The following is a 66,386-nucleotide window of genomic DNA, read 5'->3' on the forward strand; positions in this document are numbered from 1 at the left end:
ACTCTGCTAGATAAAAGGATCTCATGTTCTTGGAAACATTTACTACAATGCTGTAAACCTGTATGAAAGCATCAGCTCAAACAAGTCATTGTCACCTTGTGGTTTTGAACAACAGTACATAAGTAGAGCCTGAAGCCAGCACTATTAAAACCAACAGGTGCTTTATGCACCTGAGGAAGTTCACAGGCAAACCCTATTTTGTTCTGGTCACTGCCAGGCAAAAATTTGAAATGAACACCAGAAAAAGCGTTTGGGGATATTAGCTAGATCCTGGGATGTGAAAAACATTCTGGAGCACTTGGCAAGTATGCCTGGTCAACTAGAGATTGCAGAAACACGCACACACACTACAGTCACTGCATGGTCTTGAAATTGCTAACGATTCGTGTAGATAACTACCAGACTGGTAAAAATAGCAGAATTTGGGGGTACCACCTTATCATTGGTGTTATCAAGGTGGTGTTACCACCATTTATCTCCATTTATGCTTATGGGGCTGCCCAAAACCATGGCGCATTGGTGAAGCCCTGATATCTTTACTCCAGGGGACTCAAAGTTCAGGGACCTTGTCGCCCTTCCCCGGGTTTCCACTGCTAGCTGTTGAGGCACCTGGTAACCAAATGAAAATGGCACAGACATGGGTGAATGAATGAGAAAATTTCCAAGCACGTGTAGCTAAAAGAAGGTAAACGCAAAGCCTGACAAAAATTATTTTATGATTATCATGGAAAACCCCTGAGCAAACCACAGTGAAGACATTGTCACTCTCTGCTATTGCAATGATATCAATCATCAATGTTTTTAAGATAGCGAAACCAGTAAAAAATGCCAAATATTCACTCAGTATGGACATTTTGACTCTAAGTAGACTTTCTTAGCAGTGACAAACTTCCAAAAAGTAAGGTGCATACCTTCAGTTCAGACAAGAACCAAAGCACACAATGCTTACAAGAACTAACAATTTATTTTCCTCTGTATTTTTTTGTTACAGACTGAAAAAAAATAGTTTGTATTAACTAAAACTTTTGGGACAGGATGATTCCCTTTTTAGAGAAAGAATCCAAATACTAATCTATATTTTCAAATACACTTCATATCATGCCAAAGATGAATGCCATAACCTTTTCTGTATGGCACTGTGAGGTAAGCTTTGACAAATGAAACTTGCAAAACGTGGCTCCTGTCATTTCTCAGAATGTCTATCAGATATGGACATGGCATCATAACCAGTAATTTATGCCAGTTACTTTGTCAGTCTACACCGTAAAACTTATCCTTTAACTTGAGAGCAAATGTCACTCCAAAGGAGCTGAACAAAAGAAATCCAAGTCTTTAGCCCAGATTGTTATATTTTTCTTCTCCTGTTTAAACTAGGTAATGAACTACTCTGATAAAAATATTGCTTCATAACTTACAAAATGCTAAAAAATAAAGATTATGATATACTCCAAGTTCTAATAAAATTACCCAGTTATACTACAAAACATTTCAAAAATGCTTCATGCTTATAGCACCAGAAGCCTGGCAAACTGCTCAGAAGATGAAAGAATAAAAAAAAGAGATCCTCACGCAAAGCCTGCGCTAGCAGATACTCTTCTGTCCATCACGTACTTGTTCCTAGTCCCAGCCCATGTATCCAGCAAATCTCAGTCTCCTCTTGGTTTCTTACCCAATCACAGCCTTTTCTTTCACCACTACCAACCAAATTCAATCCTCTTTTTTTTTTTTCCTGCAGTTTCTCAAATTTCTCACTCAGCCAATGCCAGTCCCCTTGCACCAGCAGTCCTGACAGGTCTCTCGCAGGGGATTAAAAATAGTAGGTTTTGATAATCCAGACATAGCTTTTATGAAAATTCAAATCCAACCATTTCTCCCCCTTACTGTCTGAGTATGTCATTACTGCATGGGAACAATGACAATGCATTTAGAAGCCTGATGAACCTTGGTGCTCAACCCTCAAGCCTTGTACAGCTTGGAGAAGCTGTCACGCAGGAATAGCATCAGCAAGACAGGCTGATTCACGTACTGTCAGCAGGTTTTTGCAGGCACGTCTTTTAAGTCTGCTCTGATGCTCCCATCTGTGCTGATAGTAAGTACTTCCATGTCCTTTCTTTGCCTTTAAACCCCATCATAGCTATAATCTAGATTTATTCTTTTCTTGGGAGAGGCTGGATGCAGGAGATGGGTGGGGAGGCTACAATGGCAACGAGTGCTGGCATATCCAGACAGACAGAAAATGGAGCTGCTGAACAGCTGACGGAGATAGCTGAATTTCCAGCTGCACATGAATCCAAGCAAGAGATGAGAATGGAGCTAAAGAAGGGGGATGGTCAGATACAAATGGCTTTGGGGTCTCTAGGAAGGGAAAATAATACACTGGGAGGAAAGAGTGGGGTCTGGAGGAGGTGCAGTTTGAGGAATAGAGCTTTGGAGAATTTAGGTGAGGATTTTGGAGAATCGTGGGTTGGTAACAATTGCTGTAGAAGAACTGGATGGAGTTACCATATGGTTCCCATTTATCTGTCAACTACGGCCACACGCTGAGGACTGCTCCTTGCCAAAGGACTGCTGAAAAGTACCAGTCTCTCCCCTCAACCTCCCCAGTCCCATGCCGTTCCCCAGCTCCCCTTTTGGCTGTTGGTATCTGCATAACGCCCCTACCCGTAACAACTGCCCTCTGTCAAGGGTCAAGTCCGACACAAAAGCTGGTCTGTAAACTGCAGCGCATGCAGATCGCCCAGGCAACTGCAAGACACTCAGAGAAGAAGGAATCAAAGATTTTAGCGATGAATATCTGACAGTATCAACATCACGGTCAAAGTCTGACAAAGTTAAAAGCAGGTGAAACGGGATCTTGCAGGGAAAAAGCACCACTCTAACAACAGATTATAAGCCTTACTATCTTCAGGGCACACAGATCATCCTGAAGCATCACTGAGTGTGTAAATCTTGAATATGTACCTGCGTTTAAATACCAGAGAACAGTATCCACATTTAAAGGTATGTCAGACAACACTTTTAAAAGTTTCCATTACTTGTTGGTGTCCCTTTAATCTGAATGTGTGAAGAACAATCTCAGCTGCTTATGTTATGAATAAACAATACAGACTAACACAGAACAGACTTTTTGATGAAAAAGAGGTCATGGTGCTCCTGCAAAAGGGACATTTTCAGATTCCGTCAGGAACATTTCTTTGCATGCTAACACTTGCATTATTCATTCAAATGGCTTTCAAAGTTCATAAAAGCCTATTCAGAGACAACATGAAAATCTTGCTGGGGAGCTGCACCTTAAAAATACAAATGGTTTGACACTGTCAGTTCAATTTTCAAGAACTCGCAAGGAAGAGTGCGAAGCATGGGGCAAAATTACTCACAAGGCTGGCTTCTCTGCAGAATGCCATGCAGCTGTCTTTGTGCAAACCCTGTATTTGATCCACTTTCTGCTAAAAGTAACTAATATTAGAGATATTACCTGGAGATGGACAGTTTTGTAAAAGGTACGTTTCAGATTAAAGAAAAAAAAAGTGTTTCACATGTGTGAATGGGAAAACATACAAAGAATATCTGGGAAGGACCCTGTGGGTCTAGGCAAGGAGCTGAGGGTGAGGCAGCAAGCCACTGACTGGCTGTGTCCAAGGTGATGTCAGGAGTGAGCACAGACTGCTATGGGCAGCTTTCAGAAATACTAAAAGGAGGAAAAAGCTGTAAGAAACAGCAGGAAACAAGGCATTACCCGACATGATTAAGATATTAGAAATAACAAAGATCATCCTAATGCTGTGATGCATTAAAAATCTTCTTTAAGAGTAGTAAAAAGTGGGTGTAGTCAGGGCAGTAGAGCTTCATCCAGTATGTGGAGACCACCTTGAAATGAACCAGGAACAACAGCCATGACATCATATAAGGAGAACTCTCTTCCCAATCTACTTGCTTGGCTTAGGCATTCTCTAATAACCACTCACGAGTCTTCTGTCACTTACTGGTCAACAGAGAAACACCAATAAATTCTCATTAAATGCAATATACAAACATGATTTCAAACTGAGAAAACAAGTAAAAAATCAGGCCTTTTTTTTTTCTTTTTTTTAATAGCTGTGGAATGATGAAAGCTCCACAGCAAATTAAATCATTTCATCTTTCTCTAAAATGAGGAAACTAGAGAAAGTTTAAAATACCCGGGCAAAAAGGAATAAATAGAGATTCTGTCATTAGAGGAACACACTGAGAAGCAAAATTATTAATGGTTATCATACAGAGTCAGATAACCTGATCCTTCATTGTCATGCCTCCAAACTCTCCCTAGAAGCAGCTTCCTCAAGGAATTTTTCATCTATAATCCCACTTCTTGAGCCATTTTGAAATGGTGCCATACATCATTTTCTCCATCTACCTCATTCATGTGATCTTTCAGCTGGATCTGCGTGAGCAGGCCTTTCAAACCAAAATGTACTTATTGGGTAGGTTTAGTGCTGTCAACCAGAACGGTTAAAGTCACGACCAAATCTGGGTGTATTCCAGGAATGGAGATAAAAAATGACGTGATGTGGACAGAAGGAACTTAATCTATACCCGATCTGACAGGTCTATGCTTCTCTTGCTCAGTATCACCAACAACAGAAGAGCTTTAGGTTGGCAATGGCATCAACTGCTCCCAACAGAACATGGGGTTCTCTGACGGGCTGTAGTACAAGCAACAATTTGAAAAGGCTATTTCCTTTTCAGTATGAAAGCTCAAGCAAACACTTAATGCTATTAGTTTCATATTTTAAGCCATTTTCTTAGAAGCATTACATAGAAGATCCAGAGTAGAAGTCCTAAAAATGACATAAAGAGAAGGCATGTATAATTTTAGCTCTTCATACAATTGAAATTAAGAGCCGAAAGTACTACAGCTCTACCTGTAGAGTCAGACCACTTTTGTTGGATCATCAAATTAGGCTCCTAAGGCTACCAGTTAATGCACCAGAATTGCTGTACATGCCTGGGACAAACCTTGTGACCATCCAAACCATGCCAACCATACCTTGTGAGACTGCTTGCCAAGGAGAGAGTGTTATTAGCCAGGCTTGGCTCAAACAATTCACTGCCCACAAAGCTACTTTAATGTACTGTCTCTACTGGAAAAAAAAAAAAAAAAAAACACACACACAGAGTAATCCAACAATACATTACGATACTTTCCCATCACTGCAGCAGTTCCCACCACAGGCAACACTTTGTCTCCAACAAAGAAGCCTCACATTCTGTGTCTGCAAAAAAACCTATCCATACTGTAGGGATGCCAAGAGGAACATCTGTGTGCTCAGAACTACACAAAACTGGCTTTTTGTGTGCGTGTGTGTGTGTGCGTATGTGTGTGTGCCCGTGTGAAAGAGCTGGGGGTGGGGAGCCCGCAGACAATAGCTTGTGTGACTGCCTGGTAAGGAAATGCTCTTTCATTCCCTTCCTCTTTCCTTTAATTTATTTTTTAATCTGAACAAGGGAGTCAAACAACCACAGCAGCTATCAACTACTTCTCCAAGCCCAGGGAAAAGGGTTAAGTTTTTCCCACATTGCTGGTCTTAGCCTAGACTTATTTTCCCCATAAAGGATTTCGTTAACTCCTAAGCATATATATCTAATTTTCACCAAATAATCTGAGGATTCTGGGTCCGCTTTTCCACTTAGCACAAATTATTATGGCTGTAATACAGATCTCATTCATTACATGCTGAAGTACAGATACTAAAATGCCTCCTACTATACGGATGCATTCACATAATCGTGAAATTTAGAAAGATGAAAAAATCAAAGACAGAAGAAAGTACATATAGCACTGCCTTTCCGAATTGGGGGACGATCATTTGGAGAGCAGCACGAGAGAATGTGAGCCAGGAACCTGCACTGCAATGAAATTGGAGTTATAAAGCCATGGAAAGCCCAGCATAAGCAAGTGATTATAGAATGACCCTCCATGCAGGGCAAAGACCATTGCTTACAGGTGAGCATATTTTGTTTCAATAAATAGATGTTTCACCACCTATTTAAATAATCCAACAAATCTTGGCTGATGGACTGAAATACACTGTTTCCTTCTTCACTTTAGAAGTTGTCCCCCTACTGGTGCTGAGGACTTCTGAAACAGTGACATTTAGACATATTCAAGCTCCAGGTTACAAGCTAAAATCAGAAGAAACCAGAAGTTTTTCTGGAGCTACGGTTACTAATGCTATAACTCCTCCTCTTCCTCCTGCCTGTTCAACCTGTGTGGTGCAATCTCCGAGTCTGACATGTATCAGTAACTCTGCCTCTTTCATGCCTCAACTTTAATGCCCACATTGCCTCCTAAACTGGGAGCAAGTGGCACAGGGAATCAATTAGCAGTGACTTACCTGTTTCCCTAAATATCTGTAACTCTTTAACCAAGGCTCTGAAATTACACCACCCTCCATATGGTGAAAATGGACACAGGAGATGTAAATCTGATGGTGCTCAGCCTTCCAATCTGCCTCCGAAATGCTCACCTGGCTGGGAATGTGTTCAAGCAGAACAGGCACATTTTGACATCCCTGTGCATGTCAGAGAAAAAAATATTTTTGCTGCTTATGGTGTGCAGGGCTCCCTCTGTGCACTCTCTCCAGAGATGAAACTGAGTTACAGGAGCTCCTACAACTCCTGTCTGTGGGCAAGCAGAGAGCCCAGTTCCATGAGCTGGGAGAGGCATCCACGGCATTTTGCTCTGGGTTTGGACATCAGCTCAGCACCTCCGCTTTAGGAGAATCAATACAGGGAGTGCTGAACTGAGGTCAGAACTGAGGACAGACTGAGGTCTAGCAGGGCTCCCAGGCTGTGGAAGCCATCCCAGCACCTTTATTGTGCAGATCCTGACTAATAAACCATGAAGATCTAAACCACTTCTTTGAGGTGCCAAGTAGTTGACTCTCAATATTAGGAGCTCTGAGGGGCACGGCAAGTGTCAGCTAAGGACAAGAAAGGTTTTTTAGCTCTCATTTAGCCTGGACCCTGCCAAACCTAGATTAATCACGGATGCCCCATCCCTGGAGGTGCTCAAGGTCAGGCTGGATGGAGCTTTGAGCAACCTGATCTAGTGGGAGGTGTCCCTGCCCATGGCAGGGGGTTGGAACTGGATGGTCTTTAAGGTCTCTTCCAACCCAAACCATCCTGTGATTCCATGATTCAATGATTTGATGATTACACATTTCCACACTGGACTCCAATTTCCAGAAGGTCTTATTAGCCCAGGTCTACAGCTATATGAATGGGAAGAGTCAGCTCTAGTTCAGCGTCACACTTAGTTGTAGGTCCTGCTGTAACTCAGGACATGAAAGGCTACAACAGCACCTCATGAAACCAGCCCAGGGGTGATGGGGCCCAGGTGAGCAAGAGCCACCATGTCCTGATGACAGTGTGGAACCACTCGGGTGTCCCTTCCAGTGCATCCACCAACAGCTGTGAGATCCTATAAATTGGAATAAATTGTGTATCTCCACCCCAATCACCTTGGCAAATAGATGACTGCAAAGAATGAAGTCAAAACTAGGACTCATTTAGATAAAACACAAGTAAATACGTGAATAAAGTTAGAGCACTTACTTCAGCTTAGTACTGAAAAAAAAAAAAACGTTTCACCTCTTCTATGCATGAATACATATTACCAGGGAAAAATAAAAATAATTTAGTATAATCTCTATGCATATACAAACAATGGATTTTAAATCCCATTTTACACTTCTGAGTGAAACTAATTCATTTAAATGGTTATGAAAACAAGGTAAAGGTAGTTCAAGTCAGTCTGATGTAAGAAAGACATACATAACATGTTTTAGAGGATTTTCCCATTTTTCTCATTGGTATTACAAAACACTCAACCCATTTTGACAGTGTGACAGTGCTGGGTTTTGAGCAAACCTGCAGAAACACCAAATCCTGAAATATTTGCAAACCAGTGCCCAGAGTCCCCAGAAGTTTTGGTCCACATCACTGACATGCATAAGCTTACTGATTACTGACGTGCAAAGCCTTACTGAAGTCTAGGAAGTTGTGGATGTGGTCTACCTAAGATTCAGTAAGGCTTTTGACACCACCTCTCACAACATTCTCCTGAAGAAGCTGGCTGCTCAAGGCTTGGACGAGCATATGCTGTGTTGGGTTAAAAACTGGCTGGGTAGCTGGGCCCAAAGAATGGAGTGAATGGAGTGAATGGAGTTAAATCCAGTTGGAGGCCGGTCACTAGTGGTGTCCCCCAGGGCTCAGTATTGGGGCCAGTTCTCTTTAATCTCTTTATCAACGATCTGGACAAGGGGATCGAGCGCACCCTCAGTAAGTTTGCAGATGACACCAAGTTAGGCACAAGTGTTGATCTGCTCAAGGGCAAGAGGGCTCTGCAGAGGGATCTGGATAGGCCGGACTGATGGGCCGAAGCCAACTGTATGAAGTTTAACACGGCCAAGTGCTGGATCCTGCCCTTGGGGGACAACAACCCCAGGCAATGCTACAGGCTGGGGAAGAGTGGCTGGAAAGCTGCCTGGCAGAAAGGGATCTGGGGGTATTGATAGCTGGTTGAATATTAGCCAGCAGTGTGTTCAGGTGGCCAAGAAGGCCAACAACATCCTGGCTTGGATCAGAAATAGAGTGATCAGCAGGACTAGGGAAGTGATTGTCCCTCTGTCTGCAGCTCTGGTGAGGCCGCACCTCGAGTACTGTGTTCAGTTTTGGGCCCCTCGCCACAAGAAGGACATGGAGGTGCTCGAGCGAGTCCAGAGAAGGGCAATGAAGCTGGTGAGGGGTCTGGAGAACAAGTCTTACGAGGAGCGGCTGAGGGAGCTGGGGTTGTTTAGCTTGGAGAAAAGAAGGCTCAGGGGAGGCCTTATTGTACTTTACAATTACCTTAAAGGAGGTTGTAGCGAGGTGGGGATCGGGCTATTCTCCCAAGCACAAAGTGGTAAGACGAGGGAAAATGGCTTCAAGTTGCACCAGGGGAGGTTTAGGTTGGACATTAGGAGAAATTCCTTTACTGAAAGGGTTGTGCAGGATTGGAACAGGCTGCCCAAGGAAGTGGTTGAGTCACCATCCCTGGAGGTCTTCAAGAGACATGTAGAAGAAGAACTTAGTAGCATGGTTTAGTGGTGGATTTGTCAGTACTGTGTTAAAGGTTGGTCTAGATTACCTTAGGAGATCTTTTCCAACCCGAACAATTCTACAATTCTATGATTTCTGTGGGACTACACATGCAGTTGTGCTATATGCGTGCACGAGTGATTGCTGAATTGGTGCTAAAACCTTTTTCTTTTTAAATTAAGAGCAGATAGAACAAAATAAGGAGGTGGTATCTCTCATTTGCTGTATTTTTTTCAGCTTAATAACTCTTTTATGAATGTACCATTTTTCCACTGCTTTTCATATTTTCCCCTAAACTTTAGGCAGTTAAACTGACACCATCTAACTTCCTTCACTGTCCCCTTCTTTTCCTTATCAGTATTTGTTTTTAGAAAAACAGTCACCAAAAGTTTCTACGGTTGGTGTCATGGGACACAAGCATGCAGTGTGAACATTTGCTCCCAGCTACTGCTCCTAGCAGCTCCTAGAAGACCGCTCACCCCAGCTTATTTCCTGCCCTAATGGAGTGAAGAAGGAACGCTGTTAGATGCCGCCTCTTTTCTCTCTGTCACCTATCACTGGTGTACATTTTACAACCAGTCCTTGATAATGCAAAAAATATCACAAACTCCTTAATTCATCACTGCAGTGCCTTTGTAGTCCCTCTAGGTCCTGACCTTTAAGCCCTACTGCCAAACTGCTTCCTACTTCAGAAAGTCCACACATCCTTTGTGTGCAGTGGTTCTGCAAGGATCTGCACTCGATCCATCAGAAATTTATTTTCACTGCAGCTCTGAAAGATTATCTGTGAAATCATGGGAACAGACTTAAAGCCCCCTCCACTGTTTTTCTTCTCTCTGTAAGATTTTCTACCAAACATTTACTCTGATGTCCTTAAAAACATCAAAAAGATATTTCAAGACTCCAAAGATTTAACCTACAAATACACTATATATTTTTTCTACAAAACCAGGAAAACGTTCTGCAGCAAACTGAAATGGAATGTGTAGTTTAGTATGCTCACCTTTAGTTTATGACTAATAAGAATGAGTTTTGTATTTCAATAGGTTTTGAAGTTTTTCGGGAATAGTAAGCCAGATACATCCTGCCAGTGAAATACTGCAGACTCAGAGCGGTGGCACACAGCAAAACAGAACATTTTTGAAAATATTTGCAGTCTTAAGCATTTGAGTCTTAAGCACATTCACCCATCACGCTTCCACACACTTCTCTTGGTCACGCACCCCCTTGTTTTCCACTTCTAATCTTTCATTCTTTCTTTTCCCAAGCTACCCTGAAAACCTGCTTAACTTATCACCCTCACACTCCTAGGAGCTGCTCTTCAGAGAGCTGCCGTGGAGGCTGTGCACGCCGTGGCTCTGTAGCGGTGCATCACTGGAACCGCACTGAAGGAGAAAGCTGCATTCATTTGCAATCCTTACTTTTGTCCTGCCCTGTAAATAGCAGGGATCTTGAAGTCTGGGCGCACTAACCCAGCATAAATCCAAGCTGCTAAATCCGACCCTTCTCCCTTCACCCCACCTGCTCCTGATGCCATCCTTGTGACAGCACACGCTCTCTGGCTGCCAACCAGGTCAGGGAACTGGATCTGTTTGAAAACTTATCAAAGCAAAAAAAGAAAAAAAAAGTCACTTTTCTTCTGTATCAGCTCCCTGACAGAGCTCTAAAGGCAGCGTGCACAAGGGAGGTGGCAGTGCAAGCAGCTGAGGATAATGCCAACATGGATCCTATCTGCTTCTGCGCAGAGCAGAACACAATGCAATAAAGATGTTTTAGACCCATCTCTCTGTCCACTATGGAATGAGATCAAGAGGAATCAGCTGGAAAATAAGGCAAAGGACAATGGGCTTTGCAGCTCTATCGTATCAGAGGATTTTCTTTAAAGTAAATCAAAACCAATGGAGAATTCACAATTTATAAGCCCAGAATAAAAAGGATTCCTGAAATGTTAGAAACTAGTCTTGCAGTAAGGTAGCCTTTGCTTTAAATGCCAACTTTTTACTCAAGATTCAGTCATATTAACAAAACAAAGAATTGTTTTGTCTCAATCAATGTTCAAATAAGCTCAGTCATTGAAAAGGGAGCTACTTATCACTTCCATCTATCTCTGAATTCAGAGCTTGTGCTTATATTCATTAGCAAAAGCGGGAGAGGTCTCAAGATTGCTTCTGCACCTTTTACTTCTTAATCTTTCCTTTCTCCCTCTCGTTCAAGAATTTCAGCTCCTACTATTGCTTACATTCTCCCGGAGTACGGTAAAACACAATTAATCACGATAACAAAATGCTACTCTCATTTGTGAGTAAAGCTAATTGTAGTACAGTATTTCTTTTCCATCATCTTAGAAGGTACCTTGCAGCTTTCCCACAGTATCGAGTTCCCGACACAAGCAAACACACACAGAGTGCCTAGGTGACAATTCATTCCAACCTAAACCACTTTTTCAAACAACCTTCTCCAAACAATGCATTATCTACATTTTAAATGGGGGGTGAAATTCTACCACTCTCTCCATAAAAAAAGACAGGGAGGCTTATTGTGCTCAACAAAAGATTTAAGGGAAGTATTGACAGTACCAGCAATCTGTAATACTCTTGGGGTGGAAAGAATCGTTCTAGAAATTTTCTCACACTGAGAAAAAGAAAAAACCACCCCTAAGCGATTTTTTCTATTAACATGTTAATCCCATTACAATATTTTATTAACTCCGAAAAAAAGAATTTATGTATGCATGTTAAAAGATCATGCCCATAGTAAAATGCTTAACAAGCTGATGGTGTTATAACAACAAGGAATGATGAAAAAAAGAGAAAAATAGGCATTCAGTCAGGCAGCTGCAATCAAAGAGGTCAAATTAAGTTTCGCTTTTACCTGGGAATAAACTCCGATTACCTGGGTGATAAAACACCCACACAGACCAGAGCACGATTCAGCACCACGAAGCAGGAACAGGCTGATGTTGTTAGAGGACTGATCTTCAGTACCTGCTCAGCAGTTTGTCACCTGCAGATGCTGAAGCTGAGACCAGGACCCACAAACAACCTGCTTCCTTCCACTGAGACCTGTGTTCAGCTCTGCTCCACTGCCACCGTACACCCACATCACCAACATACACCGGCATCAACACCTTCAGCTGAACTCCATGTGCTTATGAAGTTACGTGAACGATTACAAGAAACACAGAAGAAAGCGTGCTGCTGGAGGGGAAGTTATTTAACCGCAGTACTGATGGATGTGTACGACTAACATGCAAAGAAAGTTAGTTCGGATGAAAACCCAGTACTTTTTCCATACTGTAATTAAAAAGTCGTCTTCAATGGAAATGTTTAAATACTTGATTTAACGTTCCTTTTACAATATGTCATCAATTTGTTTAGCCTTTCATCAACAGGCAGAATAGTTATCACGTTCTTTAAATAAATTACCAAGACCAATCATCCCAGTAATACAATGTGACAAAATAGTCAGTAATACTTAACTAAACCTTAAAATATCACTTTTATCAGGAATCATTTTGATACATGAGAAGTCAAGCTATTTATTTAACTTACAGGATTTTAGCAACATACCACACTTACCACTCACTAACACAGCAAATAAACGCAAAGAACGATGGCCTTGCTTCATCAACTGCAGTAAAAATCAGAAAGAAACCTCTGAAGCTTTACAGTTCAGCTAGCACTGCAATTACTGTCAGATAGGATTTGGAAGTCCCTGGCAGGGGACCTAGGTTTGTGTGTGCACTGGGCTCGCGGTGCCCCGAGAGCAGTTTCTGCGGAGAAGAGAAGCAGCGGTGGGATTTGTGACCGTGTGCTGGTGAGCAGCCAGGCTCACCTCTGCACAGCTGGGGCGGCAGCAACTGTGACCTCATGCTGCAAGTGGGACGGCCAAGGGGCTCTGAAAAGCTCACGGGCTGCCCTTTGCTATGTGAACACTTGGTTCCCCATGCTCTTGTCATGTAATAACGATATAGAGAACGGATTATGCTCCAAATAATTATTTCGGTGTTTTTCTTCCAGATTTTTAAGGCATAACACTGGTGTTTTGTCCTTACTTCGGAAACCTGATTTGCTTTGCAGGAGAAGAGACCAGGGCAGCACTCACTGGATATATCGTCACAGCTGGCAAGTCAAAGGCCCGCTCCTCCAAACCTTCTGAGAACCAACCAGCTTCTTGATGCAAAAAGAACAATTCGTAACATTTGCATCATTTCATACTGTGGTATAAACACTCTGACTACAACCTACATTTCCTTTTATATTCAAATAAAACCGCTGCTAAAGTAACACTCAACTAAAAATGGTGTATAACACTAATATTTTACTGGAAAAGTGTAAAAATTAATTTACATTCATTAAATAATTTAATAGTCAAATTCTTATTTTCTTTTCATCAGCTTGTGCCTGGGATGTTGCAAAAGAAATGTTTTACACCAAGCTGTTCTGTGCAGTAATTGTGCAGGTTGTGCAGTAACGTGCAGGTGAGTAGTAGTAATTCAAACACAAGTAACTAAACCGCATCCCCAACAGCATTAAAATAATCAGATTTCTCCGTGTAGCAGTGCAATAGTCTTAAAAATGCCATCCTCCAACACAGGGAGGTGAAGCTGCTCCAACTCAAGCGGCTGGAGTCTGTCACAATAAGCAACAGAAAAAAGTTGCCTCTAAGTCAACAACTCTTCTGCAATTTCAATGCATTATCTGACTTTAATATCTAAATATTTTTAATGAAATGACTAATTGATACATTCAGCGATAATAAAATACTTTCCTACAGAGGTTCCCTTTCAGGAGTGATCTGTTTTGTGCATGTGTGCACATGCAAGCCAACAACCAGGAGAGCAACAACAGAATAAAATTAAATGGTAATGTGCGGGTAGGCTTGCACCAGATACTGCTGTACCGTGGTAATACCGGATGTTCACACGTTCGTGTTTTTACTTTTTTTCTAACATTTTCTAGCTTAAACAGAAAAGGAGAAAAAAACCACAAAGCTGTAAGTAGCATATTCACTCTTCAGTGAACGAACACTTTTCCTCAGAGTATGTATGAGAGAAGCAGGAAATTAGGGGAGAGAAGCTGAGAAGACATATCACGGGGTTATTTGTTGTTAAATAGTGCAAGAGAATGGTGAGCCAGAAAATGTGTATTTACTCAAGTTACAGTTTAGCAAAGCCCGCTACTAAATTGTTTTGGAGATAAGGTGATTGACTGCCTCAGCTTCTTCCAACAATTATCTGGCAAATGCAAAGGAATGAGAGCTAAGAAAACGCACAAAATGAAACTGAGGGAGTAGAACAGGTTTCTGGGTGCTTGCTTTATCAGTATTTCACCCAAATGCTTTCCATCTTGCTCCTAATTATTTCACGGTCATGTACAAAAGAAGTTGAGCAGATTATTTTGAGATTGACTTACTGAATATTTCTGACCCATCTCGGGTCAGTTACAAGGGAACATAAATTCCTGGAAAAAAAGCATTTTATTTGCTGTATGCAGAACTATCTATTTCAGGAATTTTGAAGTGATTACTGGCACCTATTGCATTGGAAAGCTGGATTTCCTACTTTCCTTAAAGTGTCTCAGAATCAAGCCTTCTTTATTCACCAGCCACTTTTTAAATGTTTGACCCAAATCAGAAGAACCAAAGCTTGGAGGAGACCTCCAGTCCTACCTTTTGCACTAAAGGAGGTCACCCCTGACAAATATTTACCTAACCTGTTTTTAAGAAACTTCTGTGAAGGAAAGGGTGTTTTAAACAGCCCCTAGGTAAGCCCTCTCAGAGTTTCACCACCCTAACAGTTGAATTTGTTTACCTAATATCTAAGATAGGCATCTAAGCTAATTGTCTAAAGCAAGCCAACTTTTTTTCTTCTTCCTCCAGCAAAGATCAACAGATATGACAATCATTTCATATACTGGAAATGTTTCAAATACATGCATGAAATATTTTCATACTGAAATATTAAAAAAAAAAAAATACAAATACCTTAGATATTTAGATATTAACAGTTCCTTTAATATTTTGATAATTCTGGTATTTTTTACAGGAAGGAAAGCTGTAAGAAGGTTAAAGTGGGAAAGACAAACTTTCAAAAGCTGAAGATGAAATCTACGGTTCTCCGATATTGCCACTTCCATCCCTTCAATATACATTAAAGTTTGATTCAACATCAGTGGTTCCACTGCTATAGGAAGCATAGCAATAGAGCAGAAAATAGAGGCTAACTTTTCTAAATCCCAGCCCAGTTTTCTAATTCCCTTCTTCCCCTGAGAAAATCAGCAATATCTCTAGCTGTTACTCCTGGCTGCAGCAGAAATCACCCTGTGCAAACTCTGTTATCCAACACAAAAATGGTATTTGATTCCCTCAGCACAGAACCGATGACTGGCACGTTAATAAAAGGACTGTAAAATGCAAATCATTCTTATTCATTCTTACCAAGAAGAAATAGAAGTCTAGAAATCCCCATTTCTTCCTGACTTACTATCCACCCTTCTTCCCTCGGCTGAAGGAAATGAGTTTCTGCTGTCACAGCTCAGGTCTGGGAGAACAGTCAGCGGGGGCTAAAGGGTACTGAAAATACCGAGCGTTCTCTGAGGATGACCATGGCTCAGAAAACCTGATGCATTCAAAGATCCTCACCAGAAGCACCTCTCAAATCTCTGTGCATGTCCAAACACCATCTTAGCCCAGTCTATGCAGCTTATCAAGCAAGTAGCACCGGACACCTCGCTGATAAAGGCAACCCTTGTCAAATTGCAAGGTTTTGTCCTGAAGCAGGACAGGATAACAACTTCATAAAAAACACACAAAGCAACGTATTTCTGTAAAAGTTTGAAACATTTCTATAATACAGAATGTAAAATAAATAGCAGACTCAAGGAAAAATGACAATGGATAATCCAATTCCAAGCATTCAACATCTGACAATTTTGAACAACCAGAAACAGGAGATACAAAATAAAGTGTATGAGGCAGGCTCACTTAGGTTGCATCACCATCGGTTTTGCCTATGTAGTATAAACAGATGTATTCATTTAGCAATTGCTTGCTAATATTGAACTGCACTGAAGAACTGCTTTGCTATGGGAACAACTGCCCCACATCAAAAGAGCCTCATTTGTACATCAAAGTAAAAATTATGCTCAATCATAATGCCAAATAATGTCTCTTTGTATTGCCACCTAGAAAACAACACAGGACAAACTTAATTTTTGGCCTGAAGACTTTTGAAAGGAGAAATCTTCACTGTAGTCAAAGAAATGAAAGAACACTTTCACTCTGCATATTACAAATATCATTGGAAAGAAGGGGAACTATTTTCAACTATACCGTGCGAGGGCGTGAAAAAGAGGAAGACTACTTCTTACACGTACTCCAAAACCTCTCAGCAACATCAAAGGAAAGCATGCCACGTTTCTCCAAGAGGTGTTTGTTTATGCTCCTAGAGCAGCTTATGGTGCGTAGGCCTCCTGGGCACAAGGAGGAATACACTTCCATCAACACCAAGATCCTCTCAGGCTTTCCTATTTACCCTTTGAACACCTTTATTCCACTAGTCCTATGTTGAAGTTTGCAACAGACTCAAGAAGTGCACGCTGCTGTGCCACTGAAGTCCGATTTGCCCACTCACAACAGAACATTAAATATCTTCTTGCTCGCTTTCTCTCTGCTGCTGTCCTCTTTCAAGAACAACGTTGGTGTTTCTCTGCTGAGTTTTGCTACTTCAATCGGCGCTGGCCACAAAGTCTGAGGTAGCTTAGTGGTGGGCTTTGTCATTTACCAGCGATGGCACGGCTTTGGTCACACACAGCACTTCCAGGCTTTTCACTAATCCCTCTTCTTCTTTTCTTCTAAGCCTTACGTTACTTGAGAATTTGACAGGAGGAAGTTTCATACGGACAAGGCCTTCCAAAAACAGTCTGCTGTTGATGACCAGATCAAACACAGAATGGCCAGAACGGAGCTTTCACCTGTCACAGGCTGCACATACTGCAGTGCAAGCTTTCATTCTTTTTCTGTAAGTAAGGGCAGAAGTGAAAGCTCCAGGTTCAAACCCATTTGGGCCTTTACACCCTGCAGTTGTGCATTTAACAAACAGCCAAGTGTTACAAGCAAGGGTGGCAAGGAACTACTTTCCATTTCACCTCTACGTGTGAGAATGGCAAGAAGCATGTATTTTTTTGTGAATAAACCCTAACACTAATTGTAAAATTAAAAGAAGGTGTCACAAGATTTTGAATTTACTACACAACTCCAATTCAATTGGCTAAAACGAAGCAATCAAAACATTTCTGCCTAGAAAGAAAAAAAAAAAACAAGTCACTCAGTGACTTTGTCACCAGCGCAAACCTGTTTAATACAGAAGAAAAAATGGTAGGGAACTTCAATGTACTCAATTACTTCCATTAATTGTTTATACTTCCTAATGAAATCAAACAGTTTCGCAGCCCTAAGCAATATAGCTTAGAGATGAAAAAGCAGGCCATACCCTCCTTGTTTTGAAGTCTCCCTGCCCTTATTAGCTGCTGCTGGTAGGAAACACCCTTCCTCCAGCTGTAGGGACAGTCGAGCAGCTGCCTTAATAACCAATGCCAGCTCTACATATTCATACATAAAAGCAGCTGCCTGCCTGCCTATGCAGCTGAAGGAAAAGTGCTGGAGGCAGAGGCCAGTATCTAATACTGGCACTGATTGCAAAGGCAGCTGCTCGGCTCATACAGCTGCAGGAAGAGTGCTAGGTATCAAAGTGAGGGGAGAAATGGAAGATGGAATGGCTGAAGCTGTGTAATCATAATTCCCAGAATTTATAATAGATACTTGCATCCTTAATCTCTGATCCCTAGCTGCCCATTTGTGAATCAGGGATAAATACGACTCTCTGCACACGGGATCCTGAAAAAATGAATTCATTTGTGACTGTGAAGCATATCAGGATAGTGATATCATCCTGATGCCAGGAAGAAATAGGGAAATCTATCCTTGCAAACTATTCAAAGCACAGGAAAGCATAATGAGCAATAAGCAGGATACTTGTTATGGCATAGCTGTTCGTTACATAAATAACATTCATTCTATGCACTAAACAGTATTAAAGACTTAAATAAATGTAAGATGAAAATAAACCATGGATAGGCAACCTAAGCATTCTTCTACTTGTGAGTGCTAGACAGATTTTGTAAACAGTTACGAGGATCTTTCCCTTTTGGTTGTTTTTCAAGTACACATTTGTTCATGAGAAAGGAGTGCATGTACACACAACACATACGTACCAGAGAAACGCGCCTTGGTTTCCCTGTTCTGACTCAGAGGACATATGGACTACTCTATACTTCACTGCACAACATAAATACTGTAGGCAGTTCATCATGCTGCATTTGGAAAAAAGGCATCTCCAGTGATACTCTGCAGCTGATGACAAACACTGAACAAGCTAAATTCTCTTAAACTAGTAGAGAAATTGCATGAAATTCCTAGCGCCAGAGACTTTCATATCCTCCTCCTTGTCGAAAGGGCAACTACAGGGTTAGCAAAACTGACAAGACTCCTTCTGGGGAAAAAGCGTGAAGAGATATGTGGAAATGAAAAAGAGATTGACTTCATTCAGTATACAAGGCACAAGGAAGGGACAAACCACAGGACAAGCATCAGAACTGGAGGCAAATCTTGGGGCAGAAAGATGGGGTAAGGAGCTTTGTACAGCACAGACTCTTGACGTGCCACCTCGTAATGTTGGGTGTTATTTCCAGAGTGAGACCAAGGGGTTGCTCCTGGGTATGTGAGGCTGGGATTCAGGCACAGGACATCTCCTGTGGCTCTGTGGGAACCAGCACAGCACTGGCAGGACTGGTAGGTCTCCATGCAGGCAGGCACCTCCGCACCAGGACCACAGGGTGTTCTTCAGTACCCACATGGTATCTTCTGTTCTCCAGAATATCCCAGATTTCATCTACCTCAAGCTGAGATGTCCCACCTTCCTATCATTCTGGCTTAACTCCTGAACAAATGTGTGGGAAAAGAATGAACAACCTCGGCCACTTGGAAACTGCCATTTCTATTCTCAACCAGTCGTATACAATTACTGGCAATGTAATGGTACAAATGCAATTTAACGCCTACTGTGACAGACTAGTAAACAGACAGTACTTGTATACTGATTTACTAGAAACTGTACTTTTCTGAAATCCTCATAAGAAAGAAATATCTGATTCACAATGGAAACTGTCTACCTTCAAACCGTCAGAAATATTTTATATCCTCTTGGATTATTCCATATAGCACTATTACGAAAAAGTAAATTGATCAAAAAGTTTAATAAAGAAGTCCTATGTTTTTATTCAAAAACATTACTAAAGGCAAGCAGAAGGAAAATATAAAGAGAATGAAATTCGACATTTTTATCAATTTCTTACATTTGTTTTACAATTTCTCTAGGTTTTTGGTAAAGTTTAAAGATCAAATATTGAAAGTGGTATAATAAGAAAGTGATTAAAGCTATTTGGCAGACACTTTGTGTCCCAGCCTTGGTTATCTTTTAAACATTCTTCCTCCATTTTACTATAAGGTGATTACGAGCACGCCCGCTCTGTAGGCTGCTGCTACAAACAACTCGTGGCAGCTTGGTGATGCATCACGTAAGCTGCTTTGGCTCCTCTTGTTATCTGTTGACAGCAGTCTCTTCAGGTCAAGTCCCATACGAGGTGATGGGTTTCTCTCCAGTGTTGACACCACAGCACTTGGAGATGTGCTATTGCTGAGCAATGCCGTATTTCATACGAAACATTCCCTTGCCTACATCCCACTCAGGAATAATATTACTGCAGATAAACTGGCACTAATAACATAAACGCTATCATACGAGCATATGAGATGCTAGCAAGCAGATAACCATGTTCACGTGTAGCCACTGTACAAATACTGTGTGGTTAATTCCACTGAGAAGCACTCCCCACCAAAATCTCTCAAGGAACAGAGCCCAGGGAGAACCTGCACATGGCATACCCAAAGAAGCTCACGTGGGCTTTTCTTGTTTCAATATACTGCACTCCCATCTTTTGCCCTCTCTGCCCCTCATCCCCCAACTGATATAATTTTATACATTGCACAAAATGTACGTATAAACAACTGGTGCCATTAGGTATGCCAGCCTGCAGTGCACTGTTGTAATACCAAATACATTTTAACACTGGTATCAAATTGGCTGAAGGTATCAGGACAGCTCTTCACTGTGCTGCTGGCAGTGTTCTCCTGTTTCAGAACTGAAGCAGTCAGTAAACGAAACACACACACTTCTCATTATGGGCCCAATTATACACAAAATTCCAGCTGATAATTGGTGCAGCCTACTCAATTTGCTGTCATTCACACAACACTGCTAACAAATGGGAGCACATCAGTGTTTGCCACAGTGCGTTTTTATCAATATCCTATACACAAGGGTAAAATTAATTCCCTACCTATAATGTTATCTTCCACTGCTCTATTAGTCAATAACTTTCTTGCCTCCTCTCTAAGACTCTACTAAGAAATTCTTGTAATTTCTTCCCCAAATACTAAAGGCATTTCCTTCTTTGTGGGTTACATCGGTTGTGTTTAAAACCAATGTATACTGAAATAGCAGAGGAAATGAAGAAAAAAATTCAAAATATGTCACAAAAAAGCACCAAAAAATGTAGAGTAGAAAAGGTATGGCAAGCTACACAAGCCAAAAGAGAACATCAGTGACGTCTTCTCTGAGCTGAACACCAGGCTCCTATCATGACTGCCAACATGCACCAGTGCTACGGAAAGGATAACGTCCATCATTTGCCCAAAATCACCATTGAAGGATCTGGAGACTGAAAGTGTAATTAAGGGCTTTCTTCAGTTTAGTTAGGTTTAGACAAAAAAAAATAAAATAAAAGCTAGTCTGTCAGGCTGCTAAGTACTCTCTGCTTTCCTACAGAAAGTGGTGAAGAGTCTCCCTATGATTCCCAGATTCCCACCAGACAGGTAATGGACAGGAGGAGTGGCTGATATGGAACTGGAGGACACACAGGAAGAAATACAAACAAAAATCTGCTGCTCATCTCTGAAACAACGACTACCAGCAGAATATGCAGTCCTACGTGGTAAAACCTCACAGAAGAAATGCTCCCATATGCGCTTCAGAGAAGGACCAAACTGACAACAGTATATACAAGAAATGTGCACACTGTGGAGAAGATAACAGTGTTAAGCTGCTGCTCCTTTATTCATAGAATAATTGCTGTACCACTTCATGTACGTATATTCCATTATATTCTACAAGCAGTGACTCCAATCTGTACACAGGCTGGGAGAACAGTTTTGACTTTCTCCATTTTGTTTTCCTGGGGACTGTGTGTTTCTACTCAGAGGAGTTCAGTACTGTTATTCAGCTTTTACTTTTCCAAAATGAAAGCAATTAAAGTTTCAACAGGACTCTTCCTATGAGCAAATCTTAAACAGAAAAACTGAACTAATGCAATCAGACAATGGACAATAAATACTGTGAATCAAGCAAAATCTACAGTTTTAAAAACAATTCAATTCTCTACATCTTTATCCAAAACATCACTAACATCGTTTTTTTTCTGGACCATATACAGAATTGTTACCTTGGCATGCGAAACACCAGTGAACGTATGACTCTAGCTTGTGACTGAGGCATGACAAGGTAATTACCCACTTTTACGCAGTACGTTATACACTCAATATCAAAATATTATATGAACTTATCAGAATTTGTTCTTACAAATCTCAAGCAAGCCAAACACAAATTTAAATACTAATGAAAACATCAGTGTTAAGGTCTTCTTCTCATGATCAAGCAGAGGAGAAGAATCCTGCCTACACTGTCCATTGCAGCACAGCTCTGCAAAGCCAAAGAAGCAGAGAGGGGGATGCTGCACTAGCTCCAATTCCCTCTTCCATGCGACTGCCAAAAACAGGCCCTGGGAAGCCATAGCAACACTTACGCCATTTATCAAGAAGAGTTCTTTTTAATTATAATGTGAATCACCAAATTTTAGCCAGGAAGAATACTGCCTCCTGGTTAAAACACAAAAATAATAAATTCAGTTTCTTCCAGCTTCTGCCAAGAGAGACTCTAATCATGGGTACCTTACAGTTTCCACGCTTTATTTTTTTTCTTTCATAAAACAGGAGAAATAGTTTATTAAAGCAGTAGGATGGTGAGAAACATGTTTCATTAATATCTACAACATTGCTCATGAGGATTCCCAAGTTGGCTACAGAAATTAGCAATTTGATATCACAACTTGAAATACATATAGAGTATGATAGAAATACATCTTACTGATGGTTACTCATACAAACTAGGATATGCATGTATAATAGACTGTTTCCCCAATAATGTTATCAACTCGCCATGTGAACCTAAGATCTTGAGTAAGAAGAGGCATTGTATAACGGTGATGCAAAAACCAGTCAAGACATTACACCTCCTGCTCTGAGAAGCCTACAAATTTATTTTTAATAAAAGAGTAATCAAGGTTAAAACAGAAGGATGGAAGGGCAGGTGAAGATGAAAACCAGGCATCGTGTTACTCAGGACAAATGTTAAAAACACATATCTTAATAATTCAGAACTTTTTTAAACAAATTATATAGAGAGTGAGGTTCGTTGTACGTATTATCCAAACCATGAGGAGGTTGTGATCCAAATGGTAAAAAAAAAAACATTACTAAGAAAAACAGCCAAAATAACACAGGTAGGAAAAAAAGGTCAGAGAGACAAGAATACAGAAAATAAAACAATTTGTTTGCAACCAGGGTAGCTGGGCACCCTGGGCACCACTTTAGGGTTCCTATAACCGCGCATCCAGCATCATGTACTTCTGGGTGGGCTGGTTTGGCCTAGGCACCCAGCAGGCCTCGCGGTAGGCCAGCCAGCTCTCCTGAGCCTTCTTTTCTAACCTCCCGGTGGGGAAATGCCTTTGGCAAGGAGCACCAGTCTCTGGGGGTTTGGTGGTGAGGAACTGATGGCCGCAGGTAAGGTCTCCTGCATGGCCGTGCAATGGGACGAGCGTTACCACATCTCCCATCTCGCCCGTCCTGCCGTGCTCCCACCACAGGCCTCACAGCTCGGCCTTTGAGCGAGTGAAAAGGTTTTTATGCTTCAAACGCAGTTTGTTTTCTTCCAGAAAGCTCGCAAACAAAGGAGGGGATGTCTATACATTTGGTGCGGTTTTAAAAACCATTCAGAAAGTAATTGGGTTTTCAGGAAATATTTCAGGGTGCAGCGGAGTCACAATTTACAGTGAGCCGCTGCCGGTCCCAGCGGAGGAGAGGAGGGAGCTAATGCTTTTATCTATAATGAACTCGCCAGACTTGGCTTATGCTAGCAGCGAGACCGGGCAGGCAGGCTAGCCTTCCTCACACAACGGTACTTGTGTCTTCCCTAGGCTCCTCAAGTTCCTATCAGCTCCTATTCGGTGGCAGAGAACAACAGCCTATTTGTTCACTTAAGCATACTTTTTCATTAAAGAAGAAATTTTGATTTCGGAGGCTGTCTCAGAAATGATTATATGAAACAAAAGCATCTCTTTAGTTTGGGATTACTACCTATGAAAAATTTAAATTACCCTTCCACATGCCAAAACCATGCAGAATATGATAATACCAGATACAGTGCTTGGAGTACAATTCAAATCATCAAAATTAAATCTACATCCATTAAAATGGCACAAGTTTGCTGCAGACTTTAATCTCAAATTAGCTGAATTATAAAAAAAAAATAGTGCTGAAATACACAATCACGAGATCATAATCAAAGCGTATCAGCCTATGTAAGAAATTATTCATATTTTGGATGCCACCCTTCAGCAGCCCCCCTAATGCATATTCTCCAATTCCAACATATGTCTGTGTCTCTGCCTGAGATAATTTTTGATAGCGGGCGAACTAATTAAACATTCTTCAGAAGCCACAGAGCTGAAGTCAGAGCGCGGTGACTAAACACTGCAGCTGTCAGGATAGGCAGCGCGGGTTCCCATCCTAATCCTGCCCTGACCTCTGCGCCGAGCCTGAGAACCTGTCAGAAAGGTGCTCTCACAGCACAAGACAGCGAGCAGCAGCTGCGTGTGCTCAGCAGGCTGCAGACGGGTTTTTGGGGGGCCTTTTTTTGCCTTTTTTTTTTTTTAACTGTCATTCGGCATACACGTAGCACGACGCTCACATGTGCACATCCTCACTCCTGTCGAGCAGGAGCTGCCAAGCTCAGCTCTTCACAAGCTCAAAAGCTGCTCAAGCCCAGATCTAGGCGAAAGCCAAGGGTCTCTAATCTAAAAACACAGGCAGAACACTTGCATCCATCTCGCATGTGGCCCATGAAGCACAGAAGGTATTTAAAGGTATTTCCAAATCCAATTACTTGTAGGTATTTGACAGCGTTTATCCTTTTATTTAATTAACAGAAGAAAGCATTAAGCTTTTTTTTTTCCCCCGTGAAAATAAAGAAAATGAATTGGAAAAGTACATGAATAATGAAAGAAAACAGGAAAAAAGCTTATTTAATTGTGCTACAGTAGTCACTAAAACATAACTATGTGGCAGAGTATCCAATCCATCTTTAATTGGAGAGTGTGATTGTTTTTTCAAGTACAAAGTGGAATGGAGAGAGAAAGCAAAAATATATATTTTTTACTCTGAGATGCAAGGCATACTTAAATATAATAGTAACTTACAGCAAAAGTGACCCAACACAGCAGGAATGCCTTTGAATTCGGCATTCCTTCAGACCAACCAACCTCAGCCCACTCGAGTAGGCATGGCCTGTCCACGAAGGGTCAAATTCCTAAATTTACTGGAGGACAGCAATGTCTGCTTGCAGACCAGCAATGGCTGTGATCTATCACTATCACACTCTGGTCACCAAGCTGACTCTCTGATCCCCAGCGAGCTCCTCAGAGCAGCCTGATTTTCTAAGAGAGGAATAAAAAGGGATTCAAATGTGATCACTGCTCCCAGAAAGCTACTTCTGAAACCAGGAGGCTGGAAAACGGTGTGTGTTTTTTGGTTTGAGTTACTAGAACACAATTTACAGAATTGCTCAGCATACTAAACAGCCTTATCAGTCTTGCTTACAGTTCACTGCAGGACCTAGCACCATGCACTGCAAAGACCTATCCTCACCACAAGTATCCAAAAATTGCCCTTGCTATCATGATCCCATCTTCTACCACCAATTAAACAACTTGTCAAGTTTCCCTCAGTAGAATCCTTGCACACATAAGGAAATACTGAACAATCCCAAAGGGATTTCAGTCCAACTTTGCCAATTTGACCCATGTGTTTCCCTGATTTTGTACCAGTGGGACATTTCCCGGTTGGAAAAGTCGATATTTATGTCAATGAAGAAAAACGTCTCCGCCACAGTTACAGAAGTCACACCTGCACTAAGGTCTCACATAAAATATGAAAGAATGTATATTGATAGCCATAACCGGATATTGGAAAAAAAAGTCACATCATAACTGATACATAAATACATCTTTATTAAATTAGACAAGTAGATTGCTGACTTTTTCTGAAGTAATTTTCAGACACACAGATTTCTTACTGTTTCTCAAAGGTACTACTGCTTAGACAACAAAAAGGTTAGACATCCTCTAAAATGTGGGAATTGAGGATAATACTTTGAATTCCACCTTCTCCTCTCTCTGCCATAAACAGCCTTTTCCTCCTAATTTCTGGGACTCCCAATTTCAAACCAGCCAAAGACTCAATTTCCCATCTTTCAGGGTAACAGGAGAGAGGTAGCAATCAGGCTCTTAGACAGCATCATCATCACTTCTCTGGCCATCAAGTTACTTGGGGGAAACAACATCCACAAGTTCCTCAGCAAAACAAGTAACCATGACATGAAAACCGTCATTCGAACACCACACTGACTTATAAAGCACTGCACTCCAAAATCTTTGACTCTTGGACTTAGACGTGTTTCAAAATATGGGACTTGGATATACAAAAGATCATCTAGTGGGCAAATTTCTAATATTTAAAGGTATTTTTGCAGAGGAAACACATGGAGTTATTTACTTCCAAATGAAAATTTAACTCTCTGGGGCACAGACTGTCTCCTGAGGCCACTCCATACAAATGACAAGAGTGCCTCCTCAAGCAAGAATCACTTGAGGCACACCCTTTTGTTTCAAACACAAACTGCATTACTTCAGCTGGGGCTCCCTCTGTGAAGCAAACTGCACAAATGAGATATGAATTAAAATCTGCAAAAACAAAATTCCATATGAAATATTACTCCTGGGAAAAGGAAACAGAAACAAAGGATGGATTGCATGTGACAGATGTTAGTCATGCCTCTTACTGCATTGCTGGAATGTGCATGAGTCTGTGGCGATGGGTGCAGGAGATGGGACCTACCCAAGAAAAAAATCCCACTGTCCCTGATCTACAGAAGGATGTGGGCGAAACTTTGCTTTTAATACTCAGAGCGCAGTTGGGATCATTATGCCATCTTACTTAACCAATATTCAAAATGACTAAAACCTTACTGGAATAGATTTGTGTACTGTGAGTGGCTGAGCCCCAATAGCTGATGATACAACATGGGGCTCATTGCTATCAAAGGTCCATAAAATACTTGTTATAACTCGGTGTAAAAAGTTCTGGGCTTGGGAGCAACAGTGAGCACAGATGACCTCTGTTAAATAAAGAAGTGTTCTTGCCATAAATGAGAATCCTGAGTAGGTATGCAGACTATTTGTTTCCAGCTAGGGATTTTTAACAGCCCTGCTATTAACTAAATTACAAGCTGCCTTTCTTATGTATCAAAATTTTGACTGTATTTTTTTTCTTAAACCTAGAAGTTACCTGATTTACTGATATGAACATTGGAGAAAGATTTTATACTTTTGCCAGCACTTGCCACCTAGTTCACTACATATAATTCATTATATATAATTAATACTTTCTTGTGATTAAAGTCAGCTACAAAATAAACTTCAGTGAAATTAAAATTTGTACCTTCAAATCAAGAAAGAGAGAATACCAGAATCCGAGATACTCTGTTAAGGAAATGATTGATTGATAAAATGATATATCTGCTATACTGCCAGCTGGCCCAGGTGTTTGCCTTCACAAAGAGGCCATACCACTGTTCACATAAATATCATCATTTGTCAATTTATAGCTGACAGGTGCCTATTTCAAGCCCCCTTAAAACAAAAGCTTTCTTAGCTGTTTCTTAACAGAAATTGTTCTGTCAGCTGCAGGATGCAAAAAGCTAAAATAAACTATTCAGGTAGATGCTAGCCACACTGCTAGATTGCACGTCACCTGCATTAATTGTCAGTTTGACCAGTCAGAAAATTATGAGTACATTTGCTATTTCAAGGGGGAAAATAACTGACTTTTCTGCGGGGAGGCTGGGGGAAAGTATCTGCGGGTTTTTCTTTACAAAGTTTAATTTTCTGAAACCTCACTTTTATTGACTGGGTAATTATATTTTTATCTCCTTTCCTCGTCAAACAATAGCAACTTCTTATTTCATATTCACACAGAAACAGAGTAGTGTTCTTGTTCTCCATCTGCTGGCATCACAGCAGCAGTTGACCAGGATTTCAACAATACTCACAGTGCTGATAAAGCAGCAAGGAAGAGCAAGGAAACAGATGCAAAGGTTCTATCCCACACTCCTTACTATTAATATTTGATGAAGTTGTGTCTGTAATGAAATGAAAGCAGACATAACAGAACCAGAAATAATCCCAAAACTAATCAGACAGCAAATATGCAGGTGATGACCTAGGCTTTACGACAGCAAAGAATTTGCTGCTTTAATCATACTCATTTCTTCTGAGTAAATTTACTTTAGACTGGAAATCTGTTAACAATGCTATTTATTTTTATTTATTACATCATTCTTTTGATCACCACTGATTTATATAATTGATATCACATTACTGATCTCATAGCTTACATTGTGTCATACCCTGCAGTCCTTCTACTTGACCTGAGCTTTGACTTCAAATTAATCTCCTACACAGTGTCCCCCCCACACACAAAGAGTGGGTATCTAAGCAGTTTCTAATAACCAGCACAGGGAGCCTAAATTCTTTTTAAAAGCAACCCCCAAATCTAAAGTTGTATATATATTTTTCACCTTTGCAAGTAAATGTCCCGCGCCTGTAAGAGCAGTAAAATGAGGTCATTTCACTTGTCAGTGATCTATAATGTGCAGTATGATTAAATTTCCAATGGGACCAGTCCAAAGAAACAGTTTCTTCAACTTCCTCAACCAGCCCTGTACCACACAGCATTGCTCAGACTCTGCACAAGAATGACACAGTTGCCAAGAAAAAGGTTGCTTTTAAAGAACACTAATAATGATTACCAACACCCTTTTAAGTCTTCACACATCTCATTTCCCACTCGCTGGATTTACCTGAAATCATGGTTTCCTTTCCCCCTGCCCAGAGCACTGGGTACATTAGGAGAGAGACATGACCTTCTCTGGATGGAGCACACACAGCCCCTCCAGTTTCTACGGGGAATAAGAGGCAGCCCTTAACCCTCCTGCCTCGCTTCTCAGTGGGAAACCTAACAGCGATGATGTAACTGGGATCGGATGGTTTGCTGCAAGGCTAAAAGGAGCAAAACTGCAAGCCTCTACCACTCCGATACAGTTTTCTTGAATATCCAGAAGTTTTCAGAAGGTCCCTGACCAGGGAATCATAAAGGAAGCCACCCCTGCAAAGAACACTACATTAAGTTGTCATGGTGTCAGAAGGATAATCATCACCTAGACCAATATAAGGTGGAAGACAGGAAATGAAGAAAAACATGGTTAATTTTCTCAATAAAGGGAAATCGTCATTGAAATCCCACAGGAATCTTATCATAGAATCATTTAGGTTGGAAAAAAACTATAAGACCATCAGGTCCAACCATTAACCTAGCACTGCCAATACTAATACTGCTATTTGTATACAGTCTCCCCCCAAAATTAATAAGGAGGTTATAACGTTTCCTCACAATACTATTTACGTTAGTCAAAAGTAAAGCTAGCTGCAAAAAGCTGTGTAAGCAGCTCACAGAATAGCATGAATGGGACATGTACAGCCCATCAATGTCCTTGTAGAAAGCTGCACCACTCTGGTTGAGAGATGGAGGTCCTGGTCTGGTCACGACCCCTCTCCGGCTCCATCTGTTTCATGTGTCCCTGTGGCCGGGAGACACCCCTCCTGGGCCAGCCATGCCGCCCACCCCGTTGTGACATGGGCCGCCACCAATGTGATGCCCACAATGCCCGCCCACTGTGACACGGCCACCACATCACCAAGGTGGTGCCAGGAGCTGGTGGCTGCCTGCTGTGATATGGCCACCACATCACCAGGGCTGCTGTAGCACTGAGACATGGCTGTCACCTTCCACCATTCAGGCAAGAAGAAATATTACGTAATAAAATAATCATCATCATCATCAACTGATAACTCTGGGGAGGGGAATTAAGTAGCTGTAGCAGCAATTTAAAGAACAGCAGCTCAGGAAAGGTTAAAGGAGAATTAAAAGTGGCAGGTCCTATCCACTTCCCAATTTTAAAGACTCGTGCTGTTGCCTGTTGTTGGGAATTGTGGGCTTGAAGGCTAAGTTCTGGAAGAAAAATGCAAGTCAAGTTGGCTGCAGGTAATATTTCATACCTTTGGTATTAAAGACATCTGTGGGGACATTCAGTGTGAACTGTAAAGACTTGCATCTTTCTCTCCCTTTCTCTCCCTGACACAAAGCGTGTATCCTGTGATACACACTTCAGTGGGACACTGGAACAAAATGCATCTCCTTGGTACACTGCAAGCTATTACAGCCTCTTTAACTGTCAGGACAAGAGGCAATGGGCACAAACTGGAACACGGGAGGCTCCCTCTGAACACCAGAAGCACTTCTGTACTATGAGGATGACAGAGCACTGGCACAGGTTGCCCAGAGAGGTGGTCTCCTCCTTGGAGATCTTCAACAGCCACCTGGACGTGGTCCTGGGCAGGCTGCTCTGGATGGCCCTGCTTGAGCAGGGGTGGGACCAGGTGGCCTCCAGAGGTCCCTGCCAACCTGTGATTCTGTGAAATGAAATTCAATACAGGTACATGTGAAGTGATGCACACTGGGGAGAAAACATCCAAACTTTACATGCACAGTGCACTGACACTAAACTAATTGCTACTGATTAGGAACAAGATGGTATGGTTATGAGAAATGATTCTACGTAAAACCTCAGATCAGACTCTGCTGCAGTCAAAAAGTGAAATGAGCATTTAGCTTTACATAAGAGAGAACTAAACCAAAAATATTTTATGCTACCACACAAAGTTATGACCTTAAAACTCATCCTCTCTTATGAAAGGATACAATTAAACTTGAAGGTGCTCTGAGAACAGTGGAAAAATATCTAGGAGTGTTCAGCCTGAAAAATAAAGGTGTGGACAGGAATACATTTGAGTCTCAGGTCATGGAAAACACCAAGTGGATAAAACTATTCGCTACTTCTTCTGGCACAGGAATAAGTGGGCATTAAATAAAACGGGCATGACAAGCTAAGAAAAAGTAACCCCCTTTATAACACAGGCTGTGATACTCTGTCATAAGTTACTCTGGAGGCTAGAAAAGTTGGCAGAAGTTCAAGGAGTGTTTTTCTGGGGCATGGAAATCAGCAGAGGGCTACTGAACATGAGGGTACCGCCTCGAGCTCAGGGAGCCCCTGCAGTCACAAGCTGCTGGACCCTGAAAGACAATTTGGGAAAGCATTGCTTCATCACTGCCTCATCCTTAAACCACTGCCCACTGCTGGCAACTGGGCGCTACAGGAGGTATTCCTGTCTTACCCAAAATAGCTGTTTTTACATTCTGGTTTCTGCCACCAGAAGCCTCGGGTAACCACAGGGAGAGCCTCTGGGGATCCCAGCTCAGCCTCCACAGAGGCTGGAGGGAGTGGGATTCAACAGGAACTGGAGTCCTCAGGCCGAAATCCCTCGCTTTAGCCTCAGTTCTGTGTCTTGCAGCCATTCAAAAACAGCTTAAAAAACTCAATTATTTTCAAATACCTACAGATATGAGTAAAAATGTTGTGATCTGAGGGAAGCAAAGTTTTTAAAAGTTATCCCTTACATTTAAACTGCAATACATGAAGACCACGTATCTCATTGCTTACCTGAAAGCCAAACTTACTCACTGTAAAGGAAAGCACAGATGCCCTGGACACTCTGTTGTACAAACAAATATGAAAAATTAAAAAAAAATCATTGGTTTAAAAAAGCTAATGCACAAAAATAAGTATGGATCTAAAATGAAGGTAATTCAGAAAAGAGTTCTTGTTTCTTCTTTCCAGGAATGTTATCTTACTTTCATTTTTATGAAGCTCTTTTTTGCTTGCACAGCCTCTTTCACATGAGGTAATAAAAACCTAAGCAGTGACTAAAAATTGCATACTCAACAAACTGTCATTGCTTTCACTTATTTATATGTATTAAAATGCATGCAACTGGGCCAGCCCTTGTTTTAACATAATTTATTAAAAACCAACAGATCCCATGATAACAATGTGCATTTTCTGTCACTGAATAACTGAAGGACAGTTTTTCCAGAGCTAATCCTTTTATCTCGATGTTATCCTCTCAATAACATACTTTATTCACAGAAAACACACCACAATATTGTGACTGACTTTCACCTGACATGAGAGGCGGTCATACTTAGTGTCAGTACCTCAATGCATTACAACCGTGCTTGCTGAACGGCCTGTAAGGCCACAAAAGTTTCTTTTGACCAGTGACTGATCTGTAAGGACCACAGGATATCAGAGGTACTCTAAGACAACGAAAGGAAGGCAGGCTGTGAAAGCACTCCCGATCCAGCACGTTTTATGACGCCCAAGGCAGCATGGTTTGTCTCATCACCAGGCCTACGAAATCCTCTGAACAAAAGCACAGGCTCCCTGGTTTCTAGGGAGACTGAAGGAGGACAGGGGTGACAGAAAAAAGGGAGCTCCATAAATCACCATTGTGTGAAGGGTGGAAAAAAAATCAACATTGATTCAAACAAAATTTACATTTTTCAGTTTTCAGGTTAAAAGTAGATGTGGTAGTGCGAGAACAGCAGGGAGCTTGAGATGTCACGCCGTCCGTCCTGCATCCATCTGGGGGGCCAGCTCCATCCACAGCACTGCCTTCTGGCACACATCCCTGTGTGACAAAATAAAACCTCCAAGTTCTACTCTGCAGAACTACTGCTGCCTACTATTTGACCCCCATTTGTACAGATGATTTCTCCATATGTCCAACAGATCGCAATGGTACCTTCTGATTACCTTTTTTTCTTTTTCAGACCCTTTCTCCAACTCATCTATTTCATTTTGAAACCTAAGGCCAAACCTTTAAACTGTTGTTTAAAGGAAGTGGAACTGAACTCTCAGCTTGGCATCACCTACACATTGAATGAGCACTCCCTGTATTCCATTAGGGAAATGCTGGTAGCTACCATTAATCCAAGACAACCTCCTAGGGAAGCAAACTCTACATATCTTTTCATTTAGACAATGAACTACACGCTGTTAATGATACAGTATGGTTCTACAACCAATTTGGCACTTATCGTATAGCTCCTGCCTTCCTAGGTTGACAAAAACACTGATGTCAAGATTACGACGTGCATGGTTTCTCTTCTGTCCAAAAAAGCTGTCAAACATTCCCCTATTTTTTTAAATAAAATTAAATTCACTTTAAAAAAGTTAACAAATCCATGACTGCTACTCATCTTTTTCCATGCTTTTGCAAGATATAATGTGATAAAGGAAATGATTTAATTTACTTAAAGAAAAATAAATTACAGCTATCACACAGTCAGTGACATTATACCTCTAGAAGTTTACTGACACTGATGATTGGCTGAATGAGTTTCTATTTTATTTGAAAATGAATTAGATTAAATGTAGCTTTTCTAACTCCAGCCTTTTTAATTTTGCTTTCCTTGCTCCAACTATCAGATTTTAAACAGAAAATGCCCTGGACAGGAAAGAATCCATTTTCTTTCTGGACAAGGGCCTGCAGTCCAAGTGCTGTATAAAATACCGTTCAATTACACAACAATGCCGAAGATCAAGTGTTGAATTTTCTACCTCTGAACTCACTTCCCCTTAACATTAACTGAAGTCACCGAATTACAATGTACAGCTACTACACAAAGCACAGCTATGTGTGAGGCCCAAATCTGCCCAGCTTTATATGCTGTGAAGCCTCATTGAAGCTAAAATGGTGCTAAAAATTTAAATCATAATACAAAGATAGTGTCCATATGTGTTTGAAGTACTTGAGGTTGGTCTAGAATGGTACCATGCTCATTTACACCACTAGACATATTTATTCATTTAGTCTTTGAGCTGCATATAATGCAATACAACACACAGAGGAACCACCACATTTGATCTTTGGTCATAAAATACAAAAGCATAAAGCATACTGCAGAAAGTACACCAGCTCTTTCCCCACAGATGCTTGCTGATGCTAAATGCCCGCACTACCTGCAGGATCTTGATTTCTACTTCATTCTTGCAAATTCTTGTGCCTCGTTTTAATATGTCAAAGGTACGTGGAGATGGCAGAAAGATGGGTTCCTCACTCACCGTTAACTTTTACAAACCCACATAACTACAATTCTACAAAACAAGAAACATGAAAACGCCCAATGACCACTACAATGTAATAGTCTAACTGACTTGTTCTTGGCAGCAATTCTGTTGCCACCATCCCCTGTTTAGTTGAACTGGAAATAAAATACATAATCCAAGAAATAATATCTGAATTGAATAAATTTACATATAAATGTACAAATGCATGCATATAATTTTCAGATACAATAATTGTAATTTTAATAATACTCATGCAAATGGTTTCCCTACAATGCATATAATAAAATGGGTAAATCTAGTTCCCAGACATGTACATCTCACAAGCAAATATTTTTCCAAACACTTTTCTCTTCAAGACATTTTTAAATTCAACCTCATTCGTTACCATATTTTACAAGCTAAGGCTCAAATATGAACCTTTCTTCCTGGCTTATGAGGATCACAAACAAAGGAGTTTAATTAAAAAGAATGACATTAACCACTGAAAATATCAGTGATATGCATGTGCTATATAGCTAATTTCAAGTAATTTAGATGTGGAACTCTTCATTGTAAATATTAACCAAGCATTCTAATAAATATATTCCAATGGTATAACTTAATTGATCCTCAACAGTCCTTTCATAAACCAACTGCTCTCAGATAACTGGGTCAAACTGCTATTTTTACAAGTGTGTAAATAAATACAGATTTACACAGACCTGTTACATTCCTTAGAATAAACAGGCACGCATGCAAACTACAATAATACATTTGAGTGTTGACTTTGCTCCTCTATTTAGATCTAAAATAATAGCACAAACATTTGGAAAAGCAGAGCGGATCATTGACTATCCAAATATTTCTCCTACAAAACAAATGCAGAAAATGTAAACACTCGCAGGGCAGAGTATAATTAACTTGGCTGGAGCTGCATGCGCTCAGGACCAGTCTAGTCAGAAGAAAGCATTTTCATGCTGAAGGACACCATCCGTTTTCCTGTGCACTTTCTTAGGATGCAATAACACATGTTTTCGCCTCCATGGGCAGGGAAGAGAGGCTTCCACTATCCATGGGTGTATGTTCCTACCGAAACACCAAAGAGTTGTGCTTATGTCTCAAAGACATAACACAGGTGGGTCACTCCTTGGACTCCAGTCAGGAGCACTGAGTGGATGAGTCTTCACTGCCTTTCTGTTTTTTCACAAGACCCAAAATTCTTCACTATCTGTGCCCACGATAAACTGAACGAGACCACCTTCTTCAAGCAGGAAGACCTAAGCTGGTGGTGTTCCCCTCCACAGAGAAGGTCCCTGGGTTCTGCAGCAGCCCACACGGTGAAGGAGTGCTGTGGAAACAGGCCCTTTTTCTTCTCTAGGGGGTGGACTTTCTCTGCTGGAAGCTTCCAACGGGTTCCTCTGAAACGATGCATGATCCCAAGCAAAAAGGCACACTTGTGAGGAGGTAGCATAAAACAGGAAATAATCTTTCTAGGGTCACCATCATCTTATTCCAACAAGTTTTTACCGGTTCACCCTGCAGACTGTAATCACACCTCACTTTTAGACTTCTCTTCATACAACCATGATCTACTCCAACAGTGCAGAACTGGTTTGTAAGGGCACCTGTGAGACATGCCAGGGCCAACACCAGCACCTGCACTCTGCAGCCACTCAACAGGGAATTGCAGAGCCACAAACCTGAGAAACACTCCCGTGAGATGCTGGAACACCAGGTTTCTGTTACACACAAAACCTGCCAGGATTAAATTACTATTCAGCACCTAACTAATTAGATGGGCTTCAGCTCTGCTGCGACCTGCAGCAGCAACTCCAACATGATTTACTGAGTGCTACAGAGTCCCACCAAAGTGACTAGGGTCTACCTGGACTTCTAGAGATATATATAAGCATGTTTTTGATGCGTTCTTGTTACTTATTATTAAATATTAAGACTAGTAAGGACTATTTTTCCTACTAAGGTTGTGTAAATGCAATCACACCTCAGAAGGAAATGACCTCCAGGCCTTCCCAGAATTTATTTTGGCATTGAATTTCCAATGAAATTCAGGGAGAGATGGAAGAGCCTAACTACTGTTTGCACCTCTTCAAACTCCCTCAGACTTACAGTACATTTTTCCTCATTTCAAATACAGGTATGAGGCACGTTGACATTCACACAGACCCCAAGAAGCAGCCTTACAATTTCTGTTCTACATATATAAAAAAAATTGGTGAAATACATGCTTTTCTACACACTTTAGAACCATAACCAGCTTGAGGAGTAGTACTTCCCCCGCTGTCTCTCTGAATATATGTCTATATACACACAGTGTTATCGGGTCAATTTTATCACGAGCCTCTCTCTCTTTATTTCTCATTGTAAGATCCAGCAACCAAGTCCTGAAACTACAAATAGTTTTATTGTTTGGTTTTAAATAACAAGTTTGGTGTTCATTTAACCTGTATGATTCACTTGTACATGCTGTGACAATATATGCTTAACTGGGCCGGTTTATACTATATTTTTCCCTCCAAATATTATTGTTGGACTATAAGTAAGCCGCAATCTTGGGAAAACAGTATAAATTAATAATTCCTACAAATAAATCATCAATATTATTTTTTAAAATGTGGTAATTCCCAATTGGAAAAGCATCACTACAGATTATCAACGTTTTAAAATCTTCTCAGCCTCAAACTTCAAATTGGCCCATTTACCCATTTTAAGGCAAATATTCTGCTCATTCTCAACAGTTTGCAATGAATTTGCTCTTTAGTTTTAACTAGCCCCTCCTTTAACTGCAGGCTGCTATGTGCAGCAAGTCGCTGAGAAAGCTACTTTCATTGACAGGTATCTCCCCCACTCCCCGCATCCTTTCTTTTTAAGGATATAATGGCGAAGCTGGATGGGAAAATGCTCGGCCGCTTTGTTTCAGGTCTGGACAGCATCTTGCTTTCCCACAACAGGTAGGCACAAGCACAGACCGCTGCTGAATGCATGAGACCTTGCCAGAGGCTCCAACCACCAGCGGCTGCTGCTGTCTCAGGCACAGCATATTTTCTGCTGCCCGTGGCTCTTTGCCAAGCTTTAATTAAGACACTTCAGCATGTCAGAGTGTTAACCCTCTACTGCACCTACCTCTTCTCTAGGAGAAACCAAAGCGTAAGCATCCTCCTAGAAATAGCTGAGGAAATTTCACATCGCCAGTATTGTGAGGGATCCAAGCCCTCCACATTTTTACATCAACAAATCTATAAATTAAGATGAATTAATCAGATAGTTGGCACTATTATTTTTATCAGTATTTCTTAAATTGAGTATGTCTAAGAGTTCATCCTGCATGGATTTGATGTGTAGTGCTGTGTTTATGCTCCTTCAAAGAAAAAAAGAAGGGTATCAAATTTTCAAGAAGTAGTAATTTCTTTAACAAAATAAAGGAGGAATAGTTTGTTGGAAATTCTTTACTTTCTGAGTAGTATTTTGTTGCATTCTTGAAGGCTGTACAGCAGCAATTTTTTCATTAGGGAACTGAGGAACCAGAACTGCATTTCTGTATTACAAGAGACGAAATGTGAACAACGTTTGCTGATCTATCAATACTATCTATTGGTCTCACGCAAAGGACAACAGCCACCAAGCTGAATGGGGGGAAGCTGTGACAATAGTCAGAGGGGGTAAAAGGAAGCTCATGTTGAGGCTGACTGGTACCGATTGTAATCTATATTTTCATGTTCCAGAAGTCTGTTTAATCGCTGCATCCTGCCCACATACGGAAATCTTTCCTAATGAAAAGCAATGCAAGTCACAATGTGACTGAGTGATGGAATAAGTTCACCTCACTCTAATAACTGGGGAAAAAAATAGCGTAACCTGAATGCGAGATATGTCTGCTTGCAACAAAACCTATACTGACAAGCCAACTGTTTGGAAGTTTTTAAAGCTACAAAAACATAAAAAAGTTAGTTAACTGACCGGCTACACGCATCTCATGGAATATCGCAAGACGTCCATAAGGCTGGCTTTAATTACTGTGGGGTAATGAAACTGGATTTTACACCATCTAAATGAGGTAATTTGTAAACCAACCCCACTTCTCTGCTCTTACTATGCATTAGCTCCCACATTAGGAGAAAACGAACCATACTCCAAAGCCCCTACTCATCTGATCTCAGTTGTACAGAATTCTTGCTTTGAAGTAAAGTTCTCTGCTTCAGACAGTATGTTAAATGTAAACAGTATGTAAAATTTCAAATGTTTTGTGCTATTTTAGTTTTCTGCTGGGATAATCACACTTTTGAACCTGAAAAAAATGTATATAAGAAAAACAGTTAACATTCAGCTGTATTGCAAGTTCACAGAACCATGAATCATTTTCTACAGGCTGTACAAAGACAAATCCTAAGAAGAACAGTGGTGACAGATTAGCCTATCGGTATTTTCCATTCTTACACTTCACTACTGTACTTTTATCACTGTAACCCACAGAAGCTATTTATCAAAAAAGGACTGTCCCACACTGTACTATTAGAACTCGAAAGGTATGCCCTCGAATGTATTTTTAGAATGGTTATTTCAGTTTCCATAAAATTCTTTTGAACTTGCAGATGCAACGTGTGCCAAGTTTACTATTGTTTTTACACGTAGGTTACGACATCCCAGGGCCCTTTGTTGAAACAAGCCAAATAATTTATGTTAGAAACCTTTATTTTCCTTATTTTCCTGCTTTGGTTCACACTTTATTCTCCTTCTAAGGAAGGTACACAAATTATGTCCATTTAGATTCTGGCTAGATGTGTGTCATACATAAATTGCATATATATGCATCATATTTAGGGCTGACTTTACCAGAAGGTATACCAGTTTCAAAAAGACCATTATTCATTTCCATTCCAATGAAAAAAAAAAAAGAGATAGACAGCAATGTTGCATTGTGAATCAAGTCCCACATAGCCTAACTTGCGTTAAACTAAAATAGAAGCAGAGATGTATTAAAATTTCATCATTAACCAATCCACTATATAAACAACCATCTTGAAAAAATCAAGCAGAATTTTTGTAAAAGGTATAATACGTCATTATCAGCTTTTCATTTGATGCATGCTGCTACCATGAAAGATAAAGGAAAATCTGCCAAGGGTTGATCAGAGACATCTTGTCTCCCATTTAACAGTAAGTATTTCAAGTATTACCACCTCAAAGAAAAAAGAAAAAAGAAAACAATCACTACTCATTTCAACTGAAATTCTTTACGCTTATTTCTCTGTTTTTAATTCTGTAAGCTACCACTGCTCCAAGAAAATGAATTAGACCAATGAAGTCACTAAGGATTTTTCCTCTTGGGAGAACCTAAAACCCACATTGAGGTTGTTCTCTGAGAAAAGCGGCCATGATGTTAAATGTGCATATTGCATGCCAACAGGTAACCAGCTACCTTCTGAGCCTCAACCAGGCAATCAGTCTTCAGTGTGTATGTGAGAAGTCTACACTCTCTTCTCTCTGACTAAAACTGGAATAAATTTGTCTACAATGCCTCGTCTGCTGAGGCACGAAACTGTACTACATATATTGTGCAAGGTTTCTCCATGATTCATTGATACTACTGCCTTAATGTTCCAAACCATTGAGAACATAGTTATTTCTACATCTCGTTTTTAACTTTCCTTTTGTTATATATCTTTCAAAGGTGCAAGAATCCCACAGTGGTTAACACCTATTTCCGTAAGTCCGATGATGCATCTGAAGACAAGGACTCATCTTTGCCTCTTTGAAAACTATAGTCTCGTAACTCCTTTTGAATTACCTAAAGAGTCAGAATTACAGCTGAGGTTTTGCAGGATGCACAGGGCATCCAAAGTTGAGCACCTGAGTTAAAACTTTGCTCAAGTTTTACTTACTAGGCAGGGGGAACGGGAGAAACAAACAAACAAACAAACAAAAAATTAACCAGGAAGCTTTCATTCTCTGCTGGGAATTCTCATCTCAAGGTCTTCTTGACATTTCATATCTGGAGTGAAACATATTTTTTTTTTTAGTCACAAAGTATTTTAAAAAGTGTAGAGCATTTACAGATTTCTATAGGATTAATCTTCAGTCTCATTTATGGCCTCTACAGATAACAGAGCTGAGGAGAACCCTTTTTTACACAGACTGCATCCTTTAGATAAATATTCTCTGGTCTTTCCTCACAGTAGAGAAAAACAGTGGATGCTGAAGAGGAAATACTCTGAGTATTTTATTTAAGTAAAGAAATGGGTGAATGGTTTAGGAGACAGCTAACCTTCTAAGACTCTAGTATTTTTTATAAAGTTATAAATCTACTGGAGAATGCAAAAATAAAAATTTCAGCATATTTGGAAAAATTGGTCTTGATGCACATGAAGAGAATGTATATCGCCTGGGTATATCCTAGAAAAGTCCCTAGGGGAGGCTTATTCCTTTCTACAGCAATGAGTACTGAACAGCCACAGAGTAACATAATTTTGCAGATTCAGGCATAATTTAACTGTCTTTTGCTGGTAGATGGACTTGTTCTTCCCTTGTTCTGCCTAAGATGCTAATGCCAACTCATTTCTGGATACATTTGAATGATTTTTGGTTTTGGCTTTTTCACCATTGCTTCTTGCCTGCCATGTGAATGAACAACCAGCCCGCTACTCAGGACTGGCAGACATGCCTTTGCAGGAGCGAGTTTCACACTTTGAGTAATTACAGCCCTCCCACAACGACGCAGGACTATAAAAGACATTTGCCGTAACACTGCTTTGCAGCACCTGCCCTCCCCAGCGCATTACATTCCACACTGCAACAGCGTTTCTGAGCAATCGGCTGCTAAGGACCTGCAGTAGGATGCGAATGCAAACAGAAGCAGCAAATCAGCCATTCCTGCAGGAGAGTGCTCAAAGTGGGGACTTATCGACTGCCCTGCAGCCAGGGCACTGCCTCTGCTTGCAGCTTGGACGTGCCACTGAGGAATACCCTTCTCCCGTAATTTTTTTTGTACGTTATGTACGGAGCTCTTCCCTCCCAGCAGAAGGGGGGCAGAGGGGAGAAGAGGATGTGTCAGACCAATTTACATGCAAATACTACTACGCATCCGCTCCAAAGCGCATTAAAAGAAAGCAGTTGCCCTAAAATATGGCCAGCGATGTTTTATTACCTTTGTACGCCTTACTGCTGGGTTTTGAAATGTTGGCTAGTGATAAAAAAGGCTTGTTATCTGGAAATCCTGGCAACCTGGCCTTTAAAGGCCACAGCCATTGTGAACATCTTGGTAAAAATAAATCAATTCGTTACCGTGGTTGGTGTTTGCAGGGCTGTTCAGCACAGGCGCTCTGGAAAAGGGGACTACTGAAGTATTTTGCAGACTCCTGACGTTGAAACTGCACGGAGAGATGTGGAAGGCTGCAGGAACACACCAGCAACGGAGACTGGGCTTCTGCCAGCCTATGTGGGTAAGTGTCCGCTGTGGTGCCCTGTCAGCCTTGCCAATCCACCGTCTGCTTCTAGGTGATATCAATGTTCAGTGCTGGGGAGCCCAGAGCGTGTCTCCCTGGGGCGGCACGCCGATGCCAGCTGTGACCATGGAATTGCCTGCCCTGCCACTGCTCCTGGCCCAACGGGAGCGGGAGGCCGCAAGTGAGCTGTGCCCAGCACCACAGCTGCATGGCCACCCAGTACCACTGACCTTATAAGCATGTTTAAGAACAGCCCTGTGGCACAAAGTCATGGAATCACAGAATGGTTTGGGTTGGAGGCAACCTTTAAGACCACCTACTTCCAACTGCCTGCCATGGGCAGGGACACCTCCCACCAGACCAGGTTGCCCAAAGCCCCATCCAGCCTGGCCTTGAGCACCTCCAGGGATGGGGCATCCACAGCTTCTCTGGGCAACCTGGGCCAGTGCCCCACCACCCTGACAGTATACAATTTCTTCCTTTAACCTAAGTCTACCCGTTTTAGTTTAAATCCACTCCCCCTTGTCCTATCACTGCACCCCCTGACACAGAGTCCCTCCCCAGCTTTCCTGTAGGCCCTTTTTAGGCACTGGAAGGCCGCTGTAAGGTCTCCCCAGAGCCTTCTCTTCTCCAGGCTGCACAGCCCCAACTCCCTCAGCCTGTCTTCACAGGAGAGGTGCTCCAGCCCTCTGATCAACCTCGTGGCCCTCCTCTGGACACCCGCTAAGAGGTCCGTGTCTTTTTTATGCTGCAGGCCCCAGAGCTGAGCACAGTACTGCAGGCAATGCTGTTAGATTCATCTGCTTCATATATACAAGTACAGAACCAAATATGCAGGACTGAAGTCATTGCTTGCAAAAAGTATTTCCACTTTGGAATGATTAGCACCAAGCTTCAGATTTAATAAGGGTATGAGCAAAGGCTCTAACTCATGCTGACCATGGTATAGATAAAGTCATTCATGATATAGTCAGAGTGAAAGTATTGTTCAGCATGTTTTAAGACTGTGAATTGGTTTTAAAATTAAAAAAAAAGCATTTTAAATTAAACAAATCCCTGGACTTCCATGAATGGAATACCAAGAACTTGGTTCATTTTAGCATTAATAGCCAAGAAGATAGCACAAGTACTTTTTCTACTGCTTTTTCAATTTTATTTTTTAAGCTCAAAATACTGGACTCTCGTTATTACCCAGTAAGAAACAAATAAACGGTTACAGAAGAAAGACCCAAAATATTAAAAAAATGGTGTCTTTAATACCAGAAAATAATTAAATCCTACAAACTGAAAGTTTCATTATGTGTGAGCTCAAGATTTTTTTAAGTCTGAATCCATGACTTTTGCTCTTGGCATATGAGTTGTGAACGAGTAACCTGAAAGATATGTGAAGACAATCACCATATTTTCAAACATTTTATTTTAAAATAGCACAAGAATTTTTACGTTTTATATTTACATATGGCTTTATTTAAAGTAGACACGCCTGCTTTGAACACTAAATATAAGACATGTGACTGCATTTGAGTATACTGGCACTGAGTACATAAAGTAGGCAAACGTTTGTGCAAGTGCCAAAGTATGCCTGCGAGCCTACCAAGAACCTGATCAATCACAACCCTGAATGGGCAATTTTTAGTTCACTTCAAAGGAGGAAAATCCTCACCTTTCAACTACTATTAGCGTTACTGCATACCCTAGCACAGACGTGCTCACAGATCTAAGGGCTGGTAAACAAGGCAGGAACATACAGCACAATTTTTGTAATGAACTGGAGATTCTCAGCAAAGACAGACCTTCAAATCCAAGATTGCCCTATGATGAGAGAAGGAAAAAATGGAGAAATAAACTGCTCCATCATTTTTTTTTCAAGAGTGATTCTAATTTGCTGCAAAACTCCTTTTTTTGCCTTTAGCTGAAATCACTGCTGAGCAAGTTAGACCTAGCCCAGCCTAGTCCTTCCCACCGGCTTTCTATAATCCACGGACTTAGCTAAACGCATCAGTGAAAATTGGCATGCACACCAGGCCAAAGCTTAGCATACTGTTAATACATCGTGCAGAAGCAGAGGAATATTTCAAGAACCTTTGCCTTACAGCAATGTGTAACTCAAGCGACGGAAAGACCCCAAAAGGGATATTGTGTTTTCTGCCATGCATCACTGCGGCTTTGTGTCCCCCACAACGCTGGCAGCCGTGGCCAGGCAATGCCCTGCCAAGCAGAGGCTCACCATTTGTTTACAGAGCTCTGTCTGGAGGAAGCAGAGAGCATTTCATTCTCCTCTACAGGAACCCTTTCAAGACAGCTGCCAAGAACAGTCTTGAAAGGCTTCAGGGGGAGAAAACTCTAGTAGTTAGTCGCTAAATAGACCAGACTGGTGCTGGGCGCCTGAAGAGGAGTGAGAGGGAGCAGGCACTATCCTATCTGAAAGGTTTGAATGCTTTTAGGTAATTTCAAATGTATAAAGTCATAGGAAAAAAGGCCATGAACTCTGTAGGTGGAGGTCAGATCAGAAATCAACTTATAATTACTCTTCAGATTAAGATCTCTACATAAATATTTTAAGTTAATGAGTACAAATTACAAATAAATTCATACGCTATTAAACTCATATAGCTACACATATTTCCTTACAATGTATGGAAAAGACCTATGTACTCTGATTGGGATTTAATGTTGGAGAGGATTATGGTTTAAGTATTTTAATTTTTAAAACTGATACTCCATTAGTCCTAGAAGACTTCAGAAGTGTCAGATACGTACACTGTGCATTTCAATAAAGGCATCCTCTACATAGATTTATACCAACTGTGAAACTGGTTAATAAGATCTCATTATCTTTGGAAGAGCCCACTAATTACTATGACAATAAAGACTAGAACAAGAGGTTTCATAAAGAACAAACAAGCAATCCTTCATTCCTCCTTCATTCCTTCTTATAATTAATAAAAGAAAAATTGCTTAAGCTCTTTTCCATATACACTACTAACAAGAAGTCAACAAACCTTAATAAGTGAGATGCATTTTTAATTTTATCCAATGGTTCTTTCTCTACCTTTAGAGACACATCTCAATTTCTTGGTTAGGCGGGTAGATGATCATGCACTGTGACCAAATTATGTGCACTTCTCCATGTTATCAGAGGCTGCCAAGTCTCAACGCAGGTTCATTTAAACAACATCTCCAGGATTTTTCAGAACAATTCCTTCAGGACATGGAGGACTTGGTATGTGTTTGTGGGGGGGCTAGTTACTATTTCTTACCCATGCTGGGTGGCTGGATATTCAGTTCTTTTGATAAAAATGAACAGTTGTGAAATGCTAAGTAAGGAAAATGGAAAAATTCCATAAATTCCATTTTGACAAAAGGAAAAAGCTTCATTTTTGTTAGGAAAAAAAGTTGCACGACTATCATACTTCAGTGTCCACAAATCACAGACATGTTCAGCAAGTCCACAAAGCAACAGAAACTCGCATCTCTGCTTGGCTGCTGCCGTTCCCAGACTGCCGACAGAACCACGGCAGCAGTGACCACACACAGACTCCAAAATTTATGAAGGCAAGTTTTAACAGCTACGGAGTACTCGCAGAATAGTAATACTTTTTCTCCTCTTTAATAAATGAGTCTTATACTGCATATCTTCCAGCACAGCAGCAATACCTGCCTAAGACTTGAAATTTCATCTTGAATATTTAGGAAAATCAGGTAGGCAAAAACAATAGTAGCAACGCTCTGTCAGAAGCTCTTTACCCAGTAAGGGCAATTGCATACAAGTTGAGTGTTGCTTTAGTACTTCTATTACCTCTGCTTCTTCCACCAAAACATTTGATAAAAAAATTATAGTCGATTTCTATTCCTATTCTAGTCCCACACAGATACATTATTTTTGCCTCTAAATAATGTGTTTTTTTTTTCTTTCTAATCGGACTTCCAGACCTATCCAATATTAGCAAAGAAGTTGAATCCCATACACAGCTTCGAAACACTCAACCTTAAAAGATTTACCTATCCTATTAGGAATTTACCTGCTTTTGTGTCCAGGTTGGATAATGGCAACTAAATAGGCTGTAAAGGAGTTACATGATGTGTCAGGGGATGAAAAGCATTTTTCAGGGATTCTATGCGTAGGAGTAGCTGACAAAGTTAATTTTATCAGACTTTTCAGCTTATTCCTAATGGCAGTCAACACCCACTGCTCGCTTTGATGCAACATCCCCCTCAGTGCAGTTGACAGCAAATACAAATGCATGACTAAAGCATCTATGGCCTGCCTGCTTTCGGTCTGGCAGACAGATTTTCTATCAAGTTATCATCTTAGAGCTGCAGAACAGCTTAGATTGGAAGACACCTCTGAATATTGGCTGGTCCTACCCCCACTCAAGCAGGGACACCTACCGCTGCTTGCCCAGGACCACGTCCAGGCACCTTCCTAACATCTCCAAGGAGGACACTCCACAGCCTCCTGGGCAACCTGTGCCAGCGCTCTGTCATCCTCACAGCACAGAAGGGCTTCCTAGTGCTCAGACAGATCCTCCTGTGATCCCGTTTCTGCCCATCGCCTCTTGTCTTATCCTCAGGCACCACTGACAAGATCCCGGCGCCAGCCTCTCTGCAGCCTCCCTTCAGGTATCGATACCATTGATAAGATCCCTCTCGGCCTTCTCGTCTCCACATTGAACAGTCCCAGCTCTCTCAGCCTTCCCTCACCAGAGAGGGGCTCCTGTCCCTTCAGCATCTTCGTGGCCCTTCACAGGGCTCTCTCCAGCATGCCCGGGTCTCTAAGCTACTGAGGAGCCCAGAGCTGGAGCCAGGAGTTCATGTGGCCTCACCAGTGCTGAGGGGATCACCTCCCTCGACCTGCTGGCAACACTTGTCCTAACACAGCGTGGGATGCCATCAGTCTTCTTGGCCTCAAGGGCACTCTGCCAGCTCTTCTTCAACTCTGGTGTCCACCAGGAACCCCATGTCCTTTTCTGCCACGCTGCTTTCCAGAAGGTTGGCCCCCCTCAGGTCTTTTTCAATGGGGTGGTGCCTCCCCAGGTGCAGGACTTTGCATTTTCCCTTGTTGAACTTCATGAGGTTCCTGTCAGCCCGTTTCTCCAGCCTGTCCAGGTCCCTCTGGATGGCAGCATGACCAAGTCTTAAAGCCTTGGATCTTGCAGTTGCATTGTTACACAAGATCACAGAATGGTTTGGGCTGGAGGGGACCTTTAAGACCACCCAGTTCCAACCCTCTGCCATGGGCAGGGACACCTCCCACCAGACCAGGTTGCCCAAAGCCCCATCCAACCTGGCCTTGAGCACCACCAGGGATGGGGCATCCACAGCTTCTCTGGGCAACCTGGGCCAGTGCCTCACCACCCTCTGAGTGAAGAATTTCTTCCCTATATCTAGTCTAAGTCCCCCCTCTTTTAGTTTAAAGCCATTCCCCCTTGTCCCATCACGACACCCCCTGACACAGAGTCCCTCCCCAGCTTTCCTGCAGGCCCCCTTTAGGTACTGGTAGGCCACTGTAAGGTCTCCCCAGAGCCTTCTCTTCTCCAGGCTGAACAACCCCAACTCCCTCAGCCTGTCTTCACAGGAGAGGTAAAAGATGCTCTATTGCCTTTTTAAAAATGTTGGTTTAAGTAGAAATTCCTATAGTGTTTTTTTTTTTTTAAAAAAAAAAGAAAGTGATATGAACCCAAAGACTAAAGAAGCCAAAAACAAACAAACAAACAAACAAACAAACAAAAAACAAGAAGCCCAACTTTAATATCATGATTTGTGGAAGGCTTAACTAATGCTTTCTGAACACCAAGAGGTTCGTATATCAGCTGCAGAACGTTCCTCTAGCTGTGCTAATCCCCTTCTCAGACTCTCTACTCCAAAGGGATGAATAATTACCACTCCTTGGTTTAGAGTTATATGATAGCATTAATTTTGCAGAGTGGGATCCATATTATATGAAGCTCTGCAATTCACATTTGGTCCTAACAGTAATTAATTCAATTTCTCAACCTAGCAACTAAACAGCTTCTGTCTTTGGGCAAGTCTGCACCTCTCACTGGACTGCAGCACAGAGACCATGAGCTAGTTGAGGCGAAGCTAGCTCCCGAACTGAAATCAAAGGCTGCAGCAGGGCAGCACCGCAGCTGAATTCGTTATGCTAAGGAGAGGGTCGAGGCCACAGCTACACCTGACCAGTTACACTGCTTCAGCAACCTGGGCTAGTTTTCCCTTGCCTGTGCTACAGGAATGCGTCAATGTGAGCAGAAATTAAGCCAGGAACATCTGGACCTTGCTCTGCTGTGTGCTGGAGCAAAGCCCAGCTCCCTGCACCCCTAAGGAGTACACAACACCTACGTACCAGCACACTGCTACCTCGCCAGCTGTCAGCCTGAGACCCTCAGTCAGATGCGATGGGGGGGGGGGCAGGGCTTGCACCAGGAATCGCAATCTTCTGCATCTGGGATGGCTGACATTCCTAGAGCCTTATCTGGCTGTTGGGGTAATTTACTGTATTACAAGTATTTCAGTAAGGCTGCTCCTCCCCACATGCCAACAGCAAGGCTTTATCGTAGCGTGGAAAAATAATTTCCAAATAGATTGCATACAAAGATTTAAGTCACCTATTCCCACGGGTTTTAAAACAAAATACTAGAAACAACCTTAATGATGAGTGTATAATTCTAGTTTCTATAGTTCTTCACATCCCATATCTGAATTAGGGCAAAAGAGAGAGTTAACCTACCTCATCTCCTACAGACAGCACTCAAGCCTTCCAATGCAGTAGTAAGTTTCCCAAGCTTTGTTTTCTATCGTGTGTGTGTGCACGTCCACATATGAGAAAATGTGTGGCTTAACAAGTATTTACAGTCCTTGACACTGCCAAAAGAGCCCCAGGCCACCTATAGACTGCTTTGTTCTCCCAAGACGTTTTATACAGCATATTCCATCTCCATTTATCATGATGCCCTGAGAAGACAGGGCTGGCACACAGTTTTCACCAGTAAATGCTGCTAGTTTTTTGAGGGTTGCTTTGGTTTTTTTTGTTTGTTTGTTTCCTCCAAAGGCCATCAAATCTCGTAACCCTCTGCTACTCCAAACTGATGACAGAAATGAAAAACGAAGACAAAAAATGGATCTGCAGGATAGCATGCACTGCTGTGGCAGTAATCCTAGGTCTATGCTGATGAATTGTACTTTTGATAACCAACACCTGTCCCATGCTATTATTACATTAACCAAACCCCAGAGTATCTATCTGTGATGAAAAATTTACAGTCCAAAAAATGGTTACACACTTTGGGCTCCAGGAACTCTGGAAGCAGTGTCTTTGTGTATTACAGAACCACAAAAAGCCAACACCTCAATTTGTGGTTGAGAATAACCACTGAAGAACGATCTACAGTGGGTGGCAAAAACAGGCACAATTGTAAAGCAACCAAGCAAATAATAAGCTATGTCCATAGGGGATAAAAATGCTGTAATTTCGGCAATGCACACTGCTATAAATAAGTTAGAGGTTATTTGCTGAAGTACACAGCCTGAGTTTGCAATCACATGGCTACTCTGTGAGCATGCTTTTGAAAAGAAAGCTGAAATTGTTCACCAGCAGACACAGTGGCACCGCATGCATTGTTTGGGCTAGGAGCAACAGCGAATTGCACTATATGGAAGCTTTGTAGGAAAGGGAGTTCGTGCCACCTCCTTGAGTTTAGCTGTCTTAAACATAAACAATAAGGCTTCCTTTTCAAGTTGCAGTAGTGGTATGTGGGAACAGGACAAGAGCAGTCCTGCTTACCATTTCTCCCTGGAATTTGGGCAAAGTTTGTGACCGAAGGCTGACTGGAGTGCCAAAAGCCAAGTTTGCTGATGACTGGTGCCAACCACCTTGGTCCTAAGAGAATTTCAACATGACATTCTGGTACTTTTAATCACAGCTAGAGACTGGTTTTCACAGCGTGGAGTCTGGCTGTCTGATGATGTTTTCCATAAAAGATACAACTTGGAAAAGATTCAGGAAAGCGTGTGTGAACTTCATTTTATACTTCAGCAAGTTTGACCAGGTCACGATTATTCAACAAGTCAAAAATAAGATGGTCTAAGATCCTTCAAAGTGCAGAGGAATTTTTCCCTGCAATAAATAAGTGCTTACTTGATGGGCAGCACAACTCTGAGGCTGAAGAAGGTGAGGGTGGAGCAGGCAAGTACAAAGACTTCTTTGACTTCAGGGACCTACTTGGTATTACAAATTTACTAGCAACATGGCACTGATGGGCTTATGGACTTACACCATTTGAAGTTATAGTTGCAAAAGAAATCATAGTTCTCCAATCTTACCAAATTCTCCATGGCTGTTTACTTATGCCACTATAGGTTTATTGGTTTTGTTGACATTGTTTTTAATAGGCAAGAAATATTTTCAAAAAATCAGAGCTGACGACAAAAGAATAGAGCAATTTGTCTGAATGGTGAGTTCTTGCTAATTAAAGAAGATGATGTTAATACATATGTTAGTAAATCACACAATGTCTGCTTTAATTATATATAAAAGAGCAAAAATGATTTATTAATTTTTCCAAAAGCATTATTGGAAGGAATACATGTACTGCTACAATACAGTCACCCCTAAAACATGGTAACTGCTTAAAAGCACACAATAAAACCGCAAATTCTAATAGTTCATTTGGAAAACTCACTGGTAAAGAGGTGAGCAATAATGTATGAACTAAAAAGGCTTACTAACATATAATACTGAATATAATGATATAAAACTGTAATTAATGATAAATGCAACCACACTGTATATTTATAATATGCATTAGAAATCAGCATTGGAAAAAAGAATACAGAAAACAAGACTGGAAGGGGCTCAACATACCAATACAAATAGCATTACCAGACCACATGAACAAGGAAATGGCATCAAAAGATTAAGGAAGGACAGAAGATAATTTAGTTCATATAAGAAAATGGCTGCGCATTTACTTCATCTTATTATAATTTTCTTACAGTGTGCTTACTACTAGAAAGGCTTGTGAGGAAAAGACCGATTTGTTGAGAATGAAAACTACAACTGAAGGAGGGAGGCAGCAAAGGAGGAAGATACCAACACCAATGAACTATCAGCAATAAATCAAATGCACAAATAGAATGAGAAAATGCTGCTAGTGTAGTTGCTGTTGTCATTTTCCTCACTTAACACAAGTGGGAGTTTAAAATCTTCCTCAGCAGTCCTACAGCCTTTTCTATGCCAAAGTTACACCATGGAAATAAAAAGGAGTTTTGCACATTGATTCAGTAAGGTGTGCATTTTTTCAGTACCTTCAATATATATTAATACCGAAAAAACAGTACTATGTTTCTATGGGTTTTCAGTCCCTTTCAAATGACCCGTATTTTCTGCATCTGCAGGAATTTGAAAATTGTACTTGCAAAAGCATCACTCTTATTGTAGCCCTTATACTGCTCGTTAGCAATTTCCCTCTTTCCCCTCGAGAATTACACACCACACATAGGTGATATTTAGCTGGCAACAGATAGTAAAAAGGAAATAGACTACTGTGAAAACAAACGTGTAAAACTAAAATCAGCATTGCTGCAGCAAGACTTGCTTCCTTTATACATCACGTTATTACGCTTTAAAAAAAAAAAAAAGCAGTAGTAGTACCATCAACATTAAAACTTTGACATGAAAGCTGTATGATTTGCCAGGCTGCCAGAAGGTCATGAATCTTCTGGGTCTCTTTAAATGATGCTGACCTGGCTCTCTAACCTCCTTTTCCTCTGGAGCACACCTCTGTGCGTCACCTTCATAGCTATCTATCCAAGGGTTTCACTGGAGACTCCCAACCCTTACCTTTCCTCTCCTCCATTTATTTTTCCCAAAGGCCAGGACATTTTTAGCTTCTCTCTCCCCTATCCACATATTCATAGAGCACCTTTGTGATTGTGAACTTAATGATCTCCAACAAGTTCACCCCTTCTCTCATGTTGAAACCTATCTCATCCTCTTTCTTCTCCCCTTACAAAGGGTTGGAGTAGAAACCCTCTCCTTTCCATTCCCCATAGCATTCTTACCTTCCAGACAGAAAAGAGGGAAGTCTAACATCACTGTTTTGAAGCAGAAGAGGATACATGATCATCCACGCTCATTGAGACAGGGAACCTTGAGACAAGGTGCATGGAAAAGGCTCAGGTATTCAACACCTCTTTTTTGCCCAGGTTTTCACCCAGAGGCCTACTCTCAAGCTTCTTGACCCATGTGCAGAGTGTGAAGGAGCGAAGCAGCATTTGCAATGGAAGAGGATAAAGTTAGACATCATTTAAACCAATTCAATTCAGACAAGTGCACGTGACCAGGTGGGATGCACTCAAGCGAGCTGGTTAATGTCACTGGAAAGATGCTTTCTACCCCAAAGGCCATGATGACGGCGGGGGAAGGCTCCTCATCTCTGGCAAAAGGCAAGTGTCCCTCCTACTGCTGTTAGTTATGCCAAGTTTCTACAGGATGCTTCTGGATACGTTCTGTTGGAGTCTGGTTTTTCAGTGGCAGACGTTGCTTGGTTTGCCTGCGTTATGACCAGCACTACAAAGAGATAACTGATGAATTTCAGTGATCTCGGTGCTCGTCCCTGGGGCACAGGGGCAGCGATACGTGTATTTGCTGGTCTGTCACTCACTGCAGGAGAGGATCCTGCCCAGCTGCCCCTATGCTCCTCCTGCTTAACTAGCCCCAAAGACAAGATCTACTTGACAGCATCAGCTACTATAAAAGCTGTAAAGCATTTTGTACCTCTTTATACGCATAGTACTGTAAGGGTTAAAATGAACACTTACAGCAAAAGAAAGGTGCACTTAAAAAGGACAGACAGCATCACCATGCTTTATTTACAATGTTTAAAGCAGCACTCCAGACATCTGAAACAAATATTTACTTTCATAAAAATCTCTTCACTTTTTGGCCTAAATGCACACTGACTTTTTATAAGGGAATCAATGACTCAAGCAGCTAGCACTGATCAGAAGGAAAGCAACTATTTTAATTTTAAAAAAGCCCCTAATGAAAGAAAAGCCACAAGGCATTAAATAGATTAATGAAATTATGTCAACGGGAGTATCTACAAACGTTAGCAGAACTCAGCTATGAAAATGCTAACTCCTGCCAGTTTTCTGGTCTTTATTTAATTTTAAAGAAAAGAGTTGGAAAGATTATGTCTTTACCACTGCCTCTCTGAACCTTGCCACAGTAATCTTGCACCACTACATACACAACAGTCAGGGAAACAAAGGCTCAGCAAGCAAAGGGTGAATTTACTATACAGGGGCACCTTTCCTTATGCGAGTACCTGCCGCACACTGAGAGCAAGGCAGATTGCTCTGTGCTTTGCTTTATGTCAGGTCGCTGGTTCTGGCTGAAAGGGGCAGTAATTGCTCAAGAAGCATATTCACATGGAATGGCAGTGGAGTAGATAACTCCAGACTCACCCCTAGCTTAATGCACAGTAACTTAGCTGAACACACAAACTGGAACTAAACCAAATGTTGTCTTATTGAAATTCTTCTCCCTGCAGATTCTTCCATGCACCTTTTTGTGGAGAACTCGTTTTTTGTGTTTTGTTTTTTTTTAATTTTTACAAGATCTTTTAAAGTTTTGCCTAACTTAAAACAGCCTTAATAAATGAATTTGCTATAAAACACCCAGACTTACTCTCATTACCCAGACTAAAAAGATACAGTATTTTTAATTGGATTCCACTCTGCCCTTATCTGTAAAATATTTTAAAAATAGAACAAAAAGGGAAGAATTTAAAATGTTTCCCAAATAAAATTCACTCTGGCAACCATTCAAACAGCATGAACATTTTGATACAGTTTACCGAAACAACATTAGGTAATGTTTTAGGATGCTCATTAAGCTGTCATGATCTAAATCGCAGCCGGCATCAAATGATTTTCTTCCCTTCTCTACTATTTAAGTTTGGCAAATATGCACAGTATAAAAGGTGTCAAGTAAAATTGCCACAGGATATACTGGAAATCCCTGCACCAGCTGCACACCCAAACCTAAAGGAAGTGTCTTTCTGATCCTATAGCCTGATAATACTGGAGTTGCTGGAGGGTTAAAGCAGGCTTTGAAAATAAAGCTTCATTACACTGGCATGGAAAGGTGCAGCTTAATCCTCTCTGGAAGCTGGTCCTACAATCCTACATTTCAGAAAATTGCTGAAAGCCATTGTGCTTTGAATGGGAATTGGTCATTAACAGTACAGGTGCAGACCATGTATCAGGCAGTGTCAGCACAACCCCTTCCCACATTTTCTGGTTCTTAAGAATTCCATCTGATAATGGCAGAAGCAGGTTATAACAGCAACTTTTCACCATGGATTAAAGTGTTGCTCATTTGGAGATCGAAGAATGACACTTAGTTTCCTCTGCATGTTAAAAGAAAGAATGGGGAAAAAACATAATATTCTTCCTATAGCTGAAAAGTTACCCAGTAGTTAGCCAGTTTACCCTGGCTTTCCTACAGACCCTTTCTGCCATTCGTACGGTCTCTGCATGCTTTACAGAGTTCCATATACTGTTGTCATAAAACTCAAAATTAATACAGAATTTAAATCAAAGCATAACAAGAAATATATTTATTAATCACAGTCTATATTAAAGAAGTACAACACATATTAAGTAAGACCTTGAAATCATAACGGTAATAAATACTTTTGTCACATGAAGTAAATCCCAGACAGCAATCCGCTGTTGATATTTATAACCAAATACCTCCCTGCCTGAGCCCTGTGACGTTTCTCCAACAATACCTTTGGTTTCTAAGCTGATTTATGCTTACAATCTCAAAACAATCAATACTGATAAAATATGCTTTTTGCAAACCTATGAAACAGCTTTTGCAAAGATGGTGGGAAGAAAGAAAACAAGCAGCAAAAAAGTAATTCAAATGTTCATTCAGTTTAAATTCCATATCACTGCTGTTTTAAGATTTCTTTTACTTACTAGTTTACTTTTTTTTTTTAAGGTTGAAAAATTACTTTAGAAGAGCTGACACAAAAATATATTCAGGAAGTTGTTTCAAATTTGCCAAGCTAAGGACGTCTGTTTCTGTAGTTACTCCTTCAGCCAAGACAGTCTTGAGGATGAAATCCTGACTGCCATGGGGCAGTAGAACTGCAGGGTCTTTCACTTGCATGTCCCAAGAAATCACAGCTGTCAGGATCAGGACTTAGCAGGTAAAGAGAAACAGATTTTCGGAGAAGAACCTCAAGTAGGATTTTGATTTTTCAAGTAACTTCTAGCACTTTCAAAGGTCAAAGGACATGACATGAGGTAAAGCAAACTATATTATAGTATCAAAGCAAATAGTCGAGTTCTGGTGAGAACTCAAAAAGACTGTAACAACTAAGAAAATACCAACAGCACATGTCCTCATGAAGATGCCCCGTTACAGAAATGGCAATAGAAAGGGTTTCCCCCCGTAGAGATTCTAAACTAACATTTTGGATAAGTTACTGAACGCCTGAAGAGACAAGACAGTAAAAGCAGGGATCAGCATTAGAATACAGGTACTAGAATAGCCATGCTCACAAGGCAGACTTCATAAAACTTGTATTATGTATTTCCACATTTGAAGATTAAATCTGATTCTTCTGTCCTGAACTGATGGCGTTCAAGAAATCATCTGTTTTCTGTAGATTAATGTGCACTTCTTTCTCCTTGGCACAAACAATAAACATTTTGTGAACAAAACAGTAAACAGTCCTACTGATAACATGCCAGTAAGACACAGAGATAATGTCACTTCTGTCAGCAAGGGAATTAACAGAAATAACAGTATCAAAGTCTTATGGCAGTCACCAAAGTAAGCACAGACCTAAATACACACTGCAAATTCTATTGAGTTCCTTTCAAGTTTTGGAAGAAGGTACTACAGCGCTGTTTCGCGCCTTTTTCTGATGATCTAAAACAGCTATACCCTTCCAAAGGGAATAACATCTCATTTTAAGGTGCATTAACAGCAAAAGACACTAAGCCTTTACACTTACTAAGAGGCCAGTATATGAAAAGACTGTATTTGTTTTGGTAAGGCAAACTTTACTCAGTAAATCAATGAGCTACTGTCTTTACTAAGTACACAGATCAAAGCAATTGTACAAGCAAAGACATTTGCTTGCATATTCTTCCCACTACATTTTAATAAGTCATGAGATCCAAACTCAGCAGCACCTCAGTACTATCGATGATATATGCAGCTAAGATAGAAGTTTGCTGGGTTTATTTTTGATTCCACAAGTATTCCGCAAGTTTCACATTATAAATCCCCCCAGAAATGGACTGGAACAAATATGTTACATGACTCAGCATCTTATGACAAGCTAACAACAAACAACAGAACAAAAGATTGCCCACAACTGTGTTCTTTGAAAAATCCAGATAAATTTTAGGAATTCCAATTACAGAAACATAATGAATTGGAAAAAGGGTGAGATTTATTTCAATTATTTATTTTCTGATACAAATATTTTTATTTAGAGGATTAAGTCTGTATGGCATTTAAACATTTAAGAGATCATCAGCAAACTCAGGTTCCAAGACTGAACTGATGAGAAACAGGAGTTGAATCAATCTCCTACATCTCAATGAATGCTGGGGGTCTATGGGTCTATCGGTACCAACGCTACTTCTCCCACTGCCACCACATACTTGGTGTTGTGGACATTGCCTATGCCATCAGGTGAAGTACCTACCGACTTTAGCTCCAAACTGTATTTCATTAAAAATGCCCAGACTCTTTATGTCCCTCTCTCTACTGCCACTCAAAGGCAGGGGACAGGCATGACCAAGCCTTATGTGGATCTACTTGTTTTTATCCTTAGTACACAGAGCCAAAAGGTATTATCGGCCTAGGTGCTTTCAGCACCAGGTTTATGCTCCCAGTGTTCAACAGAGAACTCTGAAGCACCCGCTCCTACACATTTCCTTGGATCTCACTTCCTACAATACCACTACAGCCTGCACTGACAGAACAGAAACACAGCATTAGGAGCAAAAAGAGAGGAAAGGAGTTAAAAGACAACCATGGCCAGACCAAACACCTGTCTACCTGTGAAGTTTTTTAGGAAGACACATTTCACTGAAATACCTTTCTTTCCCACACTTCATCTCGTCACCCCACTATTACAGAGCACCAGGGCAAAGCGAGATACACAGAAGGAAGCAGCGAGAGGTGGGCTGAGCACTCACCGGGTAAATGAATTGAGTTAGGGACTTAAAGACAATACGAGAAGTTGCCTGCTCCCCAAACCTGGGACAAAGCAGGCAAGCAAACCTGGGACAAGATAATGGGAGCCGCACCCTAAGCAAGGAGCAGCAGGAATGCATGCAACCGTGCTATCCTACAGGCAGAGGGAGCTGAGAGTTACGGGTCAGAACCAGAGAGAAGACCAAGACAGACAGAGCCACGGTGGGTATCTGCCATGGACTGTCTGATCAGGAAGCGGCAGTGGCTGAAACCTCCTTCAGACAACCAGGAGCCAAATAATGTGCAAACTCCCCAGTATGTCACCTCATGTTCGTGTATTTAGAATAGATAGCTCCTGCGCAAGAAGGCTTACTGTCTATACAGCACTAAAGTTCCATGTTCACAAAGCTTCCAAGTATTTCAATAAATAATGCTTGTTTTACCAACTCAGATAATAACAATTTCCCTGTTCCTAGTGACAAAAGCCCCACCGATCAGAAGGTGAAACCTACTGCACGAGTGGAAATGAGACAAGAGACAGGGCTCTCCCTCTAGGGAAATACAAAACAAAAAAGGAAAGCTCCTTCTCACCTGCAGCTGCTGCAAAGCAACTGAGAACTGAAGAAAACAAGACTCGATCAGTCTGCTTTCCATTCACACGTGCTATGCTCTCTCATAAAGAGCAGAGGTTTCTCCCATGAAATAAATACTAAGTTCATTTTACAGAAGTAGATGGATTAGGTTTACTACCTTTACTATGAAAAGCTGATGCTTCTCTTACAGTAACAACTTCTTAAACTCAGATTTCCTTATCTGTAATTGAAGCGATATCATAACTAAGTTTCTTTAACTGAAATTATAACGATCTAGTTACTTTCACAAAACAAACTGAAGAACATGTTAGCTTTGTTGAACGAAACATGGACAAAAGTGAAATCATACACACACGTAACGTCATTCTATCACAAAACCATTCAGTCCATTATCAATTTGCTGCCAACATGCATTTCAGCAGAAGAAAAATTCTGTTAACTTGTATATTCAAATTAACACAAAACAGAAAATGCCAGCAAATTACTTCAGAACCATAACTGGTGTTCTGTGAACAACCCACACCTCAGAGAAAAGTAACTTCCTTTGGTCTTCATGAATAATGTAGATATCAATAAAGCAAGTTTACAAAGGAATTTGCATACAAAAGAATGATTTCTGAGCTAGACAGATCTGTCTGTGATAAAATATTGTGCAGAATGAAAGTATTAACTTCCCTAGTTTAAACCACATAATTCACACAAACTATGAAAGTTCAGTCCAGAAAATCAAGTCAAATTACTTAGGCACTTCAGTTCTTCATTTCCCTATTTTAATTGCTTACCATAACTTTATTACTTACTTTCCATCTACTTCTGGTCTTTTGCACACACAGTGAAACTTGCCACCAAAATCTATGTAAAGGTCGTCTTCTACAATGTGGAATATTTGACCAATGGCAATTTTATCTTTGGCAGGTCCCATCTGAATCAAAGGTGAACGTCTCAGCATGGATGCAAAGGATTCCGATTTCTCTGAAGGAACCTACAGATACATAAAAGTACTCATTTCACAAAATATACCATTTGGAGGAGGAAATACATTAAACTTGTAACATACAAAAAGGATTATTACAAGTAAAGAGTTAATGTGTTTTGCACATTTTTAGTAATACTTCTATGGAGTCATTTGTTCTATTCTCCAACCCAAAACATTTTACACACTGAAGACAAAGGCTTCATTAACTCGGTCACACAAAAATGTGACATTTTGCATCTTCAGAGTCTCATGAAAACATCTTCTATCATTGGTTTGCTAAGTTGACTTAAAAATATATTCCCAGTATTAGTCCTGCAAAGGACATATCCCGTATCTTGTTATCCTTGGTGAAAAATGAAGCAGAATTAGTACCTTGCAGTCATGCATGCAAATATTTAAAAACGAATAATAGTTAAATCTTCATTTTAAAGAACAAAACTATTTTGCCAAAGCAGCAAAAGTAGAAAGCACACACAGGATTAATCTAATATATTAAGAAAAAATTGAATTACCACTTCTATTTACTCTATGATGTCTAATGATATTTTAATTCAGTAACTAAATAAATCTAATGACAGTTCTTTTCCATAGAGCTTTAGGAAAACGTAAGAACGTATATCCTCCTGCTCTTCTTCACGGAGACATCTCTGATTTGTGATCTAAGAGACTACCAAATGCTTCCCATTATACAATAGACAAACATACCCAGTTACATCAAAGTGAGACTCATTCTCATACATGCTTCCTCTGATACACTAAATTTGACCACTTTTTAAGATTACCACCTTTGAAAGGGGACACGTGTTTTGGAAGTAATATGTACCTGAAATCCAAAAGTGAAACGAAGTGAATTATTTGATGGATGGATAAACAAATTCACAAAAAAGAGAGCACAAATACACAAAATGAGAGCCTATTAATTTTTCCCGCACCTTTAGCAGCAATTAGCTGGAGAGAACAATTACTTCATGCAAGATTTCAGACTATTTTCATGCCAACACAAGAACTAAACAGAACAACACAATCAAGTAATTAACAATTTAGAGATACATTGGCTTCAGAGTAAAAGGCTCATCTGAAAATTCACTCCACTTCACCAGAAAGTCTCGAAGTAGAGAGAAATACTATTGCTAAGGATTCTCACGGTGAATTACTATTCCGTTACAATAATCCAGTGGCTAAGGATGTTCAGCACAGCATGCGAGTGTGGTAAGGATACACGGGCACTCTGGATTTTATATCCAGAGTTTGTGACCTTGCAAGGCTCTGCTCAGTGCACGGGAACTTGGGGCTTGATTCACAGCACAAAATTGAACTAAATTACACTCCGCTCATCTTTAAGAAAGCAACCAAACTCTAAAATGTGTAAACAATACATGATAGATTCCTTTTATAGTTACCACGTCCTCAGAATAGAGGCGAGCATTGACTGTCTCTCCCTGGTTTTCCATGACACTGATGAACAGAGCCGTGGGAAGCAATCGCATTGTGGATTTCACACCAGGATCGTGGAAATCGCACCAGGATTTTTTTTTAATTTCTGATTTAAATAACATAATTTCAAACAGTTTAAATGAAAGTATCAAAACCACATCTTCCTAGACCACAGAAGAAAGATGTCTCATATCTGCAAACCAACTATTTACCAAACATGACAGAACTGGGGGGGGACACACATCCCCATTGACTACTGCAAGCAGATGCAGGAAAGCCATCTGGATTTTGTACCAGCAGGGACTAATGCCATCATTTTCCGTTTGCACATTTGGAAACTTTTACTCTTTGGGAAGTCAAAACAAGGAACAGTTTTGAATTCCAGATTCGCTGGAATGCACAAACAACATGGGTTGTTCTGACATGACATAACCTCAGGAATTAAAAGCTAGAGATCTGACACCTGGTCAATGTGATGCTTCAGAACTGGGGAAGTTTAAATGTCACATCCCAAGGACAAGGACCGAATAAAACGCCTTCTAACACATGCATATGCACGTGCACGCACACTTCACAAAAGTAAAGCTGCTGGTGATGGTAAACCACAAACAGCAGTAGGATTTCATACTGGAGAACTAATATCAGATAAAGTTTCAAGCACAGCCATTCATAATACACTCTAAATTCACATACACAAAAATTAATTGCACAGGATGCATTTCTAAGTGCTGCAAGAACAAATGCAAAACACTGGAAGCAGCAAGAGGAAACATTTAAAAGGGATCATAGAATCATTAAGGTTGGAAGAGACCTCCAAGATCATCTGGTCCAACCATCCCCCTGCCACCAATGTCACCCACTAAACCATGTCCCTAAGCACCACATCCAACCTTTCCTTGAACACCTCCAGGGACGGTGACTCCACCACCTGCACCCATCCCAATGCCTGACTGCTCTTTCTGAGAAGAAATGGCTCCTCATTTCCAACCTGAACCTCCCCTGGCACAACTTGAGGCCACTCCTAGTCCTATCACTGGTTATCTGTGAGAAGAGGCCAACCCCCAGCTCCCCACACCTTCCTTTCAGGTAGCTGTAGAGAGCAAAAAGGTCTCCCCTGAGCCTCCCCTTCTCCAGACTAAATGATGTTGAAGATAGAGACACAAATGCAGGATCATGAACTGGTAGAGATGCTGGCTTTTCAGAACATGGTGTTTTGGAGATCATCCTTCCATTCCAAATACTTTACCTGCTCTGAGATTGAACACCTGACGAACATCTCTCTAGGGTCCTCCAAAAATTCCTTTCAGTCTTATTAATTTAGGATACCGCTCCATAATGTTTAAACCAACCAAGCTGGCACTGCCATGTGTCACCCTGCCCTCTCCACTCTCTCCCAGACAAAATTCCTGTCCCCTTATGACACCTCCAAAACTTGTCCTAAACTGGAGTACGCCTACCTAAGGAATGTATCAAACAAAAGCTATGCACTTTCTTGTAAGGATAGTTTTCAGTTGGTCTAGTTCCCAAACTGTATCACCTAAGGACCGCGTGAGTGTCAGGATCCACAAGAGTGTGAAAGTGCCCACAGAAGTGCCCTTTCCAGAAGGTTGGCCCCCATTGGGTCTTTTTCAATGGGGTGGTTCCTCCCCAGTGCAGGACTTCGCGCTTCCCCTTGTTGAACTTCATGAGGTTCCTGTCAGCCCAGTTCTCCAGCCTGTCCAGGTCCCTCTGGATGGCAGCACCACCTCCGGTGTACTCGCTGCTCCCCCCAGCTGTGTGTCGCCTGCACACTTGCTGAAGAAGCCCTCTGGTCCATCGTGGAGGTCACTGATGGAGAAGTTTAGCAGGACTGGACCCAGCACTGACCCTGCTTTGTGCCACTGATCAATCATATTCACCTCATTCTTGCTGCTTTCATGCGATGACACATGCAGTAGCTAAAGCTACCCTAAAGCTGTTGCTTGTGACATTTTTACCTCTATGTTGTGAAGACGGGTACATGAACATTGTATGGATTTCCTGTTTTTATCACCTACAAAAGGCCCATTCTAGATAATAACATCCCTCTCCTTTATCTCCCTGGCAGGAAAAAAATTAGGCACGGAGTTCTCCCACCTGAAAGCCTGCCTGGGAAGTAATCTCTGTACACAACACCCAAGTACTATCTTTATACACTGATAGATGTGCACATTTCTTACTAGAACATAGATTAACATCAGTGAGACCCGAATGTTAATGTACCAAGAATCCCTTGGCCATTCTTCATTGCGGACAGTTTTCCAAGAAGGCACCAGGATTTGATTTGAATTATATCACTGGTCTACAAGTCTGCAGGTTTTTTCCATTCAGCTTCCTGGAGAGAAACTCCTCAAGAGTATGAATATCTAATCCAAGTATACAGGAATCTTCAAAAGACTCCACTGGTTACTGCCATCAAGAACACGACTGTGGACAGCCTAGAAACAGGGTGAGCTAAAATACAGCATCCTTTCCTTCGCATAACCTAAAGGAGCTCTCCTAAAGGAGTAATTTATCTAAAATGTTTGAAGAGATTTAATGACTTTTGGAGGAGTACTTTCCTCCACCATTTCCAAATCTCCTTCACTGCATTCCTCACAGTGCCACTGCAAAAAAAAAAAAAAAGTAAGACAGTAAGGTAACAGGACAACATATTTAAGTGCTCTTTTTTGATTCTCAAGGAGTGTTGGCCATACAGCTGTGATATATTCAATGCATTGATAACTCACCCAGTAGCAGAAGTTGGAGGCCATTAAAAAAGTCCAGAAGCACAAAGGGAAAATTCTTTTCAAATACCTGAAGTGCAAAGACTTCTTTTTTTCTTAAATGCCTAGCCTGTTGGATTTTCCTTCTAATTTCCTAGGGTCAAAAGTTATTCACAAATATTTGGATGCCTTCCACTCTCTCTGCACATAGTGAAATAATAATAATAGGAAAATGTAGCTCTTTAAATAACAGAATATTCTGCAAGTTGAAAAAGCCATAGATTTAAACCCCAATAAGATCCAAATGAAAGAAGCAACTCCAATGGAGGAAAGCCTATGACTATACGAGCAGGGTGGTCCTATCCCACCCACTGAGCAAGACATCTTTAAAACCCTAGCTATATGTTTTATGTTTGCTTGCAAAGACAAGTAGCACGTGTGTTGGAATGTGAGAGATACAGATGAAACATGAGGGAGTGAGATGGGAGATTGGTAATCAGAGGGCTACAATTAGAGGGTGAATGATAGATTAGCATCCAGCAGCATGCGAAGAATGCAACCCTCCAGAACCATCAAGTTTGTCTCCTCAGCACTGTCACCCATAGCCGGAAAGGTTTTTCTGCCCAATGTTAGTTACACAAGACAACAAAATGGAAAAAAATAATTTGGAACAGGAAGCTAGCATGATGCCACAATAGCTAAAGGCACAACGGCTTGGAGATACCCAAACTTGACTGGAAAAGGTCCTGAGTAATCTGCCCCAAGTTTGTGCTGCTTGGAGCTAGGGGCCTGAACAGACAGACAGCCTCCCGAGATCTCTTTCAACACATATTATTTCATTCAAGAAACAGAGGAGACTGAGATTCTGCTATAAAGAATATTAAAATTTATTAAGCTTCCTTCTGATCAGGTACATATTGAAAAGGCACATATTTTAATCAGCAACCTAAACAAATCCGCTGCTATCTACTAGCCCAGCAAACTTTACATTTCCATACATAGTAACTACTGCAAGTGTGCTGCGTTAATTAGACATAAGCCTAAATCCCAGAAATTGTTTAACAGTTTTGAAGGGATTACTGGGGCAACAGATCACAGCGATTCACAGTTAATTTACTGAATTCCTCTCCAGTGTTCTTTTACTATTTTTTAAATCAAATGAATAACAATTTCTATTTTTTGCTAAAACAACATCCCTTTGAAATCAACTCCGCCCTGTAAACAAGGTACAATTAAACATTCATTCAAAAATTATCAGTCTGCAGTTGTTAGAGTATTCAGATAATATGAACAGTAATTGCAGCCTACAGTCATACAAGACTTCTGGCTTAGACACTAAGTCAAAACTTCATTTTGCACAAAAATATCATCCCGAAGCCAACAGGACTAACTCAAACCGACAACGTACTGCCAAACCTTACATCAAGCGGTTAATGGCCTTCCACCCAGAAATACATAAGCAGCATTAGCAAGCAAAACTCAAGAGTTCTCCTAAACCCATCAAAGAACACATTTTGTTTTCACCACTTTTTCCCCTACACACTGAAGCTTTTCTGAGAAACGAGGGTAAAGACTCGAGAGGAACACTGCGAGGACTGACGTATGGTAACAGCGACTGAAATCTCAACATACAAGCAATCACAGCTCGAAGTTGTACTACCCATTCCTCTGGCTGTCGCCTTCTTTTTATACACTAAACTCTCTGGGCCTAATGCTTACGGTTCATTACTGAGAAGTTCAATGCTTTTTGTTCTGGTCTCCGAACGTAATCCTCCAGGCTTTTGGCCTCATGCCTTTCACTCATGTCAAAACAAAGACGTGCAGCTCTGTCTCCTCTCGACCAAATAGTTCAAGTACCTTCCATACCTCCAACCCTGAGCATGTTCACGACATTGTGCCCAGCAGTAAGCCGTGATTTTAGAGCTTTCTAAAGCAAAAGCTCTGCTACTTGCATTAGCAGAAAGAAAAGCTTAGAAAAAAACATTTTAAAAGTTATAGCTGCCACTAATACTTACTGTTTCTTTACTTTAAAATAAGTAAGTGCCCAATGTAGATTTCTTAAACACTAACTCAGTCTCGCACTTTCAGGCTCATGCCACCGCAGAGCTATCTTCCACCAAGACAGCATCCGCACTCAGCCTGCAGGGTCCTCCCGGCCTCCTCCCTCCCCAGCCTTTTTGTCTCCTGCTCCGAAGTAGCTCAGCACTTGGCAAAATACCTCTAGAGGTGCAGAAAACACCACCAGCAGTCACCTCAGTATACAACAGTCCCTGAATTATTATGCATCCCACTCCCTCGAGGGAGGTTGGTGCCTACTTTCCCTTTTTTAGATGGCACCAGCTATAGCCCTGCATAGCGGGGGTTCACAGGCTTGTTATCAGCACATATATTATCAGAAAGTAGGAGCAAAATCTTAAAAATACTTATACTTGTCATATGCAATACACGACTCGCTCATGTTTTGCAGTACTGGAAGAAATCACAAATATGACTCCAGAGCATCACTCGGGCTTTTTCATGAACAGCAATGCAAAGTCAGGAATTATCCTCCAGTGTAACACTCATCTTTGCCATCTGCAGCATGCCATTTGAAAAAAAATATACCAAGTTAGTTGCTATCCTCTTAATTCCAGCACTAGTTTCAAGCAGTATTAAAGAAGACGTTTTGCATATTGCCAGCTACTATACAGTACTCACACGTGGAGAACACATACCATACCCATCAGCCTGATGCTCCACCAACACGTTTGACTACTGTTTACAGCCTGTTTTGAAACCTGATGTTTAATTCTGCAACATTCAACAAGACAAATATTAAAATATTAGCTATTATTAACAGAACACTTCATGGACACAGCAGACATAGAATCGTAAGGGTTGGAAAAGACCTCCAAGATCATCTGGTCCAACCATCACCCAACTACCAATGTCACCCATTAAAACATGAAACTACACACACACACACACACACACAAAGTATGCTTATTCTTCACACAGCCCTGCATAAAGCAAACTAGGTCACAAGTTTTAGCAAATATGCAAGTAATTAAATGCAACTGCCAGCAAAATTCACCTAGTAAAGTTTATGAGCAGTTAAGTAGGACTCAAAGCTCAGCAAAGTCCCACTGATAGCATTACCAAAGATAGCACAAATTCCAGAGTTTGCTCTTTTAAATTCCACTGTGTGTTTTGTATTTTTTTCCCATCATAACATAACTGGATTTCCTCTCCTATTAGTGGTCAGAGGTTTTCTCCTATTTAAAACAATCAAACAAACAAAACAATTGAAGTTCATGCTGTTTGCCAACAGATCCAACTTACAACCCAAACTGGGCAACCACAAAGACGTGGAAGATCTCTTCAGTTTCCTCAAAACAATAGATTTTTCCATTTTATTCCATGAAAACAAATAACAGCGAGCAGCTAGCATATAGTTCTTGATTCTCAAAACCCTTTATTAGCAACTACTGTAGAAAACAAACAAAAGCAAGATTTGTGTTATTTAATAAAGCCACTGAAGGCCAACAGTGCAAAGAATAAAAGAAGGACCCATGATTCAAAGCAGAAATAAAAGCAGCGATTCAGGGAAAAATCTAAGATTAATGACTGCGAAGTCACAAAGGACAGCTCTGAAAGCAATCAAGGAGAAAACTGGAAACTTCCTTGCTTGAAAGCAAAGAGACACTAATAAAAAGCTTCGTATGATTTGCTTTTCTTGCAAAGACTGTTTCAACGTCCAATTTACGAAAACACAACACTTGCACATCAGCTTATGCTACGACAACCCGAGTTCTTTAAGGGAAGTGTTTTAGCTGTAAGGATTTTAATATATTCTAGTATTCATCATTTAAAATCTACAGCCAAGCTCAAGACATATCAGCGTAACTAAAAAGCACTATCTGGGATCACAACAGATTAGATGCCAAACATTCTTCATTCCAGCTTAAAAGTCTCCTTTGTTCTTCTGAACATGGAAATATGCTCTGGAGACAGGGGGACTTGCAGATAAGGGAACAGCAGTAGTTCAAAAAGCGCTAAGACAAAAGCCGAGAAATTCCTGCAGACACCATATCCACCAAGCTCTGTCCATACCTGCGTACGGACTTGAATTCACCCTCAATGGTAGCAAAACCCCGACTAGTTTTAGAACAAACAAGCACAGTGTCTGTATCCATTTTTTAAAGGCAAGTTTTTGAAGAAAACAGGAGAGTGGA

General features: G+C 41.0%; 1 long non-coding RNA gene across 1 annotated transcript; it reads left to right on the forward strand.

The window, feature by feature from the left end:
* Positions 1-33,640: 33,640 nt before the first annotated feature.
* Positions 33,641-40,263, forward strand: LOC121064530. The gene is made up of 3 exons (XR_005816533.1): positions 33,641-33,731; positions 36,644-36,723; positions 39,037-40,263. It is a non-coding gene; the product is annotated as an uncharacterized LOC121064530 (long non-coding RNA).
* The last annotated feature ends 26,123 nt before the right edge of the window (positions 40,264-66,386 follow it).

The sequence above is a fragment of the Cygnus olor genome, chromosome 2 (genome assembly GCF_009769625.2).
Source record: "Cygnus olor isolate bCygOlo1 chromosome 2, bCygOlo1.pri.v2, whole genome shotgun sequence".
NCBI classification, from domain to species: domain Eukaryota; kingdom Metazoa; phylum Chordata; class Aves; order Anseriformes; family Anatidae; genus Cygnus; species Cygnus olor.